This window comes from Salvia miltiorrhiza, chromosome 2 (genome assembly GCF_028751815.1).
Source record: "Salvia miltiorrhiza cultivar Shanhuang (shh) chromosome 2, IMPLAD_Smil_shh, whole genome shotgun sequence".
In the NCBI taxonomy this organism is placed as follows: domain Eukaryota; kingdom Viridiplantae; phylum Streptophyta; class Magnoliopsida; order Lamiales; family Lamiaceae; genus Salvia; species Salvia miltiorrhiza.
The window spans coordinates 16,815,627-16,887,715 of NC_080388.1; the positions used below are offsets into that span (position 1 = coordinate 16,815,627).

The 72,089-nt window shown below is 37.5% G+C and overlaps 3 protein-coding genes and 1 long non-coding RNA gene across 15 annotated transcripts in view; all 4 read right to left on the reverse strand.

Moving 5' to 3' along the window:
* Positions 1–13,599: 13,599 nt before the first annotated feature.
* LOC131011397 (uncharacterized) lies at positions 13,600–38,782 on the reverse strand. 4 transcript variants are annotated; one of them, XM_057939207.1, is made up of 8 exons: positions 38,573–38,782; positions 38,382–38,429; positions 15,751–15,804; positions 15,276–15,365; positions 14,605–14,712; positions 14,137–14,231; positions 13,907–14,018; positions 13,600–13,806 (listed from the first exon to the last, which is right to left on the reverse strand). In XM_057939207.1, the coding sequence occupies exons 1-8, from the start codon at positions 38,765–38,767 to the stop codon at positions 13,741–13,743; spliced, it is 768 nt and encodes a 255-aa protein (XP_057795190.1). In that variant the 5' UTR covers positions 38,768–38,782; the 3' UTR covers positions 13,600–13,740. The 4 variants fall into 4 exon arrangements, with proteins under 4 accessions (XP_057795190.1, XP_057795188.1, XP_057795192.1 ...); XM_057939205.1 differs by lacking the exons at positions 38,382–38,429; positions 38,573–38,782 and adding exons at positions 16,141–16,188; positions 16,341–16,807; XM_057939209.1 differs by lacking the exon at positions 15,276–15,365.
* Positions 38,783–54,677: 15,895 nt separating this feature from the next.
* Positions 54,678–57,614, reverse strand: LOC131011398 (uncharacterized). 9 transcript variants are annotated; one of them, XR_009096896.1, is made up of 6 exons: positions 57,306–57,580; positions 57,126–57,216; positions 55,987–56,706; positions 55,776–55,902; positions 55,071–55,371; positions 54,678–54,885 (listed from the first exon to the last, which is right to left on the reverse strand). XR_009096896.1 is itself a non-coding variant. In XM_057939210.1 (5 exons), exons 1-5 carry the CDS (start codon positions 56,165–56,167, stop codon positions 55,150–55,152), a joined length of 366 nt encoding a protein of 121 aa, XP_057795193.1. In that variant the 5' UTR covers positions 56,168–57,580; the 3' UTR covers positions 54,892–55,149. The 9 variants fall into 9 exon arrangements, 1 of the variants encoding a protein (XP_057795193.1); XR_009096891.1 differs by having other exon boundaries at positions 55,987–56,669; positions 57,126–57,234; XR_009096890.1 differs by having other exon boundaries at positions 57,126–57,234.
* A 3,152-nt stretch (positions 57,615–60,766) lies between these two features.
* On the reverse strand, positions 60,767–61,387 carry LOC131011399 (uncharacterized). Its single transcript, XR_009096897.1, has 2 exons — positions 61,297–61,387; positions 60,767–61,101 (listed from the first exon to the last, which is right to left on the reverse strand). It is a non-coding gene; the product is annotated as an uncharacterized LOC131011399 (long non-coding RNA).
* An 8,464-nt stretch (positions 61,388–69,851) lies between these two features.
* Positions 69,852–72,089, reverse strand: part of LOC131008067 (uncharacterized) — a 3,168-nt gene continuing 930 nt past the window's right edge. Inside the window, exon 1 of the mRNA XM_057934968.1 lies at positions 69,852–72,089. This exon is cut by the window's right edge and continues 930 nt beyond it. Coding sequence (XP_057790951.1) covers positions 69,852–72,089 — 2,238 coding nt within the window.

A 72,089-nucleotide genomic window follows, 5' to 3' on the forward strand; every position in this document is an offset into this window, starting at 1 on the left:
TCAGAGCTCTAATTAATTAATGGATGTCGGATATTTTAAATACGGAGATTTAATAAGTCTAAATACAAGCCCCGACTCATCACCGACAATAAAGGGGTAAGTCAGTATTGATTCTCTAGTGGAATGAATTATGAATTAATTATGATCTGGGCTGATCATAGAAATTAATTCATTAGAGGCCCATCTTTATTCCTTGTATCTGGTCCCTGGACTGGCCCAAAGTCTCCTGTGCCCTAGTAGGAGAATTTTCGCCTATCACAGTTTTGGTGCCCTAGGACTGTATTTTGTATTTAAATACAGTTGTCTGCTCTCAGAAAGACACACACGATATCTAGGGTTTCGAGAGAGCAGCACAGGGGCGCCAACTTTGAGAAGGCCGATTTCTCCTTGGGAACTCTCACAGCTCGTTGTCCATCCAATGGTGAAAGTTGAGCGGGATACAGTTCAGAAGATCAGACTTGGAGTCTTTCAACTTAGTCATCGACAGCCTCTGCATACAATTCTCAAGTAAGTGGTTCTAACTTCTATGTGCAGCACTTAAATTCATAGGAGCATGTTAGGAATTAATCGTTGTATGGTGAATTAAGATATCCGAGAAACGATCCTATTGGGGCTACAATCCTTCAGGAATGACATCAGAACTACAAGAGGAGATGATTAAATGTCTGCGCAGAAATGCTGACGTCTTTCCTTTTAGCACACCAGACCTGAAAGGAATTGATCGAAGTATAGCAGAACACCGTTTGAATGTGGATCCTACAGTCAAGCCAGTAAAGCAAAAAATGAGACATTTCGATGCTGAGAAGGATGCGGCAATCAGAGAATAGATACAAGGACTTTTAGATGTTGGTCATATCACAGAAGTACAATACCCCAACTGGGTGTCCAACGCGGTAATGGTGGAGAAGAAGATCATAGTATGGAGAAGGTGCGTAGATTACAGGGACCTCAATGCAGCTTGTCCCAAAGACTGTTATCCACTCCTATGGATAGATCAAGTCGTAGACACAACTTCAGGGTGTGAATTATTATCAATGATGGACGCGTATCAAGGGTATCACCAAATAAAGATGCACCCAGAGGATGTGATTAAAACAGCTTTCGCAGTCTGCGCGGGAGTGTTTGGATGGTTGAGTATGCCATTCGTGCTTAAGAACGCTGGTGCTACCTACCAGCGTATGATGGATCGGATCTTCAAGGATCAACTCCAGATGAATATCTCAGTTTATGTAGATGATATGTTAGTACGAAGGGTTAAAACCATCACCCACATAATGGATTTAGAAGAGATTTTTTCGATCATACGAAAGAACAAGCTTATGCTCAACCCCGCAAAGTGTACCTTCGGGGTCCAATCAGGAAAATTTCTGGTTATAAGGTCACACCGGAAGGAATCAAAGTCAATACAGACAAAGTTAAAGCCATTCTAAACATGACCGCACCATGTAATATCAAAGAAATTCAGACTTTGAATGGGAGGATAACTGCGCTGGGAAGGTTTACATCCCATTCTGCAGAGAGGAGTCTTCCATTTTTTCGGATTTTGAGAAAGGGAAGTCAGTTTGAATGGAGTGAAGAATGTCAACCAGCTTTTTGATATCTTAAAGATTATCTAACCAGGTTTCCTATACTGACAAAGCCCACCTCAGGCGAGCCTTTATACTTATATATTTCTATGGGAGTTGAGTCGTTAAGCTCTATCTTAGTAAGGGAAGTCGGTCGACACCAGAAGCCAATATACCTTGTCAGCAAAGTCATTCAAGAAGCAGAGTTGAGATACACAGAGGTGGAAAAGGCAGCATACATTGTAATGGTTACTGCGCGGAAGCTCAGGCTTTATTTTTTATCACACAAGGTTGTTGTCAGAACAGCGTTACCGTTCAAGCAAATCTTAGGAAGGCCAGACCTGGCGGGTAAAATGGTCAAATGGGCAATAGAACTAGGAGAGTACGAGGTCGAGTTTGAACCCCGCACAACCATCAAAGCTCAGGCCCTTGCAGATTTTATCCAAGAGATTACACGATGGCCCATGAGGGGACCATGGACAGCACAGGTCGATGGGTCTGTCACGAAGGAAGGATGCAGAATAGGCATATATATCACCTCCCCAGAAGGAGAAATTTATCAGTTGGCCATCAAATTTGAGGATAGACTATCAAATAATGAAGCTGAATATGAAGCCGTGGAAAGAGCAGCTCACATCTTGAGCGAGTTGAGAGCTGAACAAGTGTTAATCAAAACTGACTCTCAGTTGGTGGCGCAACAACTCTTAGGGGAATATGAGGTCAAAGATGAACGGATGAAAGCCTACTTTGATCGAATTCTAGAAATTAAAAGAAAATTTTTGGGATTTGAGATACAACAAGTATCAAGAGAAGAAAACAACAGAGCGAATTTACTAGCAAGAGTTGTCAGTGTGGTCGAACAAACATGGAGCGAAGAAATCACATTGTTATTCGAGCCAAAGATAAGGACGCCAGCATAGGTTTTTTTATCGAAGAAAATAATGATTGAAGAACTCCAATCATACATTACCTGAAAATTGGAGAGCGGGACGTTTCCCAACATACAAAATATGAGAATTATTGCCTCATTAATGAGCAATTGTACAAGAGGTCTTTCACACACCCTTTACTAAAATGCTTAACACCCGAGGAAGCCCGATTTGCACTAAAGGAGACACACCAGGGATGTTGTGGGAGACATGCAGGGTATAAGGACTTGACCTGAAGAATTATCAGAGCAGGATTTTACTGGCCAGGGATCAGCACATACTTCAAGATGTTCGTCAAGAGATGTGGAGCCTGTCAAAAACACGCCCCAAGGATCAATGTGCCAGGAGAAAATATGGGAGTCATGTATGCGTCATGTCCTTTTGATAAATTGGGCATCGATATTGTGGGAAAATTACCGACAGCGCCGGGTGAAAAATGTTATATCATCATAGCAGTTGACTACTGGGTTTATCTGGAAAAACATCTGTTGCCGATATGGAACATCAAGGATCTTAGTGTCTGATAATGGAACACAGTTCACCAGCCAAAAAATTGAAGACTTTTGTTCAAGTATGGACATCACGCAAAGATTTGTATCGGTGGCACATCCACAGGCCAACGGACAAGTCGAATTGACTAATAGGACAATTTGTGAGGGTATTAAGAAACGGCTAAATAAAAGCAAAGGTCGATGGGCTGAGGAGCTTGATACAGTGTTATGGGCTCACCGAACGAGCACAAAAATAGCCATTGGAGAAGCTCCATTCACTCTGGTAGATGGGGCAAATGATGTGATTCCGGCAGAAGTAAGACTGATCTCACACCGCATAGCCGCTTATGACCCTACTCAAAATGAAGAACAACGCCGGTTGGACCTGGACTTGATTGAACTACAGAGAGAGGAGGCCCGAATAAGAGCAGCAAAATACAAGAGCATAATCAAGGCTGGATATAACAAGAAAGTAAAACAGCGCATGTTTGAGAAATGAGATTTGGTCTTAAAAAGAGCGGATGCCTTGAAACCCACAGGAAAGTTCGAAGCCAAATGGGAGGGGTTTTTTATTATTACGAAAATCTTAGGAGGATGAGCTTACCACTTGTCGGATCAGGAAGGGAGGCCGCTTACTGGGCCTTGGAACATCAAGAACCTGAAGAAATTTTATGTCTGAGACCCAATGCAAGTAACATATTGTAGACCAAACACTCTTTTTCCCACTGGGTTTTAATGAGGTTTGGGACCATGACATCTTTAATAAAATGGATTCATGGTTTTAGGAAAAATTGGTCTTCTTGGTCTTCTTGGTATCCTTGGCATTCATGAAAAGCATTTTAAGGGACTGTAAAGCATTGTAAGGGGCCATAACATCGGCACAGGGGCTGTAAAGCATTTTAAGGGGGCACAGGGGATGTAAAGCATTGTAAGGGGCCATAACATCGACACAGGGGCTGAAAAGCATTTTAAAGGGGCCATAACATCGGCATAGGGCTTGGGAACTATAAGAAAACTTTTTATAACAAACCTAGTTGCGCAGAAACTTGACCTTACAATAAAAGGACAGTACAAGCTATATATATAATACTGTTAGTCAAACGTAGCTCAGAAATTCGTCCGCACAGGATTCTCAATGCTTAGTAAGTATCAGTAGTAATTTGGCATCATGCTTGCTAATTTAAATGTGAAGCATTTGTCTGCATGTAAAATTGTTGAGGCCAAATGATGGCCAAATTTTCGATTGCGGTACTTATGAACTTAGAAAATGATTGTGCCCATTAAAACTTTAAAAGTATTCAATTTAAAATTGTGATAGATATGATTAAGGGGAAGATACTTAGATACTTATATCAGCTCTAGTATATATTTTCTATTATACCGACCATTCTCTGTGGAGTTTCAATATTCAAACACAATTGGTTTTGCTCACTATAGATGCCTGGTGGTCCTGACCAACTATAACCAACCCTGATTTTGTTTCGGTAGAATCTGGGTTGCATATTGCCAATATATTTGATAACTCCTACTATTCTAGGCAACATCGGCACAAACCAATCTTGCACAGCCTAACACTTCTGACGTCGATATGACCATTCCGTTTTCAAAATCCTGGAGGCATGTTTGATTGAGTTGAATACTGTGGAATAAACAGACCATTATTATTGCATATACTGATTCGTGTGAGTCTAGAAATTCGCCTGCACAGAAATGAAAAAAATTATAGGGAAGAAGAGGCATCATAGAAATTCCAACAAAAAATATACAGATAAGCATCGTTCATACGGTACGTAGAAAACATCCAAACACACCCATTACAAAAACATCTAAAGAGTTTAAACAACACCCGATCGAATCACAAATCTTTACATTAAGAAGGGAAAGAAGGGGGATTCTCTAAGGATGTCTCCTCATTAGCAGGAGCAGAGACTGGCGTCGCCTGGGTAGAGGCATTGAAAGGTTGCGCAGTCCCGGAAGCATCACCTGGGTTCACGGGAGGCTGAGGCGGAGGATAAAAGACACTCCCACCAGGATAGTTCTCCCGAGGACAACGAATAGTAGTCTGACGAAGATGATCAAGGAGAGGAGTCCGGACAAACGGCCGCACAGGCTTGGGGTCGTCACACACCCCATTAATGAACAAATGAAGGGCTTTATCTAGAACTGGTATCCACCACTCGGGTGTTCTGGGGACCTCGGAGTTGATGCCGAGCAGCTGATCGAGCTCTTTGTCATTGACCCTGTTAACATCATGTGGAGTGTACCGACTGCGCTGCTCGGGGGAGGCGTCGATAAGGTCTAGCAGAATGCGACAGGCATCCTCCACCAAGAATGTCATACCTAGGCCCAACACCCAGAGCACCTCGGGAGTCCGACAAAAAGCCTCCAACGTTTGAACCAAGACAATATGCAGGAATTGGTGACCTTCCCTGGAGAGAAAGTAACGGACCCTATGCTCATGAATTCCCCGGACGAAAGCTCGATTCTCCTTCTCTATAATACCGTCCTTCAACTCGTTCAGGCGCCCCTCAAAATCATCAGATAGGGAGCGGCGGAGCACCTCAAATTCTTCCGCCTTGCTCTTGGTCACCCTTTCCAACTCAGTATTAAGGGAATCCCTCTCTGCCTTCAGCCTCGCATTCTCCACCCTGGACTGGCGCAACTCCTCTTCCAAATCAGTTCACTTACCCAGCGCAGATAGAAGATCCTTATCTTTAGCCTGAATATCAGCTGCCGCCCTTACCGAATGGCGGGAGGCCGCCAGATATCTCACCCTCTCTTGCGCAGTCAAAATTAGTCACCACATAGAAGGATGATGGTTAACATCTTATTATAAAACAAAACAGCGAGACATAAAACAAATGAATAAAACAAACAAGATACCGTTTCAACAGACAAACACAGGTCGTCCGCAAAGTTTACCAACTCCAAAGAGTCGAACTTTAGAAGGTCTACAGAGGCAACTTGAGCCTCCATTTGAGAACAGCATTTTGCGCCAGTCAGGTCTTGCAAAGCACGGGGACCAACAGCCCCGAGACGAAGGACACCACCGCCAGAAGACTTCTCGGGATGAGGGGGGTTGGTCAGGAGCTCTTCAAAGGAGGAGTCACCATCATCAATAACCACCGGCGCAGATGATGCCACTTTTTTTTTTAGTACTCGAAGAGGAAGTCTTCTGGCTCTTCTGGTGCTTCCACTCCAACAGAGAGACATCATCATCAAAAATTTCCTCTTCATGCAGAAGTTGGAGCTGAGGAAGATCCTGCACAGCTAGGGAAGAGCGGGGCTGCCCCGGATCGAAGGACTCTGGGTCGACCTGCTGAACAATGTCGCTCCCCGCCTGCGCCGTCTCGTGCAAAAGATGAAACCGACAACTTTGCCATGCTGGGGTGTTTTCCACATGCCTGCGTTGAATGACGTAATTAAAAACACAAGAAAATAACAAAATCCCAGGAGTATATTGTCTATCAGAGGAAAACTAAGTGATCACAATGTAAACTATACCAACAGCATAGGCGGATATATGGAGAATAGGCCTGTGCCGGCAAGAACGGATGGAGAAGACACAAGTTTTACAACATCAAATTGCTTTGATGTGTGAGCTGAATTTATAGCTTCAAGCAGATAGAATTCAGTATCGGATAAGCGAGTTTTAGGGGAAGGAGTTCGGTGTTGGAAGCGATGCCAATCTACCTCAACTGTGCCGGCGTAAGAGGCCTAATCCCCATTTCTCACTTGAACGAAAAAATACTTATCGTTAAAATTTTTGTCAAGGGAAGTCAGACCTCTCAAGAAACCCATGTTACAGCCTAGCTTCACGGTAAAATTATAGTGACATCTAGTCCTTTTCAGAATATGGGTTTTACAAAATAATTCTGCGTTGTCGGTGTAATCATTGGCTACACATACAATATGAATGATATGAGCTCGACGAAGGGAGGAGGGAGAAATTTGAAAGAAGGGGATACCAAAATGCTCGCAGACCTTGACAAGAAATCTAGAGGGTGGTAGACGAAGTCCGGCCTCCACTTGGTTCACCCACACCAGAATAGTATGGGGCGAACGCCCCCTATCGGCGTCCGGCATGTCGTCATCCGGCGATTGTATCCTGACCTTCAACTCCGGGTCTTCACGAGAAATACGAAGGATTTTACGCATTTTATTCATTGTTGCGGCATCAATGGTTGATCGAGGAAAACCGACACAACTCATATCGTCATCCCGATTTATTTGTTGTTGTCGAGCCCCAACATTTGACATAACTACACTAATGTATGTATATATATACACCGGGAGAAATTGAAAAAGATTTTACAGAAAAATAAGAACGATCAAAGGGAGCAAGGAGAACAAGAAGCCTAATACTTGAAGGAGAATGATCACAGGCGTAAGAAAGGGGGTGAAGTGAACAACGGCGGTAGATCGCAAAGACAAAGAAACTGTCAAGGAACGTCAATGGCGGACGCGGAAGAGGAGAAGAAGAGGAAGAGAGGAAGAAGAGAGAAAAGCAACTGGCGGATATATGTATATATAGGGGGAATCTGAAAAGAGGAGGGAGAAAGTAATAATTAGGGTTGAAGGTTGTGAGATTTGAAAGGAACAATCCAGATCATCTTAGAAAGGTGCGGTTACCAATGGAGGGACGAGATCATCTCAAATACAAACAGGGTGACGTGGGGGAGCTCAAAAGAACATTCAAAAAGGGGAAAAGATGTCAGAGCAATTAAATGCGATGAAACGATATCCCTGATGAGTCTAGTTACCTAAGAATAGTAGGGAAATTCTTGTTCTGCGAAGCTTAAACTTAAGAGCCTACGCTGATATAATCCTTAGCCACAACATGCAAAAATCCATGATAGAGATTATTCCTTTTCGCGGACTAGGGGGGAGTAGCTGATGAGGAGTAAATACTCATCAGCGCAGGTCATTATCATACACTTCTATTTTAATTACCAACTAACATTTTCTTATTACGCAGAATCAAGAAGGACCACGCACTTCGCAAGACACTCTGGGCCTGCACTGACTAAGGGTTCCCCCCAGCGCAGATACCACCGGCCCTGAAGAACTCATTGCTGCGCAGGTTTAGCAGACATTTAAGAGCCTTCTTCTATATGAACTCGGTTGACATTAAATAGCCTCGCCCGCATCCACTTGATCGATGTTTGGAGGTGTCATTCTGCGCGGACTCCCCTTAAGAAGGTCTGAGCAGGGGAATCAAGACGCGATGGTAGTCGAGAAAGCTGCAGATCCGTTAGTAAAAGGACAAACCGCAGAAGATAACGACGGCCACTACCTTTCCTGCATGAGGAGTGCGTGAGACATCAAAATGACTGTTGTACCCTCCTCCTTTGTAAATCCTATAAATATGTGTAGTTGTTCATTGTAAAAGAGGGATGTTCTTCTTGTTCTTTAAGAAACTGAGTAGTATTAAACTTCTGGAGTGTTCTTCAAGTTTTGAGCCATCTGAATCCTCATAGAGCTCTATATTCCGGACTATTCAGGTTCTTGTCGTTTTTTAATTGGTTAATAGAAGATAGGGAAGGTTCTTGTTTCACCACTAACTAAAAAAGAAAAAAAAAATATTTCATGATCATTCTTTTACTCAAATTATCTGTTATTTCCATTCAAATCCACTGCAAGATTAAAGATCCTAAAATGAGAACCTTGATATTTTCAATATTTATTGAGAAATTAGTCTTCTCTATAAGATTTTTTTTCGGCAAAAATAGATGAAACATTGTGAATTTAACTATAAAAAAATTTATATCATAATTAAGTTGAAAGTATATATATATATATAGAGAGAGAGAGAGAGAGAGAGAAATGATATGCTACATACCTTATGTGAGCTCCTTATATGAGCACCACTCATGTTTAGCTCTAGTTAGCGTTATCTTTTTTGTTTTAGGCATTTATTTTTATTCTAATAGGGAAAGGCTAAAATGAAACTATTTTCAGCCCTGAGATCATCAAGATCTACGGTTGATTCATCACCTTGTTGGATAAATTCATTGTCCTGAGTTCAAATCCCAAAAGTAACAAAAAAATATTTTTCGCAATTCATACCTTTATACAGTTAATTCACGCGTGTTATACATAAAATTCATATATTTTTGTTGGTTCGTAATTCTTAAAATAAGGGTAGTTTATTGAATAACCGCCCCATATATATATATGCTTCCTTCTTTAAGTTGTTACTCATCGTAAGTATAAGACGGACAGTATCGCGTAACAGCAACAGCCTTGTCCAAATCTAATTCTTATGGTACGTCTAATCGAGGATTGTTTTCTAAAATTAGCACTCCAATTATGCTTTTGAGAAATATAGATAATTTCATAAGTTTATGTAATGAAACGAGTCTGGTTATTAGAAAGCTAAGTCGTCATGTTCTTGAATGGAGTCAATGGACATAATGTTGGATAAATTATTTTGCTACCTCCACTGTCAATTACGCCTTTGAATATAAGATTGTCATTCAAGTTTCAACGTCGATAATTATGGTATATTAATTCGTGCATTTTAACTCCTAAAAACATTCATAATTTTTTATTTTGGTATGCTTTTAATAAACATTCAATTTTTATTTTTGGATACCACTTCAGTCACAGCAAAGTAGAACTCCTTTTCCACTCACAATACACTCACTTAAAATTTTATAGAGAACGAAGTATTTAAATCTCTTTGTATTTGTAGTTAAATTTCGTATGTATTTAAAATTTTATAAATTTTAATACCGTGCATCGTGCGGGTACAACACTAGTTTTTATATATATATAAAAAGAGAAGTGTGCATGGATATAAATTTAATTTAAAGGGTTAAATTGAAATTGAAAAAAATTACATGATCCACTCCAATAAAACTTACTGGAAAAAAAAAAGTAAAAATAAATAAACTGCTCAAAATTTAATGTTATTAAATCTTGTTATTCCTTTGGGTACATTTCTATTTTGTCATTTAATTTATTTTTATTAGTTAATAATTCGTTATTAGGGTTGATAAATCAAAAGTAAGGGTATATTTCCTTCATCTCAATTTAACTAGCGTTTCACCCGTGCGATGCACGGGATACGTATTTTGTTGAAATTTCATATATTTAATTTATTTGTCAAAATATACACGAATATTATTAAAATTAAATACAAGCTATAAGATAATAAAAAAATTCTTAATTTATTTTAAAATTTATCTATTTACATAAACGTTCATAGTACGTTTATAAGTAGTCGAGTAAGACATCAAATAAAATTTATAAAATTGTTATACAATTTATATTAATACTACAAATATATTTTAAGATTAACATTTTAAATTTCTCAAAAAAATATAAAAATAATACTTCCTTCGTCCATGAAAAAATATGACAATTTTGTCATTTTCGTGTCAACCAAGAGTATGACACTCTACTTTTTAGAATATGATTCCACATATTTTTCTTATCTTTTACATTACAAATACCCCTCTTATTTACAAAAAAAGATCACCTTAATTCAATCTCAACCACTCATTTCATATAATTTTTTGTTTTTTTTTTTTTTTTTTTTTTTTTTTTTTTTTTTTTTGATCGGTCAAAGTCATGTTAGATGTTAGTAGTTAGTTCCCCATCCACTCCAAGAACCACCTTATCTCTCCATTCACCAAACTCCACCTTATATCTCCAATCACCAATTCGTTCCCAAGAGGGATCGAACCCGGGTCACTTCACTTAAGTGAGGACCCGGTGGCCAGTGGGCTAAGCCCCCTGGTTCCACTCATTTCATATAATGATGGGACCTTTTCTCAAGTGTATAAAAATCACATCAATTTTTGTGCCAATCAAAAGTGTCATACTTTTGGCGGACGGGATAGGGGGTAACATATCAAAAGACAACTGCAACATCTTATTATTATAAATTTTGAAAGACTTCTTTACATACAACATTTGTAGTAGACGAATAAACTACCTTGTCTTTATTACATATTAAAATTTTAGACCTCTTCAGCTTGTAACTCTAAAAACAGCTACATAAAATTGATCATGCCTAAAAATAGGCTTCTTAAAAAATAAACCCACATGAGAAAGTGATTGACCTTGACTTTTGTCTATAGTCATTGCATAAGAAACTATAATAACAAACTACCGCCGTTGAAACTTGAACGATAGTCTTGGATCAGGTGGTTTCGGTGTCATCTTTGATATCAGGACTTGATGTTCTGCATTATGACTCGTGAGAATTTTTCATTCCAAAACATGTATATCGAGTTTTGGGTGCAATGTATAAAGCTGTTATTTTTGGCTACTGCTTCGGATCCCATTGTCAGTTCTCATCAAGTTTTAGAATCTATTAAACTCATTCAATTGTACGACTACAAATATACCAAAAAGCAGATTTAGTCAAATTTTAAAAGAAAATTTTGGTTAAGGAACATCCATAAGTAAGTGACTTATCTACATTCTACACAAGCATATCATAAAAATAATTTTATAGAAGTCTATAGAAACATAAAGTCACAAAGTCTTTACAATGTCACAGACATTGCAATCATGAATTGAAGAAAAAAAGCACCAGATAGTAAATGCATGAGTTTCAACCAGAAAAAAAAAAAAAGCACCAGATAGTAAATACATGAGTTACTATTGAAGTCAATCATCCAAAAGAATTAAAAACCAGATGAACATAGATGGAAATAAAAACTTCAAAAATCATAGATCATATAATCAAAGGTGTGACATCGTTTAAACTCTTAGAGCCAAGTCAGATATAAATAAAAAAAAGAGACTCAAACAATTTTAGTGAGCTTGATTGTTTAACGAAATATCTATATATTAACTATTTAGAGTGATTTTAGTACAAATTAAGATGTTAATTTCCACAATAAATTATTTAGTATTAATTATTATGCATAATTAATGGTGGTAGCTTTTGTTAGATATATTGTAACCGCTTTGAAAATTGTAACTGCTCCATATATTAATCAACCTTCTAAATACATATTGAGTAAAAAGGCGGGAAATTTTTTTAGCCAACGGACCAGCTTTTATATATGTATAGATAAGCCATTAAAGTTGGGTCAAAATATTAAAAATATACTTTCTTTTCATCCCCAAAAAAATAGTCAATCTGTTATTTTGGGATGGATGTCCTCTGAGCACACATTAATTCAATTGAATTCGAATCAAAGGATAGGTAATTATCACAAGTGATAAAAATAGTCAATCTGTTAATTTGGGATGTCCACAAAATTTAAAGTATCTAACCCGAACACACACTAATTCAATTGATGAATTCGAAGCAAAGGATAGGTACTTAATTATTTATTACAAGTGACAGAATATAAGCACCAAACTAGTAGAAATATGGAAATAATGAAGCATTGTGGAGTGGATTAGATGACAGCCCGACTAACACTCCCCTTAAAAACATACAAAATGTCGCCAGTGTCGACCCATGCCAACGCAGGCTACAATCATCACGCATTATCCTCTGCTTATGTATAAGTATATACTCATCCAACAGCAGCATTTTCCTCTCCACCAACATCTCCCGAACCTCACTAACCCTACTCGAATCCTTCACCTCCACCGCCACTGCCACCCTCCTCGACATGGCCTCCCCCGCCCCCGCCCCACCGTCTTCGTAAACACCACCACCTCGTCGCCCCCACCCACCCCGTACTCGTGCAAACTCCTGAAATCATCCTCGATCTCCGCCCTATTGAAGAACAACGCCATTTTCCGCATCGGGGTTCCGTCCATGATGTGGATCTTCTCCCTCAGGCTCCACACGGTGTCGTTCTGGTCGGCTTCGATCTCGATCTTCCTCGCCGGGAATTTAACAGTGATCTTCATCTTGGTGTCGTTGAAAGGGAAGTATTGTGGGATGCTTGTGGTCGAGAGGTTGATGTTTTTGCCGTCGAAGATGAGCGGATAGTCGTCTAAGTCGAGACCGTCAATCAACTCCCAGTCCCAGAGGGTCTAAGACTGGGCGGGGATTCTGAGGAGGTAGTGAATTTTGTTTTTTATTTCTATGATGGGCTCTTGGTTGCTAACATCTATAATGAATTTGCAGCATCACGATTATGATCTTCATTATTTGGATGGTGGTGGTTTGAAGAGAGATTGATTGGTGGTATATATATGAAAGATTCATGCAAAAGATATGAAGGTTTTACCACCAATTGTTGGTCATATTCATGAGTAATTGATTTCTAATGCATATGATTTTTCATGCAAATTTTACATGACAAACTAATAGCTTTCGATAATTATTACTCCCTCCGTCTACGAAATAAACTCTCATTTGATGATCGACACAAAAACTAAGAAAGCTAAAGGTACTGTGACTTAAATGAAAGAATAATTGACAAAAATGATAAATATATATATATATATATATATATATATACATATATATTGTGATGGGCCCATGAGTGGTAAAAGGTAGTAAATATAGAATGTAAATGTGATATGATTTCTAATGCATGATTTTTCATGCATATGACAGATCTATATATAAAAAATAAAAAAAATCATAAACATATACTCCCTCCGTCCACCAATTCAAGGCCTAGGGCAAGTGTAATTTACACTTGCCCTAGGCCTTGAATTGGTGGACGGAGGGAGTATAACATATTTCAAGAGAAAATGTCTAATAAGTACATAAAACATCTCTTAAGAACATCAGAATACTAGAGTTAGAAATTATAACGAAAATGAATAACTAATTAGTAAGATTTAGATGGTCTGGGATACCTATTAATATTTCATCATAATCTAACGAAAATTAATAAACCTTAGGACAGACGCTGCAAAGCCTCGTTCCTGAAGAAGTTGCTCCATCTGCAATATTGAAGACCATATAAAAAAAATTGCAATGTGGAATGATCAACAGAATTTAATAATTAAACAAAGTAATCAACTAATGTCATGAGATATTTACATCAACAGGTTGTTTCCAATTCTTTTGAATTCCTTGTAAATGGCCCATTCCAACGACAGCAACCACTGAGTTATGTTTAGATGCGACTTTTAATAAATTGGTCGACATATATCTATACAGAGCAAATATAAAATGAAAACAATCAAGCGTACACCATAGTTACAAGGATATGATGTCTAGAATAACAATGAAGAATGAAAAAGTAAATTCAAACGGATTTAAACACTAACCGATCCCGCTCGTGAACAACGATTTCCACATAACTAGGTACCATCTTCTCCAACCCCAAAATTACTCGATTCACGCTGTCAACATCATTCAATTCCTCCAACAACATAAAGGAAAAATCAGCTTTTTAATTCTCGAGTAACATTATTAATAGGGTGTTTAGATGAAGCTTATAATTAAAATAGTTTACAATTTGTTTAACAGCTTATAAGCTTTTGAGAAGTGTTTGGCAAAATATAGTTTGTTATTTTCAACATATATCCTTCTAGTTTAATCTTTTTAACTAGTATTTTTCTCTCTAACTTAATTACAAGCTCAAGAAACATTACATTTTATAAACTCTTGAAACATCTTACAACTTGTTGGAGCTTATGAGTTTCCTAAAGTAAGCTTAGTTGAACACCCTCCTAATCTGAACTCCCCACATAGAATGCAGATAAATATACGTTAGTCTTATAAGTTATGTATACCTCCTTTTCTATATCAAGAAAAGTTGCATGTGTATCCAATGGTCTTAGAATTAAACAGCTGACCATTTCCCCCAGAGTCGCCATGACCGGTACTCTCCCCAATGTAATCTAAGGAAGAAGAAAACATTAGGAAGTGAAAAGTAGTAAGTTTTAGAATATATCTACAGAATGTTACTCCCTCCGTCTTGCTTATAACATTCCAAAAAGTAAATGAGAAGAGAGATAGAAAGAGTAGATAAAGTAATTTAATTCTTTTTTTGGGGTTGGGACATTATAAATAAGATGTCTCAGAAAAGAAAATGAGATGTTATAAGCGGAACGGAGGGAGTATTTGAGTGTATAGACATGCAAAAGAGACGCGACAAAAAGAACTTCAACATAAATAATAATGAAATGTTAAAATTTAATCTCTAAATAATTTTCTGTATATAAGCACTCAAAAGGATGATGATGTAACAGGCTGCTCCTAATAAAGTGGAAAATATTATGGTAAAGAAAACTCTATATAGCCGAAGACAGAGATAGAGTATTAGAGCATCCACAGTGGGATGCTCGAGAGATCGAGTACCCCACTGCAAGGCACCCTTACTCACAGCATGCTCTTAACACTGCAAGGCATGCTCTTAACACTAATCACAATGTAGAAACTAGTATACAAGTATATAGCTCACCTCAATAGGTCGATCACCAAGTATAACATTGGCACCATATTTCATTGCTTCTTGATATGCCACATGAAATTCTGAGATTCGACCATTATTCTAGTAAAGGACCACATTACAGATTAATTAGCAAAAATTAAAATTAAAATTTGAATTATACTTTAGCAAGATGCAAGACAAGGCTTATTAGTGAATTGAGTTTTTTTTTTTTTTTTTTAAACATTATTAGGAATTGAATATGGTATTAGAAAGTCAGACAAGTCAATTCTCAAAATAACCACACAATCAATATGAACAAAAGAATAAAAGAGACTTGCATAGTCATGATATCATACAGTCCTCACTAACTGGGCCCATTTATTAGAACACGAAAGTGTTATATATATTAATATTGTAGCAAATTGGTGAATAATGATAGATTTATTTTATATTTTTTCATAACATAGTTGCAAGATCAAAATCATTTTCCAAATCAGTTACAAACCTTGACAGGCGTAAGTATACCACTGCGTCTAGCGCATAATTCCAAGAAAACAACCTGCAAGCGTATTATTGTTGTTTTAGAGAGTGAGAAATACAATGAAAAATAGCATAATAGATCACATAAAACTCCATGAAGTACACCAATGTACTGCATCTATCCTAATTAAATTTTGATTTCTAATTTTGATTAACCAATCTTAACCAAGGATTAAATAAATGAGTGAATATACAAAACTATCCATTTATATAAAATAAAAATTAAAAAGTAACAACTAAAAAACAAACTTAAGAATTAAACAGTTCTTATGTAAGATGAAAATTTTGCTCATCTTTTGGCAAAAATGCATCGGATTTTTGCCAAAATACAGGCTAACTTTCAAACGAAAAACACATGTGGTTTCAAGAATTGTATCACATCCCGAACTTGTCGACAAGATTCCTGATGAAAATTAAGAACAATTAATATTATATTAACAATGCGCGTAACAAGAATATCCAAGAATTAATATTATTAGAAAAAATAAGTTGCTTCAAATTTAGTTGAGAATTATACAAATATGGAACAAACAGATCAAAATAACAGTAAATTACCGGATAACCGTGCTTGGTTCCGACCAAATACACATCGCATACGCCGCCGTGTGCGGCTGACTCGCACGTGAGCATCACCACATTCGTGGAGAGTTCCGTAGGCAGCGTTTCCCTCTTATAACTCTCGTCGCTTCGTGCCAGATAGGTGGTGGATGCGGCGGCGGCGAAGAGTTTGAAACGGTATAATATGGACATCTTTGGCTATAGAAAATTAGGGCTTTTTTGATTTGGTGCTGAAATAGGGGGAAGAGACAGAAATATATAGCAGTGGTAGCGTTTTCCAAGCCGGTGGTTGTGAGAAATGGCGAAATTGCCGGAGAAGAAAGGAAAAGAGAAGTCGACGGTGGTTGAGAGATTAGAGGAAACGGCTGCAGATTAGGGCCAACCCGGCCTCACCCGAGGAAACTCTCGTTTGGCCGTGCGGACTTGGTTTTAATTACTCACACTAAATAAACTTATTGTGTTTATAATGCCACTTTGGACATGAGAAATTGATATTTGAAACAGTATACTTCATTCGTCCCATTACAAATATTTTATTTTTTTATAATGAGATGTTCCATTATAAATGTTCGGATTATGGGTTATTCAGATGCGAGCTAATTGGATTGAAATTTTTTTTCGATTTAAAAATTTTCAATCCAAACTCTAAATGCTCGGGTTTCGGGCTAGTCAGGCTAAAAAAAATTATTGAAAAAAATTAACTAATATATTTCTATTGACAATATTTATATTGATAATAAATAAATACATACATAAACATCAACTTACATAATAATATACAAGTCTTAGAGATATAAAAATACAATATTTTTATTAAATCAGTATCATTTTTTAATTTTTACATCTAAATATTTTATGTTAAGTATTGGATTAAAAATACAAAGATGTGAAATGATTAGTATAACTTCTACTAATATTGAATTTCTAATATTAAATTTTTAATATTAAATCAAAATACATTTCACAAACTTTTTGAAAAAATATCTTATTATACTTCATCCGTTTCAATATTTATGGCTCATATTTCCTTTTTAGTCGTCCCACGTTACTTGACTCGTTTTCTTTTCTGGATATAATTGGGGAACAATTAAGGGCTCATTTGGTGCTCAGAAAGGGATTAGTCAGTATAGTTAGTAAACTAGATTATTAGCGTGGATAAATATTTGTTACTAATATTGGTTGGTTGTTTGTTATTGTGGTTAATTAATCATGATTTTCGTTTGGTATCCATATTTCTAAGTTAGATAAGCTTAAAAATGGACACAATTGCAGGGGCGCATTAATTAACCTACGTAATCCGAGGGGGGGAGGCGGTATTAATTATCCAGCGTAATCCGAATTTTTAGCTCAGGGCCTTCACATATTGTAGGGGGTGGGTATTTTAATATATTATATTAAAAATACCCACCTCCTTACTAGGGGTGGGTATTTTTCATAGACATATTATGGAAGTGGGTATTTTAATATATTATATCTATTGTAGGACCGTCCACGATGCATGTATTGAATACCAAACTATGCACCAATCTGAATTAAATTAGCTAATAAGGTGTATTCCCTAGCACCAAACGGACCCTAAATGTATAATTAATCCTAGTATTTAAAGCTAAAAACACCCAACCCACCTAATTTCATCATCTCCGCTTGGTCTCTTTTTTTTTTCCTCTCTCTCTCATGTGCCTCCCTCCGTCCTCTTCCTCTCGCCACCGCCACCACCAACCTCGCACTTCCCCCTCTTTTCGCTGCCTCCCCTTCTCATCCACTATTTCTCTTCTCGCCGACCTCCCCATCTTCTCGCCACCTCCCCATCTTCTCCACTAAAGAACAAATTTTTGACTTGAGATCTCCTCCAACGACGGAGGTGGAGGCTCTGTTGCAGATTTGGTGAAATAGAGCAGAGGTGGCGGCTCTGTTGTAGGTTTGGAAGAAAATGGTGGGGTTGCAGATGGTGGCTTAAACCGCGGCGGCAAATTTGAAGTGGTTTTGTTGTTGTTTGTCTATTTTGAACTCTGCCCGATTTCAAGTGGTTGATGGCAGCAGTAAAGAGCAGATCTATTAATTGTGGTCTCTTAACCCTCGTCGGCGTTAAAGAGCAGCATTCTTTTTTCTAAAAGTTTTGTTGTTTTTCTTGTATGTAATGTTCAGACAAAAAATATGTTCTAAATTTTTGCTTCTGTGGAAGATGGGTTTAGCTGATGGTGGCTTAAAAAGATTGATTCTTTCGAGCGTCGAGAAATCCAAGGGGAGGAAGAGATATGTGAGAGGAGAGCAAAGATCTATGAGTGGAGAGATTAGGGGGTGGGAGAGAGAGACCAAGACGGTGCATCTTAATTAAAAACAACATTAACCCCTAATTTTAGTCCCCCAAAATATCTGCGCAAAAACTTGGGTGATGTTCGGTCAACTTGGTTTAAAAGTTTACATTTCTTTACAATAATGTTTATTTTTATTTATAAGAAATTTTACTTTTAGTTATTTTTACTCATTAATACTTTTATTCTTAACTATTTAATCAAGTAATCATTGTCGTAACAAAAAATAATTATTGTTACAATGAAATGTAATATTTCTAAATGATTACATTTATTACGATAAGTGTTACTTTTATTCATGAGAACTTGTATTACTACATAAGTATATATTTGTGCGAACAAATGTATATCTTATGCTATTAAAAGTAATCAATCGCATACTATGGTGTTGACCTCATGCAAGACCAACTCAAATATATGTGCCCAAAAGAAAAGAGCCATGAATATTGGGACGAATGAAGTACTAATTTTCATAAGCAAAGTAATGAAGTTGAAAATCAAATAACGAGAAAATTTTTATATAATCAAACAAGCACATTATTTTCGGATCAGCCCACGCTATTCGGTTACGAGTTAATCGAGTTGTAATTTTAGGGGTTATTGTTGAAAAATACTCATAATTTACCAATTTTCTGATTTATAAGATCACCTTAAAATTTGCCCTGAAAATACACCAATTTTAAATGGTCAATTTATGATGTACTAATACTTCTAAATATAGTATTTAGTACTTCCTCCATCCACAAGTGTGGTCTTTTTGCTATTTTCGTCCATCCACAATAAGTGTGGCATTTCCATTTTATGACATATACTTTTATACTTTTATCCCATTCACACACAATATTTACAAAAGCCCATCTCACATATCATTTATTAATTAACTAATTATTCAATTTTTGTGGGATCATTTCTCTACTTTATACACGTCTCCTACTATTTTCTTAAAACTCGTGTCCTCCATACACATCACACTTATTGTGGACGGAGGGAGTACAATTTATTATAATTTGTCTTTCGATATTATTCTTTGCATTGATAATTATCTTAGAACATTCACAGTAGAGATGACCTGATAGATAGGTCACACTCGAGTGGGAGGAGACTGCAGTGGGCGACCCGATAGAGTGGGTGACTTGAGACCCCCTATCAGGGCACCCACTACAGGTGCTCTTATAGATTAACATTGTGAAATAAATTTTTTATATTATTTATTTTGTGCATCGCATAAGTACAATACTAGTTGATAAGAATATATCGATTTTCAATCGAACTCATCATGTTATCTAGAAAAATTATTCAATCATCTGAAAATTCGTCAAAAATCGAAGTCCAACGATTGCATGAAGATAAGTAGAGAAGGATTAAAATCGAAGCCCAATTACTTGATGCTATTATCCGGTAAAAAAGAAAACTTGAAAATTCAATTCACAAGATCTCCATACCACAGACATAGAACAACTGATTGTGCCAATTAATGAAATTATGCTGACCATACGGGATTTTATCAACAGCTTTATTTTTACACAAAAATTGGGTACAATTGAGTGTACCGTATAATCGAGTTGCACTTTGCATCCTGATCCAAATCGTGTAAATAATACTAGTCGGTAACCCATCGAAAATCGACGGGAATAAATGAAAATATATAAATATTTGTAATTATTCAATACATTTTTTATTTGATAATTTTATTTTACTAAAATAAAGCATTAAATAAATCTGTTTTAAAGTAAAAGATGTTAACTAAATATATTTTTACTAATATTTAGTCAAACAATTATCTCAACTCAGAAGGTAATTGTAAAAAACTAATTTTAGACATTTTCACCAATCCAATCTGATTATGATGATTTTAGAAATTTCCGATGCTTAAAGGTCAACTTCTGTCTCCCCTTCCAAAAAAAAAAAAAGAAGCAAATTCCGAAGTCCCAAGCCAAAACATGATAGAGTAAAAGATGAAATATATCCATCCTCATATAACATATTATTATAATGCGATTATATATAAAAGAAAAGAAAAACCTACGAAACCCTTGAAAGCACAAAAGAAGCAGACTAAGGGCCGAGTCTCATTAAACTCTTTTACGGAAAACCCGGTAGGAAAAACCGTAGAAGGAAAAAAGAGTACTCGTCTAAAACGAAAACAAAAAGGAAAGGAAAGAGGAACAGGAAGGTCAGTTTTAAGAACTCCGGCCTAACCATCGTCCCCAAACCGACCCGGCTCAACCATCCTCATATAACATATTTTACCTATGAACATGAAAAAATATGATGGGATTTGTTGCACCTTTCTTCCCTCCAAGCACAAGCAGCACACACATATCAAATCAACCTAGCAAAATATAAGAAAAAAAAAATATTTTAAATAATATCGTTAATGACTTAAAACTTTTAAAGTTTGAATAAAATATTAAATTTGCAATTACCTCATAATCTATCGAAAATTTCATCATACACAACATTAGTTGTTGTGTCTTGCGTATGACCACTCTCATCACATACTAAAATCTTTAGACCTCTTTTATTTATTGACATAGGAAAACAAACACTCACAGGAAATTGCCTTCTCTGAAACCGAATTGAAAATTTAGCGAAATCTGATGGACTCATAATCATTCTAGCTATGGGAAACTTCTTGCCCACATTTTTTCCTGAAATGAGTTTGCCTTCAATTACGTGTTCCCCAAGTTGAGTTACTATCAACCTAGTGCCATTGCAAAGCTCATTAGATGGATCAATATTTCTGAGAAGCATTATTATGCATCCTTCTTTCAATTTAATTTCATGATTCGGTAATCCTGAACACTTGATTGTGTTGAGATATTCAACGGAGAATACCTGTTCATCAAGGTCCACTTGTCCATCTTCTTTGCAAATACTGTCTGAACTTAGGTAAACCCTTTCCTTGCTAGACATCAGAGACATGACGTAATCATTGATTGTATCAACCATCTCATTGGCGGGGGCCAAGATAGCTCTATTCTTAAACATTTCTGGATCAAATGCATTATTCATGACGTCATTGTATGTGTTTTCCACTATAGCTGCAATAGGATTTGTTGCATCGCGTATAAGGATACCTTCTGATAATGACACAACAGATTCTCCATCACCAAGACTGTGTCCAACTGTACCGTCTCCTATTTTAAGTATCAACTCTGCAAATTCTTTGGTTTCTTCTGCATCCGAACCAGAAGCATTTGCCTGAAACAAAAATGTATACCAATATGTCTTATTCGAATTATCACTAAATCAAACAAAAATATCTATTGTTTTTATCAGCCTTATTGCCTTCCCTATACGTTGTATTAGTATTTTCATGAAAATATCCTAACTATACATAATTACATTTAAATGTTCTCAAAATCAATCAAGATAAGCCATTTAACCTTACTGTGTCGTCTTGTAAAGTATGTAATATATAGAAAAACGATCTATTACTACATTAGTTTTAATTAGCCTAATATAATTGACAAATGTCGTCGTATTCTATCAAGGTATTTGGATTTAGAATAAATTAATAAATTTTTGTTATTATCGCTGAACTTAATTTACTAAGTCGCCTTTATATAACATCTACTAAAGAATGAGGACTAATTCGAACAATGCAAGATAAAATTATTAAGATAAATACATAGATACAAACATTTAGTAATTTTTATATTTTAATATTTTTTATTTGAATTAAAATAATATTAATAAATTATCATGGTAATATAATTTTTTTTAAATATATATTTAGATTAAGATTAAAACACATAAGAAATTAATTTATCTAAGAATTTGAGATTTATTTAAGAATTTGAGTCTATCTATAATAAAGATGATGGGTTGAAGTAAATAAAATAAGAGCTCAAACGTGGCTGCATGAGGCCGAAATTAGATATATATGATTGGGATATAATTAATGCATAAGAAATTAGATATAGAAATTTGTTGATGATAGCTTCGAAATTAGATATATAGAAATTTGTTTATTAAAAATTTAGAAAAAATAAGAATGAATGAGAATTGAGGAAAATTACAATAGAGTGATTCTATTACGCCACATAGGATAGAGCTTATTTTACTTATTAGATATAGAAATTTGTTGATGATAGCTTCGAAATTAGATATATAGAAATTTGTTGATTAAAAATTTAGAAAAAATAAGAATGAATGAGAATTGAGGAAAATTACAATAGAGTGATTCTATTACGCCACGTAGGATAGAGCTTATTTTACTTTTATATATATATATAGATTATTTTGGGTGTGGGTGCAACCTGATTGTACGGGTACATCAGATTATACCCAAGATCACCTCTTATTTTTATCTTCAAACTGAAGAACTCAATTCTCTTAGAAGTGGAGAGTTAGAGGATTTTTTAGGACAATAACTTAAGTTCATTTGAAAATTAAGTCAAAATTTTTTGAACTTATAAAAATAGAACATTAATTAATAAGTGTTGCACCTATAGGACATTTCTTGGCTATTATCGAATTTTCAGACTTCCTCGCATGCACCAAGCACATGACAATCCGCACGGAGGGGTTGATTATGTGGCAAAAGCACCTTTTTTTAGGGCTCCAAATACGATGTCTTGTGATTGATCCGTGCGGGAAAGTCCGAAAATTTGATAATTGGCCGAGAAATGTCCTGCGAGTGCAACATTTATTAATTAGTGCCCTATTTTTACAAGCCCTAAATTTTTTGTCCTAATTTTCAAATCAACATAAGTTATTATCCTAAAAAATCTTCTAACTCTAGAAGTGGGTATATATATTTATCTTTTTTTCATAAAAAAAAATGATTAATTTTTAAATTTTTTATATTAATAATTTTTTTATTTTTACTATATGAGAATGGATATATCAACACATTAACTCTATAACTAAAATTGACATGATCAGGATTAAACAATATGACAGACAAATATAAAAAACAAAAAAAAGATGTACAAAGGGTTGAATCTTCATTCTCATTAAAATCATCACTGTAGTTATAAATAAAACAATATGTATAACTAAAATTTGACATGATCGTGATAAAACATTATGCCAAAGAATTATAAAAAAACAAAAAATATGTTTGTATTAACAATTTTTATATTAATTTTCTACATTAGGAACTGACTTATCGATATGAGACATTCTAATAAGAAAATGTACACTTATTGAATTAGGACACAGAGACTGTAGGAAGTATATTTTTCAATTTTAATTTTTTGAAATGAAAAATTAAAAATAATTCATAATATTATAGTAAATTTTATTTTTATAAAAATATTATTAAAATAATAAAATTTAATATTAGGATGCGGTGAAAGATAAAAAATTGTGGAAACCAAATTCTATCTTGATATCGACTACTTTCTAATTTACGAAAATGCATTCAAATTCAAATTAACAATCTCGTAAAAAAATATTCTATTATCCGTTCCTAGAATGAATATTCACATTTCTTTTTTAATTAACCTCTCATCAAATGAGTACTCTTTTTTTTTCAAGTATACCTCATTCACAACAAATTTTTTTTAGGTATACCTCATTCACAATAAAATTGAGAGCACTTATTCCACTCATACTCAATCAATTTTTAAAATCTATATCATTCTTAAAAGAGTACTTATTTCACCGATGGAGGAAGTATATATATAACTATGAAACCATATGAGACATTCATTCAAATGAATTCGAAGCAAAGAATAGATATCTTTTATAAGTGATAAATATATATAACCACAAAACAAGTAGAAATCGAAATAAATGAAGTGTTGTGGAGTGGATTAGATAGTAGCCAGACTAACACTCCCCTTAAAAACATACAAAATGTCGCCAGTGTCGACCCCATGCCAATGCAGGATACAATCCTCACGCATTATCCTCTGCTTATGTATAAGTATTAGGAGTGTAAATTCGGGTACCCGCGGGACAAAATCATCCGAAACCCCCACCCTCACCAATCCCGTCTACATGTTGCGGGTACCCAAATACCCGCAGCGGGTATCCGCTGCGGGTATGAGGGTACCCTCATTTCCCTCAAGTTCTTGATTGTTTTTAATTTTGCGGGTTTTTTTGTTCCGTTGGAGGATATTTTGTCCCGCCGGAGGGTATTCTTGTCCCGCAATGTGCAGGTACCCTCTTTACCCGCGGGTATTTTAGAAAAAAATTGAAAATATCCTTTCTTTTTCATCGATTATCCATAAAACCTGTGACGAAGAAATAATAAATTAATTATTAATTAGAAAAAAATTGAAAATATCCTTTCTATTTAATATTTTCTAAAAATTAATTAATAATTATAAAAATTATTTATTTAATTAAAAATTACATGCGGGTATGCGGGTACCCGCGGGTTGTAATTTTTGAGAAAATAATACCCGCACCCGACCCTCTTCCTTGATTTTGCGGGCCGATATCCTCGCGGGTATCGGAGCGGGTGAGGGTATACCCGATACCCGCAACCCAAATTTACACCCTTAATAAGTATATACTCATCCAACGGCAGCATTTTCCTCTCCCCAACATCTCCCGAACCTCACTAACCCTACTCGAATCCTTCACCTCCACCACCACTGCCACCCTCCTCGACGTGGCCTCCCCCGCCCCCCACCCCACCGTCTTCGTAATGTTAGGTCCGGAGGGTCTCGAATAGGTGTATGGGGGGAATACACCTATAGGCTATTTTCGATATTTTCAAGAGATCAAAAACGAAACTTCATACACAAACTCAAACACCTGTTTACTGAAAAGAGTTTTGACCAAAACAGGGTTGACGACTGATACTGAATACTCTTCAGTAATGAGTTATCAGTTAAGTCAAAGGACTTTAACTGATTCACGTAAGGCTTCAGTCAAGTTTGATAAAAAGAGATGTTATGAATCTTACTGACTATCAGAAGATAGATCAGTCGGACTGATAATACACGCAACGGAAAACTTTTGTTTCGCAATAGCCTGTGAGTTAAGCACGTTGTTAGTCTTTAGGTTTCTCTTTGCTATTAATCAGTTTTCAGTTAACGAGGGAAAGAACACAAGAAGGAAAGTAAATACTGAAAGCTGTAAATAACACAGAGATTTTTACGTGGTTCGGAAAACACTTCCTACATCCACGGTCGGTTGATCAGACCAACAACTTCACTGGGCAAGTGCTTACGGGTGCACTGCAAACCTGAACATGTGCTTACGGGTGCACACAACCGAAACAACCGAAGATCCAATCTTCAGTACCAACACACCTTATTGGATTTCTCACTCCTAGCACGCTCTGGGCACTAGGATCTCACAGAGACAGAACACCTTTCTGAACTCCTTAGCAACATAAACACTCGATTCAGTCGGTTGAAGAGAAGTTTGAAAACTTGCCAACTAAACTTCAAAGAACAAGTTCTTTGCGTCTAAGAGAATATATGTAATCAACAGTGACTGATTTTTGGCTTTTGGATTCTCTTCTTCGATTCAAACTTTGGAGAGTCTGGGCTTTAGCTGAGAAACAATTTTGGCAGAGTTTCAGCTTATGTAGTTGAATCGGTGAAGATTGAAGTGATCATCGAGCGCTATTTATAGGAGAAGTCTTGAATAGATCCGTTGGCGGAGAAGGTCTTCAAGATTTTTTCCGTTAGAGAGTAATTCGAACATGGGCTGAGGCTTCAATCTTCGAGGTTCCTTGTTTGGTGAGAACGGCTATGTTGAAGAGCAGGAGATGCGACATCTCTGAAAAAGGTAATCACCAAAGAGGAATGACCTCTGCAGAGAAAGGATGATCCTGATATCTCTGCATTTAATGCGGTTGTACTTCTGGAGTGCGTGGCTTCCTTTGAACGTTGGAGGTTCAGTTCGAGGAAGAATGTTTAACTGATACTTGACTTTAGTATCAGTCCGCTGATTCCACGTGGCACGCATTAAGTAATCAGTCAAAACTGATTCTTCGACTGATGCTTTAGTCGGCAACTTCAGTCTTCAGTCCTTCATTCTTTCAGTCTTCAGTCTTCAGAACAACAACTAAACTAGAAAAGGAACTCTAACACTTGAGTTCAAGCAGTTCTAGTCTATTACAAAAGAAACCTATTGATTTTGGTATCATCAAAACAAGGATTAAGATATTTCATTAAGTTCCCAACAGTAAACACCACCACCTCGCCGCCCCCGCCCACCCCGTACTCGTGCAAACTCCTGAAGTCATCCTTCATCTCCGCCCCATTGAAGAACAACACTATTTTTTGCATCGGGGTTCCGTCCATGATGTGGATCTTCTCCCTCAGGCTCCACACGGTGTCGTTCTGGTCGGCCTCGATCTCAATCTTCCTCGCCGAGAATTTGACCGTGATCTTTATCTAGGCGTCGTTGAAGGGGGAGTATTGTGGGGTGCTTGTCATCGAGAGGTTGATGTTTGTGCCATCGGAGATGAGCGGATAGTCGTCTAAGTCGAGCCCATCAATTAATCTGGGACCCAGACCCTCAGGGTCTGGGACTGGGCGGGGATTCCGATGAGGCGGTGGATTTTGTTTTTTATTTCTAGGATGGGCTCTTGGTTGCTAACATCTATAATGATTTTGCAGCGTTTCATCACGATTATGATCTTCATGATTTGGATAGTGGTGGTTTGAAGAGAGATTGATTAGTGGTATATATATGAAAGATTCATGCAAAAGATATGAAGGTTTTACCACCACCTGTTGGTCACATTCACGAGTAATTATTTCTAATGCATATGATTTTTCATGCAAATTTTACATGACAAACTAATAGCATTTGGTAATTATTACTCCCTCCGTTTACGAAATAAACTCTCATTTGATGCTCGACATAGAAACTAAGAAAGCTGATAAAGCTTTTATAAATGAAATAAAAGAGTAGTTGGCAAAAATGATAAAGATATTGTGGGATGAGCCCATGAATGGTATAACATAAAAGGTAGTAAATATAGAATGTAAAAGTGATATGATTTCTAATGCATTATTTTTCATGCATATGACATATTTATATAAAAGTAAATAAAAAATCAAAAATATATATAACAAAGTTCAAGAAAAAAAATGTCAAAGGACATAAAACATGTCTTAAGAACATCACAATCTCTATAGTAGAGTTAGAAATTCATGAATAACGAAAAATAATAAACTTTAGGACAGACCCTGCAAAGCCTCGTTCTTGAAGAAGTTGTTCCATCTGCAATATTGAAGACCATATAAAAAAATTGCAACGTGGAATGATCAACGAAATTTAATAATTAAGCAAAGTAATCAACAACTGTCATGAGATATTTACATCATCAGGTTGTTTCCAATTCTTTTGAATTCCTTGTAAGTGGGCCATTCCAACGACATCAACCACTGAGTTATGTTTGGATGCGACTTTTAATAAATTGGTCGACATATATCTATACAGAGCAAATATAAAATGAAAACAATCAAGCGTACATCATAGTTACAAGGATATGAAGTCTAGAATAACAATGAAGAATGAAAAAGTAAATTCAAACAGATTTAAACACTAACCGATCCCGCTCATGAACAAAGATTTCCATCAAAGTAAGTAGCATCTTGTCAACCCGCAATAATACTCGATTCACCTTGTCAGCATCATTCAATTCCTCCAACAACATAATGGAAAAATCAACTTTTTAATTCTCGGGTAACATTATTAACAGGGTGTTTAGATGAGGCTTATACTTAAAATAGTTTACAATTTGTTTAATAACTTATAACCTTTTGAGAAGTGTTTGGAAAAAAATAGTTTGATATTTTCAACATATATCCTTTTAGTTTATCTTTTTAACTAGTATTTTTCTCTCTAACTTACAATTTCATCTCTTATTTATAAGTTCAATTATCCAAATACTTTAACAACTTAATTACAATCTCAAGAAACATTACATTTTATAAACTCTTGAAACGTCTTACAACTTATTGGAGCTTATGAGTTTTCTAAAGTAAGCTTTGATGAGGACTGGAATACTCATCAGCGCTGTGCTTAGTAATCCAAGCCTATTTTACCTTGTTATGATTATTGCTATTATTATTATATAAACTAACAGCGCAGGTACGATCGAATATCTTAAATAAAAGAGTAAGAAATCCACCTAAGTAGATGGAGTGAAGAATGATTGCACAAAGAAACCTTCCCGCGCAGCCAAGTAGCTTTCCCGTGCAGCCGCGCAGCCAAGGAACTATCCCACGCAGCCAAGGTGCCTTCCTGCGCAGCCAAGAAGCTTGCCCGCGCAGCCAAGAAACCTTCCCGCGCAGCCACGCAGCCAGGATGCCTTCCTGCGCAGCTACGTATGATAGTTCAACTTCGGGAATAAGACCGTTGTACTGAGTTTTGGGCCCAATTGACTAGATGAGTGGGCTTTTAGAATTAGGGTTTGCTCACAAACTATAAGTAGCACATCTATTGGAAAACTAGAGGATCAATTCATTCGAGCAACACACTTGTAATATGTAAACACTCTCAATATAGTGAAACCAACGAAGAACCTCCCGTGGATGTAGGTCTTGATGGCCGAACCACGTAAATCCGGGTGTCGTTTATTGTTTTCTAGTTTCTAGTTTAGGTGTTGGTGATTCCGTGCTTCACCAACTGGCGCCGTCTGTGGGAAATTGAGCTTAAGGCGTGAGTTTCGAGGAACATTCTTCTCGATTTTTGCAATTTCCAGATTCGGATTTACTGTTCATCGAAAAGAAAAAGAAAAATCAAGCCTTGTTACTGTTCACGGAGAGGAGGAGGAAGGGGTCTATTTTTCTAATTTCGGACAGGGGCGGTGGGCAGCTTTCCACCATATCCGATCATCACCTAGATTTGCAAAACCCAGACGTCCGCCGCCGCGGCTCCAAGATCCGGTGAAAATTCACCATGCCGAGAAGAAAGAAAAAAGGGGGAAACCCAGCTACAAGTTGGAAATCAGGCTGGAAGAAATCAAAAAAGTTCAGAAGGAAAGAGAGGGCTCCCAATCGAGCTGCACCACCGCAGAGCAGAAACCGCACGCCACCACCTCGCAGGGATTACTACCGCGCGAAAACCGCACGCCGCCGCGCACCACCGCTGGGTCTCGTCTCCGCTCCTAAATTACGGCTGGGAGCGGGCTAAATCTCCAGCGAATCTCATCGTCGTCCGTCCCCAGTGCACCAGATTGGCTTCAGCGAATCTCCATCCCCCCAAATTGGCTTCAGCGCAGCCTCAATATCCCGCTTCAGCCGCCGAATAATAGCACAGATCACCGGATCATTGACATAGGGGAAAACCCCCAATTTTCTCACTCAATATAAAATTTTTCAGCGATTTATTGCAAATTTTGGGCAAACCCTGATGATTTCTTGTCTTTTCTATGATTGCCCAGCAAATTTTTGGTTGGATCATAGCTTGAGTGCGGCATTTGAGTGCGAAGGGAAATTTTCTCGAATCACCACGAGAATCTGGGTTCGGCGCGATTTCTGGAGCATGAAGCACGCTAGGGTGCACGGCGCACGGCCGCCGCATTTGCCGCCTGTTTTTTGCTTGGATTACCGCTTGCTCCGGCGGCGTTCGAGGTTTTGTTCAAACGACCCTAGGGGAAGAGAAAATACTTGGTCCGTGCATATCAAACATGGAAATGAAGCAGCGCTGTGCGACAACCTTTGCCAGAATCATATCGTCGAGGGGTTTTTCCGATTTGAGAGCTCAAATGCTTCGGCATATTACTGATTCGATTGAGGCCAAGATCTCCGCGCCTACCACTGGCAGGTGGAATATGGTGCTTCCCCTGCCCGGGCCGTCCACGACTTTTATCTTGCCAGCGGCTAAGCCATGAACTGGGTCATTGCTCGATTTCATCCGACGCTGCGTCGCTAGCACCGAGCTTTCTCTGTTCGGGCATCGTGTCATTTTTATCTCCCCCGATGGAATCCAAACTGCCGTTGCTTTCCCCGATGGAGCAGAGCAGAGTTCATCTGAGTTGGCTATGGGCACCTTCTATTTTTACATTGTTTTTGCCAAATGAGGCGAGAAAAATTGAGATCATAGAAGGGGATTCTTGCATTGACGTAGTTGGCAAAGATCAAGCCAAGGACGAGCACTGCTAAGCTAAGTTCTTTATCTTAATTGGCTTTGTTGATTTTTGTGAATCAATTATATTTCTCCTGCAGTTGTCTTAGTTGCTGCTGATTTAAACACTCAAGTGTCGATTCTGATGTTAATTTACCAAGATATGGGTATGATCATATGATATTCGTGGGAAGATCGAATAGTAGAGGGCTCACTCGTCTGGAGATTTTGTTCTTAATATATTTGCATGATTGATAGTCTGATTTTCAGTTAAATTGCTCCCTGAATTTATCATGATGATAAATATTTTTGTCATTGAAATGTTGGGGCAGACTAGGATTCTGCTCTGATCTTGGGATTATGCAACCAGTTTAATGTGTACTTGGCATACTAATCTCTGAAGGGGTTGTTAATTGCTCATGGAGCTTATTACTCTTAGAACAAGATTTTGGGAAAAACAATAAGACTTTGAATAAGGGAAGAAAATGTCTCTGATAATTGCTATATTTAATTACATTCTTCAATATTTTTAGCCATTATATCTATTATTTAGATTGGTAACTTCTGGAAACTATGTGTCAGCTCTTTGTTGATGTTTGAAGGTGGGGAGCTGTTGATACAACTGCGGTCTAGACTTTACTAGCCAAGTTACTGTATTATTTCAGTTGGTTCGTTCCTTATCTGGGGCGTTTGCATTTTTCGAGGGAAACACAGGGTGGTGATCTTCGAGGAGAAGATTGAAAGAGTGGACCAAATACAAGGATTACAGCCCTATGTGCCGCCTTGGTGGACACCCTATGCTACTCGTGGAGATCCTGCGCAGCCAGCTCGGCCATCATAATCGAATTCCCAGCAAAGACATCGAGGCAGCGCAGCTGCGCCGCCAGCTCTGTCGTCCTGACCAAGCTCCTGGTGAAGATACCGGGGCAGCGCAGCTAACCAATCAGCACTGAAGTATCACTTAAGGATCGAGAATGACACTTTGCTTCCAGAGAGGCTTGCTCGAAAAGTCTATACTAATCACTACTTGCTATCAACTTCGAATTGCGGGAAAAAGAATGAAGGCTAAGTCTTTGATTCATTTGCTCTAACTCGAATATTACAAAATGGGATTAACTTTGATTGAGAGTCCTATAGTATTATCAACTATTGGGGCTGACGACATTATGATTCTGCTTTGATTTGGGATGACAAAGCTAAACAAATTTCTCTAGCGTCTCAACTTTATGGGATTTATTGATCTCGATACAACGAAGTTTCCAGCGCTGTGCCGTTATGCTTTGCTCTTCACCAGCGCTGTTGCGCATTCTTTGCTCTTCACCAGGTCAATGCCATATACCGGTCCATCTCATTGCCTGCGCTGAATTTCCAGCGTTGATAAACACTAATACAAGACGAAGCTAAGTTATCTCCTTTGATTATGTTAATTCTTGATGAATTAGTTACTTTCTTTGGCTGTGCTTGTTGATTGTTGGTTAAGTTGTTGGGGACAGGGTGTATACTCGGGGTTTGTGAAGTTTAATCGGGGCTGACATGCATTCTTTTCACTGTTTTGGTCGAGTCTTCCTACCGAGATCCACAAGAGGGCAGTGCTGCGCCGAGGAACGCCATGGCTCAGCCCAATCTGATGGGAGGGCCGATCATCATCTTGTTACGGATGCAGCGCAGGGAAAGAAAGAGCAGTTCATCGACTGCACTGATACAGCCCAGCGGCGCCACTACAGCGCAGTACGCTGATACAGCGCAGGTAGGGAGAGGTGTAGTTCATCAGCTCGCTGAAGCAGCGCAGGGAAGGAGAGGGCAGCTCATCGACTGCGCTGACGCAACGCAGAGAGGGAGAAGGGTAGTTCATCAGTTCGCTGAGTATTAAGCTCTCAGTGTTCAGTGCTACATTCAATATTTTATCAAATGCATATTTCCTGTGGGTGGTGAAATTCATATCAGTCTACTACTCTTATTTTTGCTGCGAGAATTTATAGTTGTGATTTCATGTCCAAATTTATTGGGGTTATTCATTGAGTATGGCGTTTGAATTTCAATAACTGAATTTGGGATTGCGCGATTATCTCTTACTTTATTTTGGGTACTTAGTAAGTTGATGGAATTGTGATTTTTTAACTTGGGATTCAATTAAATTTGCAACGCATTTTCTTGTGAAAGTGGCTTATGGATGGGGTAAAAAAAATGTAATTAGTATTATTGCTGATATCTTGTTGAGGTGGAATTCAACTCTTAAATCTAGACAGGACCAAATAAACGATGATTTAAAAATTTATTTCTTATTCATATGAGAATATGTTATGAAGTTGAAAAGCTAATTGTGATTGTTCGTTGATGAATGCGAGGATCATGTGAAGGAAGATACAATAGCAAAGGAAAAAGAGGAATTAGTGGAATGACAAGATGAAGAAGAATTATTAAGCTGCGCAGGAATGAAAGCAAGAAGAATTACTAAAGCTGCACTGCAGAATCGCCAAACTGCGTTGCAAAAATCACTAAGCTGCGTTGCGGGATATCTAAGCTGGTCTTCAACACAGGAACTTTACATTATCTCAACGCAGAATATAATAGTCGTGTCCAACACAGAATCTCTAAGCAGTCTCCAGCGCAGAATGTCTAAGCCGTAATGTAACAAAGGTAACCCACTAACTAGTGGTGATCCAGGTACTTCGCAGAACTATAATTTCTCACTACATGATCTTAGATTATTTTATTGAAGCATGAAAGCATGAGTAAGATTTGGGAAATGTTATACTTTACCACTTGAGAAAAATCACGATTTATATTATCTCTTGAACGGATTTGTGAATTTGATATTATGTCTTTAAAGCTGCACAACTTCTGCATATGTGCCTAGGGTTGAAATATGAATTGACTAAGTATACGAAGCTGCACACCTTCTGCATATGTGCTAAGGGCTTGGAACATAATTTGGATAACATACTTTGAGACCATAGTAGGAACACCAACCACAAGCATACACATAACATGTTTTGTTGAATCATGCACATGTTACTAAGAGGGAGGGAGTAGGGTACATGTTGCCATCTGTATTTTTCTTGAAAATTTACAGCACAAAAATAATGGTTGACAACGCTGGAAAATGAGCTTTAGTGGCAATTCAGCCACACTACGGAGGGGAAAGCCTTAAGTGGAATCTGGGTCTTCTCAGCGCAGTCAGGGCAGTTATCTCAGCTACTTCAGGGCAGCCACCTCAGCGCAGCTATCTCAGGGCAGTTATCTCAGCTATCTCAGTTATCTCAGCTACCTCAGCGCAGCTACCTCAGAGCAGCTATCTCAGTAGTTTTCAGCGCAGAATGTCCGAGCTGTTGTTAGTTCAGAATGTCTATGCTCCGCGCATGAATATCGTAAGCCGCGAAAGTTAGACAGGGTTCTTTGATTGTCTATGCTCCGCGCAGGAATATCGTAAGCCGCGAAAGTTAGACAGGGGTGTACCATCTTTGTACCATCTTGAGGGCCGCTCTGCGGGGGTGTACCATCTTTGTACCATCTTGAGGGCCGCTCTGCGGGGGTGTACCATCTTGAGGGCCGCTCTGCGGGGGTGTACCATCTTAGTACCATCTTGAGGGCCGCTCTGCGGGGGTGTACCATCTTTGTACCATCTTAAGGGCCGCTCTGCAGGGGTGTACCATCTTGAGGGCCGCTTTGCGGAGGTGTATCATCTTTGTCAGCGCAGTCAGTGCGGGGTTGTCAGCGCAGTCAGTGCAGCGCAGTCAGCGCGGGGTTGTCAGCGCAGATCACTTGAGACTTCTCAGCACAGGTTATCTAAGCCCTTATCATCTTTAATGATGCTCGACGAATCAAAAGGAAAAATTATCATCTTTTTATCTTAGTTCATTTACAGCGCTGATATACTTTGTCACCATTGTTTTGTAAAGATTGACAATTTTTATCTAATAAGTTGCAGGGAATTATATACGCTTAATTGACACGGGAGAGCAGCACAGCGCTGACTTCACACCACACACCACTAGTTGAACAAAAAGAACGTTGTTCAACTAGACCAGGGGGAGTAGCTGATGAGGACTGGAATACTCATCAGCACTGTGCTTAGTAATCCAAGCCTATTTTACCTTGTTATGATTATTGTTATTATTATTATATAAACTAACCAGCGCAGGTTTAACTAAAAAGACTTGCTAATAAATGAATATGAAGAGTCAATCAGCCTTGACCAAAGTGCAGAGACGCTGCCTTGCTAAAGTGCAACACCACCAGCGCAGACCAGAGCGACGCAGCAGCGCTGCGCAGCCAGACCAGAGCAGCGCGGCAGAGCAGCGCAGACCAGAGCAGCGCAGCAGAGCTGCGGAGCTGCATAGCCAGAGCAGAGCAGCCAGAGCAGCACGGCAGAGCTGCGCAGCCAGAGCAGAACAGCGCAGACCAGAGCAGCGCAGAGCTGCGCAGCACAGCAGCATAGAGCAGCGCGGACCGGAGCTGCGCAGCACAACAGAGCACCCAGAGCAGAGCAGCGTAGACCAGAGCAGCGCAGCAGCGCTGCGCAGCCAGACCAGAGCAGCGCGGCAGAGCTGCGCAGCCAGAGCAGAGCAGCGTAGACCAGAGCATTGTATTAAGTTTTGGGCCTAAATCCAATTATTAGAGTTCATGGGCCTAAGGCCTTTAGGGCTCATTCTCACATCTATAAATAGAAGGTTAGTATTAGCATTAGGGGGATCAATTCATTTTGGAGCAACACACTTGTAATATGTAACTCTCTCAAAGTATAGTGAAACAACGAAGAACCTCCCGTGGATGTAGGTCTTGATGGCCGAACCACGTAAATCCGTGTGCCGTTTATTGCTTTCTAGTTTCTAGTTTAGGTGTTGGTGATTCTGTGCTTCACCAAGCTTAGTTAAACACCCTCCTAATCTGAACTCCCCACATAGAATGCAGATAAATATAGGTTAGTCTTATAAGTTATGTATACCTCATTTTCTATATCATCAAGAGTTGCAAGTATATCCGATGATCTTAGAAAAAAACTGCTGAAAATTTCCCAAAGAGTCGCCATGACCGGTACTCTCCCGCATGTAATCTAAGGAAGAAGAAAACATAGGAAGTGAAAAGTAGTAGCTTTAGAATATATTTCCAAAATGTTACTCTCTTCGTCTTGCTTATAACATTCCAAAAAATAAATTAAAATAAAGTAAATGAGAAGAGAGTTAGAAAGAGTAGATAAAGTAATTTAATTCTTTTTTTTGGGTTGAGATATTAAAAAATAAGATGTCTCAGAAAAGAAATTGAGATGTTATAAGCGAGACGGAGGGAGTATTTGAGTGTATAGACATGCAAAATAGATACGAGAACTTCAACATAAATAATAATTAAATGTTAATTAAAATTTAATCTCTGAATAATTTTCTGTATATATGCACTCAAAAGGATGATCACTAATTTCTTAGCAACAAATACTGCAACTAACACAGGCAATTGTAGCAAGTAAAAAGTAACCGAGTATCGTATCCACAGGGACTGAAAAATCGAAATCACTCTAGCTATCTCCTAAACAAACTAAAATAGTAGACTGGAAAACAAAAATAAAGATTGATTTACTAAAACGCAAATAACAAATAAAAACACTTAGGAAATTCAAATAATAAAAGACTCTAACCCTAGGGATGTACTTTTACTAATTAACTACATGCATTTAACCTATTGATTCAATTACCAATTTAATCCAACCCTGATGAGAAATCACAAAACTATTCACAAGCTTCTCTAACGAACACCTATGAAAGTAGATTAATTTACCCTCCTTCACATTCAAGACTCCAAGGAATAAATTAACTCCCAAGCGTACACAAAGAATAGCTCCCTATAGTTTCACCTATCACATTCAAGTGTCAAGGCTACTACTATAACATGCATTCCTGAATCGGCTGAACAATTATCGCATTCAAGACTCAAACTGAACAGCTAAACATGTAAATTATTGGCCAAATAATTCACAAGAAAACAGGCACCAGGAATCATGAATCACAAGTTGGAAGGCAAATTGATATCAATAAATCATACACACATAATTAATCAGCTATGTACAAACCCTAGGTTCAGATTAAAGAACTAGCCAAACATACTAAAATAAATCATAAACATAATTAAAAAGAATACAATTGAAAGAACTGAATTAAATAAAACTCTGAATAAAACAATTGTAGCGGCTTGAATCTTGTGGAAATCCAATCCAAGCTGTAAAAACTGGAAAGCAATAATAATCTAAAGCTATGAAACTGAGAAAATAAAGTTTAGGACTGCAAAAGGAACCCTAGATAGGTCAAAAGAAGACCTATTTAAAGTATCAGGGTAAAATACAATGTTTGGAACCCAGAAGAACTCTAAAAATCGGAAAATCTCGCAAAACCGCCCAATTGGGCGGTCAAACTCGGCGGTCGCTGAGTTGACCGCCGTTTTTGTGCTAAAAATTGACCAAATTCGGCGCCCGCCGAATTTAACACTCGCAGTGCAAATCTGAAACAGAAATTTCGGCGACCAACTCGGCGGTCGCCGTTTAGGTCGCCTAATTTCTTCTTCAAAATGCCCATTTTCGGCGACCAACTTGACTACTGCGCGCAACGTTTTTGTTTCGGCCATAACTTTCTCGTCCAAACTCCGATTTATGATCCGTTTGCGCTCACGAACTCGTATCGAGACGAGCTACAACTTCTATTTCAAAACATTGTTCCAAATTCGAAGTCATTAAACCTGAAATTTCCTTCAAAGTTCGAGTAAGAATCGTGTTTCACAAGATAAAGCAAATTAAGCACAAAACAACTATCAAACACTCAATTTCCTATAAAATTAATATCAAACGAACATTAAAAACCATGGAAACATGAGTGTTATCAACTCAAAAGGATGATGATTAATAAAGTGAAAAATATTTAGTAAAGAAAACTCAATATATAGCCGAAGACAGAGATAGAGTTTTAACACTATTCACAATGTAGAAACAAGTATACAAGTATATAGCTCACCTCAATAGGTCTATCATCAAATATAACCTTGGCGCCATATTTCATTGCTTCCTGATATGCCACATGAAATTCTGAGCTTTGACCATTATTCTAGAAAAGGACCACATATTACAGATTAATTAGCATAAATGAAAATTTGAATTATACTTTAGAAAGATGCAAAACAAGGCTTATTAGTAAATTGAGTTTTAAAAAAAAAACATTATTAGGAATTGAATATGGTATTAGAAAGTCAGACAAGTCAATTCTTAAAACATTATTGGTGAATAATGATAGATTTATTTTACAGTATGTTTTTTCATAACATAGTTGCAAGATCAAATTCATTTTCCAAATCAGTTACAAACCTTGACAGGCGTAAGATCACTGCGTCTAGCGCATAATTCCAAGAAAACAACCTGCAAATGTATTATTGTAGTTTTAGAGAGTGAGAAATACAACGAAAAATAGCATAATAAATCACATAAAACTCCATGATGTACACCAATGCACTGCATCTATACTAATTAAATTTTGATTTCTAATTTTGATTAACCAATCTTAACCAAGGATTAAATAAATGAGTGAATATACAAAACTATCCATTTATATAAAATAAAAATTAAAAAGTAACAACTAAAAAAAAAACTTAAGAATTAAACAGTTCTTATGTAAGATGAAAATTTTGCTCATCTTTTGGCAAAAATGCATCGGATTTTTGCCAAAATACAGGCTAACTTTCAAACGAAAAACACCTGTGGTTTCAAGAATTGTATCACATCCCGAACTTGTCGACAAGATTCCTGATGAAAATTAAGAACAATTAATATTATATTAACAATGCGCGTAACAAGAATTAATATTATTAGAAAAAAATAAGTTGCTTCAAGTTTACTTGAGGATTATACAAATATGAAACAAAGAGATGAAAATAAGAGTAAATTACCGGACAAAAGTGCGTGGTTCCGACCAAATACACATGGCATACGCCGCCGTTTGCGGCTGAGTCGCACGTTAGCATCGCCACATTCGTGGAGAGCTCCGTAGGCAGCGTTTTCCGCTTATAACTCTCGTCGCTTCGTGCCAGATAAGTGGTGGATGCGGCAGCGGCGAAGAATTTGAGACGGTATAATATGGACATCTCCTGTCCGATTTAAAATGAGTGCTGAAATAGGGGGAAGAGACACAAATATATAGCACTGCTAACGTTTTCCAAGCCGGTGGTTGTGAGAAATGGCGAAATCGCCGGAGAAGAAAGGAAAAGAGAAAGTGAGCGGGTCCGATGGTGAGCTGAGTCTAAGAGGGTGTTTGGCTAAGCTTATTTTAAAGAGCTTATAAGCTCTTGAAGCTTATAAGATGTTTCAAGAGCTTATAAGATGTAGTAATTTTTAAGAACTTATTAATTGTCAAAGTGTTTGGATAATTGAGCTTATAAGCTAGAGAGAGAAAAAAAAATTTAGAGAGAGAAAATCAAAGAAAAATGAATTTGAATGATATATGATGAAAATAATAGTAAATTATAGTTGAAAAATATTTGTAAAAAAATTATTGTATATGAGATTCTAAAAAAATAAGTTGGGGTAGATGAACTTATTTTTTGGGGAGCTTATAAGCTCTTGGAGCTTATTTTTGGAGCTTATAAGCTGTTTAGGAACTTATTTTGCCAAACACTTTAAAGGAGCTTATAAGCTCCTAAACAGCTTATAAGCTGTTTTGAGGAGCTTATAAGCTCAGCCAAACACCCTCTAAATCTAATTAATTTGCGGACTTAGTTTTAATTACTCACACTAAATAAACTTATGGTGTTTATAATGCCACTTTGCACATGAGAAATTGATATTTGTAGTATACTTCAGATGTCTCATTCATTTTTTGGCACTATATTCTCTTTATACTTAATATTTAAATAATTTTCATCAATATACTTTATTTACTTTCTACACATTTCTTAATCTCCGTGTCTAAAAACAATGTGACATTTGTAATGGGATGAAGGGAGTATGATTATTAGCTCAAGATTATATTGAGAAGAAAAATAGAAGAATGAATATTTTGATGTTTATTGTTGTCTTGGTGTGAGAATTATATCCATTTAGTTTGACGAAGGTATGCTATTCTTATGTTGGCTAAACTTCCTAATGCTTTTCTTTTGTGTTGATTAGTTCATATCACAAACAGTTCATATTGTGGTCTTTGGCCTTTTCCTTTCTCTGCTTGAATTGGAGAATCATTAAAGTTGTTATTTCATTTGAATGCTCGTGTTTTCCTCATTAGAATTGGATTGTTGGTTTCCAGTTTAGCTGTTGACTAAAACACCTCTTGTTATATAGCTTTGAGCAGAATCTTTATGATAATTATCTAATTAAAAAATTTATGATAATTATCTAATTTCTTGTGTACAATCAAGCTATCATCTTCTAAGTTCTGACATCTGGATTTTCGTCTTTCCCCTTAGGATGGGCCTCAGGCCTGAAAACTAGCTAGTAGCCTTCCTATCGCAACTACCACCAAATTAAATCCTTTAACTCTATATTTAAGGTTACACTTTTATGTTTCAGAGACATTTCTAAAAAAAGACAACTTGATTTATGAAATAAAGAATCTGTGTACAACTAATACCTCTCATTATTTATTCTCTATTGTATTGATTCAAGGTTGATGCTGCTTTTTGGGAATTGCCATAGCAATTGTTTTGCAAATTTCTTAGTCGAAGAGACCAAAACACATGTCCTGCAAAAGAAATAGATAATTAGTTAAGTTCACAACATTGCAAAGAAGAATACTATATGCATCAAGATAGTTGGAAAAAGTATACGGATGCGTTCTCTTTGGTTGTAAATTTATCATGGAAAAAGAAATGATAAATAAAATTTCACCCTTTAAATCCTTCATTTCTTTTCCCACATTTTCTACTTGACCCTTACTCATTCCTCATTTACACTACAAATGAGGAATAATATTATCACACCATTTTTGGAGTGAAAACATCAACTGCATAATAATTCCAATATATGAGTAAGTAGTTGCATCAAAAGCAAGAAGTATAATAATTTGGCAACACTTGCAAATAATTGGACTTTGATCAAGCTGATTATGTAGTTTTCGAAACAGAGGTTAAAGGAAAAACCATTACAATGGCAGCAAAACATATTTAGCTTTATTTGGAATTAATGAATCCAACATATGCAAGGGAACAAACAGATAAGTTTGCGAAGTTAGAACACTCATATCATAAAAGGTTATTAGCCAATGCACGAATTAGAACAAACACTCTGATTCGGTGATATACCATTTTCCGAGAATGTAATCTATATATCAATATAGAATTTCAACATATCCACATTTAAATATTTCATCAACATCTCATTGAATATCAAATCCGATTAATTATTGATTCATTATTTTTTTACGCACACGGCACACTCATTTACAATCATTACAATCTTAATGTTAATTGACATAATACAATAATTATTTAAATGTTAGTTACATAAAAAAATAAATTGAATATTGTAATGTGTATCAATAATTGATTTATATATATAAAAAAATGTCAGATTGTATTATTGATATAATAATTCTAATTTTTTCTTTATAATTTATTTTTGTAATATGATATTTATTAAATTTAATATTATTTTCATTGGGTTGACAATATTCATTATTTTACACTACTTCAAATAAAGTAATATTTGAATAATAAAATATATGTTTTTCTTATTAATTAATTTAAGTCATAAATAATAATTTTTTGGCACTACATAATTTAAAATTTTAAATAATTACTCTCTCCGTTCATAAAATTTTTGCCACATCCTGAACAACACGAAATCTAATAAAATGTGAGTGGATTTGTGATGGAATAAAATACACCCTATTATTATAAATAAAAGTGATAAATTTTTCATGGATGGATAAAAAAAAATTATCATCGCAATAGTTTCGTATAAAAAATGCTTTGACCCGTGCGATGCACGGGTGGATGTATTAGTAATATATAAAGAAGGAGTTTTCTCCCCTCCTCCAGGATTTACGTTTTCGTATTCAGATTTTTATTGAGTAACTGATGTCGATTATTTTATTTCATTTTTAAAATATACTTGCATTTTTTAATATTTTAGTTATGTTTAATATTTATATTTATTCATTTAATTATGTCGCTTAATTCGATAATCGCCGTGCATCGCACGGGAGGACGTACTAGTAATGATTTGATGAAAGAGTTAAGTCAGTTAACGTTGTTCACTTATTTCTGCAAAAGAAAAAGAAAGTGGACACATAATAATAATAATAATAATAATAATAATAATAATAATAATAATAATAATAATAATAATAATAATAATAATAATAATAATAATATGCAATTCATTCTTTAGTAAATAATTAATCAAACTAAATATAAGTCTAATTAATAAATTAATTAAAAGCATTTATTTAATTAAATAAAATGCAGCCCAACTTATTAAAACAAGGAGACCCGGTTTATTTAATTAAAAACGTCCCAAAAGAATTAATTAAGCAGAGCCCTAATTCAATTAATAAAATAGGCCCACTTTCTTTAAAACAATTGAGCCCAAATAAAAAAGAAATAGACAAGGGAGTTCAAAGATGCAACCTTTAAGATGATCTACAGTGCATGCTGGTTTTCTTTTGTTTTGGGTGAGTTTTCAATTCTGCTTCTTTTGCCTTTGGTGGAACGAATGAGCAGAGGGAAATCTACTGAAATGGAATCATGTTCTTTGAAATAAATGTAGGAGGAATGTGGAGATTTACCTTGAATGTTTGTTATTGTGATAAGCTTGAAAAGGGGCAGGCATAAGCATGGTTTGGATTAGGTGTAGTGCAGAGGAAGATGGAAGGAGAGTTGGTGTTTGTCCTCTTTCTACTTCATACATATGTATATATTTCTTGTTTCCATGTAATAATGCAGAGGAAATGTAGTAGGAAAGATGATGATTTGCAAGTCTAAAGTCGTGACTAGGTGAATAAAATTCTTGTGCTTTGAAATATCGAAACTATAAAAATCTTTCGGAGTTATGCTAAATAAATAGCTCGTCGTGTATACTCAAAAACTCAATTTAAAATAAACATGAAATGCATAAAAAATTTAAATTAATAAATAAAAATTTAAAAACTTTTGTAAATCATTTTGTTGGAGTTAAAATAAGTTCACTTTCATTTTTCAGACGTGAATCATCCTAACATTCTAAGTTCAAATAAATTATAATCTTAATAGAAAAGAAAGGGGTATTATAAAAGCAAAAGTTTGAGATTTGAAAAATAAGAAATAATTCCATGTAGGTTGGTGAATTAGAATTTTATTGAAAAGATGAAAGAAAAATCCTAAGAAAACTCATTGATAGCATAGAGATGCTAACTAAGAGCCGAGCTTCAACAAAACCTTTCCGGCAAAAATCCAATAAAAAAACACCGACAAAGAAAAAAGAGTATCCATCTATTATTTTTTTCTTTTTTTTCTTTTTTATTTATATATTTGTTTATTTTTTTTAGAACCGAAAATTCGGTCATTAATATCAATTTTTTCAATATTTTTTAAAATTAGTCATTAATTCGATTGTTAATATTAATTTTTCAATATGTTTTATAATCGGTCGTTAATATTAAAGTTTTTTATTTTCCTATTTAATTTTTTATTTTTTATATATTATTATTATTTTTAAATCGTTGAGAATTTCTTAAAATCAATTGTTATTTTTTAACAATAATATTTAATTTTTAAAATCGATCATTATTTTTATAGTTACTATTTCACCGGCACCACAAGTCTTAGATATCCTCTCAAAATATTACTCCCTCCGTCCATGAAATGAGTACTCATTTGTGGACGGCACGGGTTTTAAGAAATGTATGGAGTGTAGTGTGAATAGTTTAAGGGTCCCACTTTTTTAGTGTATTAATTAAAGAGATGTATGGGGTACACTTGCCAAAAAGGAAAATGAGTACTCATTTCGTGGACGGACGAAAAATGAACTATGGGTACTCATTTCGTGGACGGATGGAGTATAAGATTATGCATGAATAATATTATATATTGAAATAGAGTTTAAATGAATTAATAGGGAGTGGATTTTTAAAATGGCCACTTTCATATTGTAAAGATAAAAAATGTACACTAAAATAAAAAACTTAAAAAATGTCCACTGTTACCAAAATACCCTTCACATTAAAAATTAAAAAATGTCCACTTTACATCACCCCTTTAAAAAATCCCGCAATTCACAACCAGTGTGAATTCACAACCAAAAATTTTTGGTTGTGAATTCACACTGGTTGTGAATTCACAATTCACAACCAGAATTTTTTGTTTGTGAATTCACAACCAGTCGAATTCACAATCAAAATTTAATTCACAACCAGATATTTTTGGTTGTGAATTCACAACCTAAATTTAATTCACAATAAGAATTTTTTGGTTGTGAATTCAAAACCAGTCGAATTCACAACGAAAATTTAATTAACAGCCGGATTTTTTTTGTTGTGAATTCACAACCAGTCGAATTCACAACCTAAATTTAATTCACAATAAGAATTTTTTGATTGTGAATTCACAACTAATCAAATTCACAACCAAAATTTAATTCACAATCAGAATTTTTTTGTTGTGAATTCGATTGAGTGTGAATTCACAACCAAAATTTAATTCACAATCAGAATTTATTTTGCTTGTGAATTCAAGTAGTTGTGAAATTAAGTTTTTAAAGTTTGAATTCACAATTAAAACTAGAATTTATTTTTTTTTGCGAATTCGAGTTTTAGTTGTGAATTCATAGATTTGGTTGTGAATTTAAGAATATTATGTTGTGAATTTATCAAGTTAGTTGAAAATTCAAGAACATTAAGTTGTGAATTCGTAGATCTAGTTGTGAATTCAAAAATATTAAATTGTGAATTTATAGATGTGATCGTGAATTCAAAAATATTAAGTGGTGAATTCATAAATTTGGTTGTGAATTTAAGAACATTAAAAAAATAATCATACAGTTCGATCAAATTGTTGTACAACACCAAAATACAAAAGTTCTTAACACAAAAGCTATGTTGCTGAGGATCAAGTTCTTAACACAAAAGTTTTTTCATCTCATACAAAAATTCTTCGTACATACTAACAAAAACTAATCAAAAAGTTCTTCATACATACAAAGTTCTTCGTACATAATAATCAAAAACATCAAACCAACAAAATCTCCGAACATCAAACCAAGAATATTAATTTGACTAATCACCCTCCTCACACCAAATCTTCTACAAACAGCCAACAAAATTCACAAACAAAAGTTCAAGCAGATTTGCAATAGTCACAAACAAAATTTCAGATCTACTTTTACAAGGAGAGAGAGAGAGCGAGATAAGGAGAGAGATTATAGATCTACAACACAGTACACAGATTTAAGCATCGTCGAATTCATCGGGGCTGCAAAACTCGGTATCGGAGGAGAATCGGAGACGCCGCCGCGTCTGGCGGTGCAGATCGTGTGGAGGCAGAGAGCAGCGGCGTCGCGTTCGCGCTCCTTCTTTTTTTTTGACCGGCGATTTTGCCTGGCGAGAAGGCTCGCCGAAAGTTGCCGTGGCTGGGGATGTCTGCTGGCGCTGCATTGTTCGGCCGGAAGGTGAGCAGAGGCGGCGCCGCTCTAAGGGAATGAAACCTTAGGCGGCGCGAGGGGCTGAGTTTTGGGGGGTTCCGTGGTGGTGGTTGTCACGGCTAGCCTCGGTGGTGGAAGGCTCTACGGTGGCTGTAGGGATTGGGTGGAGCGCTGTGGCGAGAGAGAGAGAGAGAGAGATGGCGGAGGCGACGAGGCCGGGGACTGCGGCGCTTCGCGGCGGAGGGCGAAGCAGGAGATGGCGAAGGCGACGAGGCCGAGGCGGCGGCGCTCCGCCAGCGATCTAAGCTCGAAGGGAGGGAGGGAGAGAGAGAGAGAGAGAGAGAGAGAAGGGGGAAGGCCGTGAGGGAGAAGAGAGAGAAAGAGAGTGGAGAGAGAGAAAGAAGAAAATGAGAGAGGAGACATACCTGGAGAGAGAGAGAATACATATTTTTAAAGGAGGGTATTTCCGTCTTTTCAATCCAAAAGTGGACAGTTTTTATTATTTTTATCTTGGTGGACAATTTTTATCTTTACAATATGAAAGTGGATAGTTTTATATATTAACTCATTAATAGGTGCTAATTACATGAATAATATGTATGTTCTATACTGGTGATTACTCGAAAGCAACTTTAAAGTTAATCGTTTTTTACTTAGAGCACTACTAAGATGAGTGACCCATTGTAAAGTTCATCAAAGTGTATGCGAATGAGTCCAAAATATATTAGAACGTACTTGTGGGCAAAAAACTAGGTTGTTAATATTTTTTTTTAAAAAAGAAGCTTTTTAATATTAATTTTTTTTTTAAACGATTAAAGATCAATATTTATAATAACTGAATTTACTATCGTTAATTTTTGGAACGATTGTGCAAATAACGACCGATCAAATGGATCGCTAAATTGATCGTTAATTGTTTTTTTTTTACAAACAATTTAAAACTGCTTTTTATGGTAGTGTTACCGCACCAAGAACCCGAAAAAATTCCATTTCGACCACCCCAAATCCAAACCGCCAAAGCGCAACAGCTAAAAACAAAAGACTAAACCAAAACAAATAGGAGTTCAAACAAAACACATCCACATGCAAGCTACAAGTCAGTGCATGTGGCTTGAATTCAACATAGTACTTTTGGTTAAGAAATGTAATTAAAGTCACACTTTTAGGCCACTTGATTGTGCCCTTCCCGTTGTGCTTCGTTATTATTAATGTATCGACCATACAAAACAGAATGTGGAAGCAGATTTTAATGCTGCCATTAAAGTTCTCTGAGAATATTAGAGTGCAAGACAACTCAACTAATAATGAGTCAATTGAATTAATATAGATCAACAAGCCGATCGATGGCAAGTTAACTGATGTCAAAACTAATGTTCTAATAGATAATCAGTTATTAATTCTACTGACTGCTCGAAAGTTGATTAGTTGGACTAATAACTAATATGCGGAAAGTAGTGATTGGTAAACTCGTGTTTAGAAAATCTTATACGTTATCTTTTCAGCTTAGCAATGTTCAGTCTAATGATCAGTGACTCGAGTCAGTCTGACGATGTATGTTGATGTGCAGTTTAATATAGTGCAGCATGAGGTCAATTTGCAGACCAGTTAGCAAGAAATAATCAAATTGAAATGTAGATGCGGAAAATACATAACACAAACAGTTTTGCGTGATTCGAAAAATATTCCTACGTCCACGGTCCTAATTTAGAGTAGAATCCCTTAACTTTGGATTAATTCTTTGCTTTTATAGCTGGAACTTGATTGCGTTAAAATGATCACAGGGATTACGAAGGTCGTGACCGTTAACTGCAAATTTCATGGTTGCAATTTCGTAAACCATTTTCCGGTAGTATCCGTCACTTCGTCAACTTTAACACTCCAAACTCAAAGCTTACTTATCAATTTTTCCTTACTTCTACACATATCTTTTATAATGGTGAGAGGTTAAAAATGAAATTCTTCAACTAAGTGAACACAATGTTACACTACAAGAAAACACGCAATTAACGATCGAAATTAACGACCGAAATTTTCGGTCGTTAATTTTGCGGCCTTAACGACCGATTTACAACCGTTTCACAACCGATTTTATTTTTTATTTTTTTTGTAAGAGTAATGTTAGCAGGAATGTTGATAACAGGATGTTAATAACATTCAAGCTAACATGCAACGGAAATTAAAGAACACACAGGAATACTTTTTCACGGATTATATCACTATAATCCGCGAGTGCCTCAAGGCTAAAAACACTATGATCATCAACAATATAGAGTACAGATTTGAGATCTCTTGGAGATCTATCTTTACAAAATGGCTGCCTAAGATAAATCAACCCATATACTCACTGCACTAGAATGTCGAATTAACACAGAACCAAAACACCATGCTACGCTCCAATGGCCTTGTACTTCAATTCTTGCCCTTGACATCCCGTCAATACAAAGCGAGACTTTACAGATTAGCTGCCTAAGCCCCCTTTGTCAAAGCAATCCTTGAAGAACCGGTATCACGTTTGCAGCAGGAATGTTGAACAACACAACCGAATAACTCGAACAAAACAGTCTGCTACGCTCCGATGTCCTCGATCTTCAACCCTTACCCTTGACCTCCCGTCAATATAGAGTGAGCCTTTACAGATGGGCTGCCTAAGACTCCTCCGTCAAAGCAAGGTTTGAAGAACTGGTGTCATGTTTGCAGCAAGACAAAATGACGAGTTGGTTGTGAGCGAATGTTAGGTCGGTGAAAATGCACTCCCAAAATGTAAGGATGAAAGAGGCTTCTTGCTGCTTTTATAGACCTTCATGTCGTGGTTAGTTTCCTCCATTTTCCACTTCCAAAAGCTTCCTATAACCGCCGCAATCCACCTCCGAAAACTGCCAGTCGACCAGTCTGGAATGTTGGTTGAGAGATCATGGGTCCTGAGAAATAGGAACTAACAGCCCACTACTTTGGACCATGATAAACCACCTTTCCACTTATTAAAAACGTGGTCAACAAGCATAAAACCTTTATTCCACAACCAAACAATAATAAAACGTGAAAGGAAGGTAAAGATTAAATATATACAATTACCAATGGAGAGTCAAAGTATGGAGTCAAGGCAGACTCCGGATTGTTGGTTGAAACCCAGAAATGTTGACGCCATGAATGTTATCAACATTTCACCCAACATTGAAAACACGAATGTTATCAACATTGGTCCCAACATTGTCGTAGTTAACATTGACTCTAACAATCTCCCCCTTAATCTTTTCCTTCCTGCAACAAAAACACAAACAAATAAAAAACTATATACAGAAAAGAATTCTATGTTACAGGATTTCAGATCAAGAAAGAGTTAGAAACCCCCCCTTAATCAAACAAGAGGTGAACCTCAAAAACAGTTCAGAAAAGACGTTGGAACAACACTCCCCCTGAAACAAACAAGAGGTGACAACCTCAACACAGTCCAGAGAGAATGTTGTGAAGGAATATTAAATTGAATTAATACTCGATTGCCCGATGATCGTTTCTTGAATTATTATTAATTCATCATACAACGATTAAATCCTAACATGCTCCTATGAATTTAACAGCTGCACGTTGGAGCTCAGAAATACCTGAAGAATTCAGAAGAATTCGCAGATTCGCATCTGAACAGACCAGTCAGCTTCAAGCTTTCGTTTGAAGCCTCAAACGTCCTCAAATCGTATTTCGCCCAGAAATACGACTTCTTCGTCTTCGAGAGAGCTTTCCGTGGCCGTCTGATTCGTCTGAATCGGAGTTCTGTGGAGGAAGTTATGGCCGTTTAACGGAGACTGCCAGAACTTGGTTTCCTGCGAAAATCTGACTCCAGCTCTGATCTTCTCGACTGTATCCCGCTCAGCTTTCACCGTTGGATGGACAACGATCTATGAAAGTCCCAAGAGAGAAATAAGCCCCACACGTTTTTCTTCCCTGCGCCCCACAGTTCTCAAAACCCTAATATTTTATCAGTGTGTTTTCCTGAGAGCTGACAGCTGTATTTAATTAAAATTAAATACGTGTGGGCACAGAATTAGTGTAGGAGGCGTTTTTCTCTCCTTCTAGGGCTAGGAGACATTGGGCCAGTCCAGGGACCAGATACAAGGAATAAAGATGGGCCTCAAATAAATTAATTTATCTATGGTCAGCCCAGACCATAATTAATTTATAAATATCAGTTCATTCCACTAGAGAACCGATACTGACTTACCCCTTTATTGCCGGTGATGAGTCGGGGGCTTGTATTTAGACTTATTAAATCTCCATATTTAAAATATCCGACATCCATTAATTAATTAGAGCTCTGACAGCTTAAATTAATTAATCTCTTTATAAATCCTTAAGCAGTACCACTCAAACTTTATTATTGTGCCTGAACTTAATCAACCTGCAGGGTTTAGCGCAATAAACCTTATTGAGCTCCTTAAGGGGATGTCATTATCCTATACCGGATACGGGTACTAATACAGATAATCAAATATCATATATTAACCGCTATCACCCAAGATACAGAGTACTCGAGTTAGTATATAACTTTCACCCATAGTAAGTCAAAGTGATATACGAATTAACATATATATCTGAATACTTATTAGTATTAAGATCTTATAAGTCACCGAGATCTTGATTCTTCACTTAAGTCAGGTAGAAGAATACATCTCAACTGTGGTCCTATCAATACGTAATGACGTACCAGTATAGACAAGTAGCCAAGACAAACTACTTCCATCTATACTGCAGCCTAAACCAATAACTTGTCCTAGAGTTATTTCGGCTGTGATCATATTATATCTCTTAAGGTTATTCCAATTATATGGTCTTCTGTGATCTACAACACACCATATAATCTACTTATATAGAGATAAAGAACATACATATGCAATCATGAACACAATCAGATAGGAGATTAGATAGTGAACTTAGGAAACATTGTATACAAGCATAAAACGTTCTTGCTTTCAGTATACAAATCCAACATGTTGGAACAACAATCCCTTTGAAACAAATTGCGAGATAGTTTGGAACTCCCCCTAAATTCAGCAACACTGAAATCTGCAAAACAAATGTCTGTGAAACACAACAAGTATTGAACTTCGAATCTCCCCCTCAACCTTATGAAGGTCAGCCGAAGACTAAGACCTTCATTCGCGATGTTGGGATCTGGGAATTCAGAAGCTCAACACAAAACACAATATACTGTCAACACAAAACACAATATACTAACAGTATATCAAAAACAAGAAAATGTTGGAACGACAACAGATCCAAAAAAAAAAAAAAAGATAACATTTAAAATGTTACCGAAATCAGGTGCTCATACACCACAAACATCCAAAGGTGTGAAAACACCACAAAAACAAATGATAAAACATCAAAAACCACTCCACAACGTCAAACTTCAGCATATCAACACCAACTGCATCAGCTCAGGCATCAACATCAGTTGATCAGTAAAACAGAAACTACTCCCCCTTTTTTGTTGAAGGAAGAAAATTTAGAAGTTGTTGGAAAACTTCCTCCAGGTGTTCAAACCGTGCAATGATGGCTTCGCCCATTTTTTCATGCTTTCTATCAACATTCTTGACTTGGCCTTTGAAAGTAGCAAAATTCCACCATAGCCTTCTTTAGTTCATTAATGTCAATAGCAACATCTACCTCTTTTGCTATGGAATCAGCATGTATGAGCTCTTGGCCTTTCTTGGAATGAGAAGATGAGCCTGCAAACAAGTGTGTCTTTGCAGTGGAGATGTTAGTAACATTGGATTCAACATCTGTACCCTAGACAGTTATAGCGTCAACAACATTTTCCTCAACCTTCATGGCTCCATAAGAATTCTTCATCATTATCATGATCATTCTGACCAATTATAGGTCCACCAAGCTTCGTTGGACTATAGGGAAGATCCTTCACACGATCAACAAGTTGGTGGTAATGTTGAAGTAGAGATGCAAACTAGAGCCTGCTGACTTGGATGTTGCACGACTGATGTTAGCTAACATCAATTCACCAAATATAAAAGCAAGAGGCTTACAAACTTCATAAAGAAATCCAGCCTGTTCACGAGTAAGCACAGTGGTGTTTTTACTCGGCATTCATTTGTAGACATCGATCTTGTGCAGAAAAGCATACTTCCATATTAGCCAAAGGCAACAATTTGATGTCCATTCGGTCAGCTTTTCACCAGTCAACATCAGCATCATTTCGTTTTCATCAATGTTGCTAACAGAGGAATCAACATTCTCCATAACAAATGATTTATCAACGGTAGTAGGAGAAAAAAACAAATACCTCATAAAATCAAACACGCACATTTTCATGTTTTCCAGACTTCAACATTGAAGACTTCACTCACCAAACTAGCATAGAATATCCTAACAATCTCCCAATCATATCAATGAACATTCATAATTGTCCCCACATCCCTGTATCTTGTAAGAGCACATCAAGCTTATAAATTTGAAAGAATTTTTCATCAGCATGACGTTCATTCAGGAACTTCCTAGCAGACATAGTCTTAAGCAATCATTTGGCTTCACTAGAATAGAACTTGGAGGAATAGGACTTGCTTACCTCAACCTCTGAAATAGAGGTGTTGTCTGAAGTATATCTGTGGGAGATGAGGTTTGAGAGACTGTTTGAAAAGAGGTTGTTGCCTTGCCTGATTTAGTGGGATGAGAATGAGAGATCTTCATCTTCGGTAATGATGGCTTGGATGTTGGTGCAACATCAGACTCAACACGTTCTGGAGAATTGATGTTCGGTAAAACATGGAGTGTGGACTTCAATTTGGTGGATTTCCGATATCCTCTTGAGGACACAACCTTCTTCTTCCAACCTCCTCACGAGAACCTTAGGCAAGTACAACATCAACATCAGCAACAGGGGCATCAACATCTGGAGCAACACATTTCTCAATATGTGTGCCAACATCCATCGAAGAGCTTGAAGAGCTCTGTTTTGGCGAAGCTTTAGGCAAGGACGCCAGAGACTTTGTGCATTCTGGAAAGTTGGCTATCGGATGTTAGGACGATAAAGATAGTAGTGCTGGATTGGACGTCAGTAGGGTAGAGAGAAGTTTTGCAGCGATTTCTGATGAGCCGAAGTGTTGGATGAAGTTTCAAAGAGTTTACTCAAATCAGAATTTTCGTCCATGACTCTTGGATTTTAAGGCCTGCACAACTCTTCGAAAAAGCTTCCAACAACCAAGGTTAAATCATGCAAAGTTATGAAAGTGAGGCACATATATAACCTAAGACACCAGCCAACATCAAACTCTCAAGCACAAGAAGAAAACTTTTAAATCCCATAAAAATTTCTTCAAAAAACATATCAATTCAGTACCAAATCAATCGAAATCTGGAGAGATAGGCAGATAAACATGAAGAAACAAACCCAAAGAAAATCAAAATTACAGATAAACTCACACGAGATCAGATAAAGAGAGATAAAGAAAGAAGAAACAACGGTATGCCTAATGAACGCAAACAGGAAGGAAACAATGTTATCTACCAATGTTGGAACGCCACCAGATAACATTAACAACCAACATTCTCAATTCAGAGAACATATCACCTTATGCAGAGAAGATTTCTCATTTTCTTTTGAAAAATATTTGAGATCTTTTGTTCTCAACATCTGTTTTCCCTGAGTGCATCGTCGCAGCGAACGTCGTGCCCCGAGTACTTAGATGAGAGTTCTTTGTGTGATCTCTTTTCTTAGGGATATTTTATGACCATTAAGCCTCACTCTTGTGCTACCGGTCTTATAACATGAAAGGACTTTTGAGAAATCAACATCTGCTTATGGGACAGTCTCACATCAAGTCAGTTAGAAAATCAAAGTATCCGACTTTGTTCTGCAATGTTAATAACATTAGTCTCCACATGCATATGCCTAAAAAAATGAAAAATAAAACACAAGAAACAGAAATTAGATGTTGGGATCCAACGAACATCCTAAGTCCCAGCATCTATGGCATGCAAACATCTTATATGCAACATAAACCGAAAGACTTCCTAAGAATGGAAAATCTCTCAAAATCAACAACCTTAGTGAATAAATCTGCAAATTGTTTTTCAGTAGGGATGTACTCCAATGCAATCAACTTTTTCTCAACAAGATCTCTAATGAAATGATGACGAATGTCAATATTTTTTGTGAAAACATGTTGAACAAGATTTTTTGGAATCTCAATGGCACTAGTGTTATCACACATCACAGTGAGGATGTTACTTTTCATACCATAGTCATCCAACATCTGCTTGAGCCAGAGGAGTTGTGCACAATAGTTTCCAACCTCAATGTATTTTGCCTCAATTGTGGAGAGAGAGGCACAGTGTTGTTTTTTGCTAGACCATGGCACAACTTTGTTACCTTGGAGATAACATTCTCCTTTTGTCATCTTCTTGTCATCAACATCATCTGCCCAATCAGCATCACTAAAACTAACAATGTTAGGATTAGTGTCATTTGAAAACAACATTCCAAATTCTGCAGTCCCAGCAACATAACGAATTATTCTCTTGACATCCTTCAAATGGGACTCTTTGGGCATAGCTTGATACCTGGCACACACTTCTTCACTGTACAGAATGTCAGATCTACTTGCTGTTAAGAATAACAGACTGTCAATCATACCTCTATACAATGTTGGGTCAACATTGGCGCCAACATCGTTCCTGCATAATCTGTTAGTAGAACCCATGGGTGTTCTCATGTGTTTGGTAGTTTCCAGACCAAACTTGTTCACTAAGCACTTGGCATATTTACTTTTAGAGAAGACAATGCCATCAGATGTTAGTTTCACTTGTAAATCTAGGAAGTAGTTCAACTTACCTACCATGCTCATCTGAAAAGTGGTAGGCATTGCCTGAGCAAACACTTTAACAAGCTTATCATTAGTAGCACCCAAAATAATGTCATCAACATCGATCTGTGCAATAATGATGTTACCAATATATTTTTTAATAAACACTACGCCAAAAACGCGCATACATAACGGATTTTATCCGTTATCTATGCGGAAAAACCTGCGTTAAGTATAGTGGTGTTATGTATGTGACGCGCATACATAACGGAGAAAAATCCGTTATCTATAGTATTTTACATAACGGTATGATCCAAATTCATAACGGAGAAAATCCGTTATCTATAGTACTTTACATAACGGTATGATCCAAATACATAATGGAGAAAATCCGTTATCTATAGTACTTTACATAACGTTATAATCCAAATACATAACACAGTTATTTACGTTATCTATCTTTTTTTACATAACGGTTCTAACTGTTATAAAAGTCAATTTTTATATGTTATCTTTACACATATACATAACAATTCTTTACCGTTATGTATGTTTTCTTAGATTACAACATATTTTTTATTTTTCACAATTTTACTTATTTACTATTTCAATAAATAAAAATGATTCTAAAATAAAATAATCAAAATCCATATATTATTATCATAAAAAAGAATTCATACATCATTTGAATATAGTCAAAATTCAACAAATGCTCTATCTAATACTATTATGCCTTACAAAAATACTAAATATATTAAATATGCAACTAGCTAGCCATCTGGTATAACTTTTCTTGTGAATTCACAAGCCTCTACGCACGGGTCATTTAATCCACCACCACAAACCTGCCACAAAAGCATACAAAGAGCCAACAAAGAATATCAGTAAGATAACTATAATAACATCATTTGTGCTTTAGCTCAACATATGGTTTTAATGACCAATTCCCAATTATCTACGCTTAAGCAATTCATAATACAAGCAATTGACCCATAACCGAATTATTTGTGCTTAAGAAATGTTGAAGGACCTGAAACAACGGTATCCACACTTTTCCTTGAAATCTGATCTTGTTCCTCAAGTTGCTGCTGCAGTTTTCAAGGCAATTCCTATCCCTTCATAACTTTAGAAAAATAGAGAAGTTGAAATAAGTAGTAAAGTTAACACCATTAACTTAAGTGTTCAAAACTGAAAACCAAGAAAGTCAGCAATCACATGCCTTTAACCACGACAAATCGGAAGGTCAGAAATAGGGAAACACTATCCAGCAGCAGATGGAGGTGCAGAGACATTTGCAGTTGAGAATCGAAGCTCAAGGGAGATTTTGGTACCTGCAGTAAAAGCAAATGTTGCAAGATTTTGTTGGCCTGCTAATAGTATTCCAAACCAACAAAAAGCTACCGGCTTCTTTCTTGCCATATAATTAAATACATGAAATCTAAGTACAAACAACTGCACCAAAAATATAGAGAAGATATAGAGAGGGTGTGAGATCTGTATACCCTAGATTTTATTGAAGAACAAAGCCATGGGTTGTTGAAACTTAGAACTTTTCATTTTCACTCCTTTCTTATAGGAAGTGGTCAATAAAAACATATTTTGATAGCTTGTTGGAAACAAGAAATCACAAACTTCACAAGGAGAACCATAAAATGATAGCCATGTCAAACTGTCTCAAAGACGTGATGCTTAAATATTAAAAACAATAGATAGACAATATAGTGAGGTAACTTACTGATGGAATGTGCATACAACGACTGCATAAAGAAACATTGATTAGTCGAAGGGCTAGCCTTGAATATGTTGGAAAACTTCCTCGAAAGCCACACTCTTTTGAATTGAGCAAAAGCACTCGATTCACACTACAGATCAAACGAGTAAAGTAACATTTAGCTGCACATATACAAAACAATAGGAGAAAAAGAATTGTGATTGTGGATTAATACCTGAGTGAATTCATGTATGAGCTCATCAATGTCCAACGTGAACAGCTTGAGGTCCAATAGAAAAGATAGATGTAAAACAAAAGCAATTCTCATATCATATCCAACTGTTACATTTCTTAATCTTTTGCAGCATAAAAACTAAAGCAACAAGCATCTGCTCATCCCCGAGTAAGAACTCCATCCCTAATCACCATACAAGCCCTAAGCAGAGACAAAGTGAGCAAAACCCTCTGCACAACCTATGCTACTCCAATGCTGACCTCAATCTCAAACCAACACTATTGTCATTAGCTCTAAGCACTATGAAGACATACTTAACAAGTGGTATCAAAGTTAGTGTCCAGAATACAAAGGATAGAACCCCATATATCTCATCAACTGAAGGTTTCAATGAAAGATCTAAATTTTCAATCCAATCAATCAGCAAGAATAGAAAAAAGATAAACAAAAGAATATGCCATATTCAATTCATGCAATCAATTGATCATGATAGTCTGCCCCTAAAATTAGAGCCATATATAAATACATTTTTGAATTTCAGTTGAGTTGTTACCTGAAGAATGAGAGCTGATGAACTGATTCAAAGGCTGGAGACGCTGATGGCACGAATAGAGCGGTGGCAGACGTTTCTACAATATTTCTGGAATTTTCAATCTTCAGCTTTAAATTTAACTTTCCTTTAGCTTCAGCAAAGCGACAAACATAGATCAATTCTCGTTCCTACATTGAAAATGGCAAAATCAAACCTCTAGCTAATTTAAAGATGGCAGCAATTCTCGTCTCTGATGGCAGCAATCAAACCTTTAGCCTTCGGAACTTTCAAACCCCCATTTACAATGAATTAGCAAAAAAACCCTAGAATTCGAAATTGAGCACCAAAATCTCTCACGTGAAAGAATGAACGCGAGTAAAAATGGGGGGCAGACTACCTTGATAGCAGCTAAAACACTAAACAAAAGCAACATATGAATCTCCTACAACAAACAACCAAATCAATATAAAACAGACAAAAAATAAGAATTTGAAATTTTTAAGCAACCAATGCCAGAGAAAGCGACCACGAATATTCCACAATCCTTAACGAAACAAAGAATCAAAAATTTTGCAGATCTGCTTCAATAGACCGGCCGGATAAAAACCTTTATGAGAGGCAACTATTGTTGTTGGCTTCCTGGTGCAAATCTGCACGCACCACGGCGGAGGCGCGGGCTACGGCAACGATCGTCGGCGCTGCTTAAGCCGCGACAGCTGCTGTGAGCGAGTCAGAGAAAGGGGGAGAGTCAGAGAGACAGAACAGAGGAAGAGATCGAAGCTCGTACCGTAGAGGCGTGATGAAGGCGCGACAACTCAGGCGGTGTCGAAGGAGCGCCGAACGGAATAAAATCGAAAGAGGATAAAAATTAAAACCCTAAAGATTTAGGTGTCTTGAGATTTAGGGGAAGAAGTAGAGAAGGATAGAGGAAAATAACTACCACGCCCATCACCGTGCCGGAGGCGGCGAGAACTGGCGAGAACGGACGAAACTGCCGGAGAAGAAAGAGGGAGAGAGAGGCGGCAGAGAAGGAGGAGATTAAGGTGGAGAAGAGAAAGTGTAATGTGTGTTCACTTGTAAAATTTCTATTAATAATATTAGCAAAAAAATATTTAAAATAATAATATTAATCACTTTATTTAAATTTTAATTATTTTTTAAAAAAGTATTAGGTACAATTTTGCATTATTTTTTCAAATATTATAAATTTATAAATTTAAATTCTAATTTAAGTTTTTAAGGTTTTGAATTATAAAATTATAATTTAAATATTAAACTTAAAGAGTAATAAAAATACAAGTTTTTAAACATGTATTTGTTTAAAAAAATAGATATTATGGTTTTAAAAAAATTATACAAAATTGGAAAAAATGAAAAAAAAAATTAATTCTCATAACCGTTAATTAAATTTCTAATCTGAAAATTAATAATAATTTTTACTTTTAATCCATTAAAATGATAATTTAAAATAATTTTTTCTTATTTTTAATGTTTAGATAAACAAATTTTTTATTAAGAAAATATATATATTATGGTTTTCAAAAAATGAATTGATAAAAAAATGTAAAAAAAAAATGATGCACATACATAACAATCCTCGTAATGGACGGAATAATCGTTGTTAAAAATAGTCATATATAACGGTTTTCCTAATGCTTACATTGTCGTTATAAAAAGACTAGCTCATAGATAACGGATAAAATAACGATTCAGGCTTAGCGTTATGTATCCATGTTCTTACATAACAGTTTTCGTAACGGTAGAAATAACCGTTATAATAGACGCACATATATAACGCTTTTCATAACGGTTCCGAAGTACTGTTATCTTTGTGACTAATAGATAACGCTAATACATAACGCATTACTTAATGCACATACATAACAGTACATAGATAACGGTTTTTTCGAAAACCGTTATCTATTATAAAAAAGACGTGCATAGATAACGGTTTTCGAAAAAACCGTTATCTATGCAGTGTTATGTATGTGCGTTTTTGGCGTAGTGAAACAATGGTTTATCAACTTGACCTCTAGAGAAACCATAGTTAACAAGAAACATTGTTAACCTTTCATACCATGCATGCGGTGTTTGTTTTAAACTGTACAAAGCTTTTTTGAGTTTAAACATATGGTCATGTTTACTAACATCATCAAACCCTTTGGGTTGTTCAACATAGGCTTCTTCAGTCAACACACCATTTAGAAAAGCACTTTTAATATCTATCTGAAACAGAGATATCCCAACCTGACATGTTATAGCAAATAACAGTCTAATCGACTCAATTCTAGCAACAGGAGCAAAAGTCTCATCAAAATCAATGCCTTCAACTTGTGTGTAACTATGAGCAACTAACCTAGCCTTGTTTCTCACAATGTTACCAGCCTCATCAGTTTTATCACTACAAGAAAAAAGCAAATAGACAACGGACAAAACCGTTGTCTATTAGAAAATTAATTGTTGTAAATGAAGGTATTGTCTATTGAAGGGCGGTCATAGACAACGGTTTTCCGACCGTTGTCTATTCTCTGATAGACAACGGTTTTTAAAACCGTTGTCTATGACCACAATTTTTTTAATATAGGCAACGATATCTATTTATTGATAGACCACACTTTTCCTGCTTGTTGTCTTTTCTTGTGTTACAATATTTTTTTGTAATTTATTTATATTTCCTTATTTTTTAAATATATATTTACCAATACTAAAAACTCATAATAGAATCGAGGTCTCTCTCTCTTGGAGGCACCTTTTTGAGTCTATCGGAGGCGGCAGAGGTGTGTGGATTGGCGGGGGTTCCCTCCGACCACCTCCTCCTCCTCTGCCGCCTCAGTTCAGCGTCGCCTTCGATGCACTCCACGCCTGGATGGCCACCTTTTCAGACGAATTTCAAAGGCGTCTTCTCCAACCCATCGATTTCATGGGCATTTCCGACGGCAAAGTGGTGGTGGCGATACGCCTCGCTCACCGCTTTAACCCCATCTTTAACCGCTTCTCTGGCGACTTCCACGCCGTGGTTTCTCTCGGGTTCTCAGGTTTAACAGCTTCCCCGGTCCGAAACTGGGTGGAAGTTGGTTTTCAGATTTTCTCCGGCAATAGGAGTGGCTGTCGGTTCCAAAACATTTGTCCGGTGACGGCACTCCTTCCAACAAAGCGTGCTTTTTGTTCAAAGCGTGCAATGTGTATTCTTCCAACAAAGCGTGTTTTTTTGTTCAAAACATTTGTCCGATTTTCTCCAGTCAATGCTCCAACAAAGCATACAATGTGTATTTTATTCTTCCAACAAAGCGTGCTTTTTTGTTCAAAACATTTGTTCCAGTCAATGCTCCTTTGTTCAAAGCGTGCTTTTCTGTTTTTCTTCTTGGGGGTTGCGCTCTTTTTGACTAACGCACTATCTGCTCAAGAGTGGGCGCCAGAGTTGAAAAAGTGCGGTGGCTCCAGACGGGGCGCCAGAGCTGACCGCATGTGCGGAGGCTCTAGAGCGGAGGTTCCAGAGCTGATCGTCTCTCCAGAGCGGAGGCGCCAGAGCTGACCGCCAGTGCGGAGATGCCAGAGCTGACATTCCAGAGCGGAGGCTCCAGAGCTGACTGCCAGAGCTGAACGACATACCGGAGCAGAGGCTCCAGAGCTGACCGCCAGAGTTGACACGCCACAGCTCACGGTGCTGACCGCCAGTGCTGTCTGCGCAGTGCCGACCGCCAGAGCTATACGCGAAGAACTGATCGACAGAGCTGACCGCCAGAGTAGACCAGCAAAGTTGATCCATAGCGGAGGATCCAGATCTAACCTTGCAGAGCTGACCGACATGGCTGACATTGCAGAGCTGATCGCCAGAGCATACCGACAGAGCTGATCCACAGCGGAGGCTCCAGAGCTGACCGCAGAGCTGAACGTAATATCCGAGCGGAGGCTCCAGAGCTGACCGCCAGAGCTTTCACGCCAGAGCTGTCCGGAGCTGACTGGCTTTAGAGCTGCCCGCCAGACCTTCTCGCCTGAGCTGCAAGGCAGAGCTTCCTGAGCTGTCCGCCTGTGCGGATTCTCCTGCTCTGTTTCTCAAGAGCTGTCCTCTTGTTTTTCTTTTTCTTTTGTTTGTTTTACCACATTTTGTGGTTCTGTTCCATGGCACACATCCTTTGGATTTCCTTTGTGATTGTGTCTTTGGGCCTTGTATTTTCCTTGGGCTTGCCCAAGATTTTTCCTTTCTCTCTTTTTTTTTCAATAAAATTTTTATTTTAAAAACTCATAATAGAAAACTAAAAATACATATATTAATACTAAAAATCCATACATTCATTCAAACATTATTCATTAAATATTACATTCAAACAATATGTTATATCTCATAATGCATATTCTCCATCTAAGCATTTGGGCAGCACCCTCATCTTGTCTCCATCCACAAACTCACCAAGGCATATCGGGCAGTCCGTGGACCCCACCCCTGCCTCGACCCGTACACCTCCACCGGGATATGCCGGAGCGCTGCCTTCCTCAGCCCCTTCCTCCCGAACTGTGGCGGCGCCTCGCCCCGATTAATATTCAATTTTGCAGTGAGATCCAGTTTTTCCGGGACTTCTATACCACTGAAACAAAATATATTTCAAAATCAAGAACTATTTCCTATGTTGGAAATGTGAATCCATTCATTATACATTAATGTGTGTGTGAGAGAGAGAGGGAGAGAGTATACCAAGTAGAAAGGGTAGGCAAACTTTCTGCTTTGCAGTCTTTTTATGAATAAGAAATATTTTCAGGTATTAATAAGCTGAAGCACTTACCAGGTGCCGATGCCATAACAGAAGGATCTAGATGTCCAGAAACAACAGCTGAAATCAATTCCATCTCATTCACAGTAGGCAGAGCATTGAAGGAAGACACCTGAAGTACTCTTCAACAACACCTGAAGGAAGACAATTTTGAGTCCACAAGACCTTAGACAACTAGAAATCCTCATAAAGACATTCACAACACAACAAAGAACTCGGATTACAAGCAATTTCACCTTCAGTTTCTAGGCTCATGCACTGCTTATCCCAACAAATCAGGTGCTAACTCAAACGAATGAGCTCCTACAATTTCCTATACAAATCCACCAAGACTAAAGAAACTAGTTTGGAACATCAACATCAAAACCATTGCATAATCAATTTATTTCCATCAAAACCAACAACAGCCTATGACTTTCACACGAGCTAAATGCAGTGAGGAATTCCTTGATACAGTAGCAAGAGTTTAGAGCTTAGTGCTATTTATTGCATAACAATTATAGGAAAATCGAAACTGCACAGTAGAGCTATAGATTAACTTAGCTTTTGGAGGAGGGAAGGCCGACAACCCTGTTCAGCCGAGCTGAGACAAAGATGACGACGGCAGCTCTTGCTGCCTCGGCGGAGTCCGAGAACAACAGCAACGGCGTGGCTCGAACCCGACGACTCCACCGGAGCGGAAGCCGCAGCGATTAGTCCGTTACAAGAGAGAGAGGAGCAGCCGGCTTTGACTTTAGACTTCGTGTCTAGAGAGATGGAGGACGCCGATTCGCAGGTATTCCACACGCGGCGGCAACGGCCGAACTGAATCGGCAGGAGAAGAGCTAGGGCTCGATCTGGAAGGGGGAGAATTAAGGCTCAATTTTGAGCGGCCTCCCCTAAATCTGAGAGACAGCAGCAGCGACTCTGTGCGCGGCGGTGGCGGCGCTTTCAGGCGGAGCAACGTCGGCTTTGGGGCGACAATGTCGCCTGAGATTTCGGAACCACGGCGGCGACGATTTCAGATTTAAGAGGAAGAGTTAGGGCAGGGGAAGAGGCGGCGCCAGATCGACTGAGGTAAAGGGAGAAGGGGCGGCGCCGGCGAATCGCCTAGCGCCGCAGAGAGAAGAGGCGAAAGGAGGTTTACTGGAACAGCGGCGGAGGCAGCGTATCTCTCCAGGGAATAGCGGCGGAGGAGGTTTACGGCGGCAGGCATTGGAGGTGCAATTTTGTAGAAAAGTTAGGGTTTGAATTAAGTTAGGGTTTGAATTAATTTTGTAGAGTAATTTTGTATTTTGATGGTAAAATCTGATATGTAATTAAAATTTCTTTTTTTATTAAATCTGATATGGTAATAGACAACGATATTTAATAGACAACAACTTTGAACATCGTTGTCTATTCTCTAATAGACAATGGTTTTTGTAGAACCATTGTCTATTTAGGGCGGTCATAGACAACGGGTTTGAACACCGTTGTCTATTTTCTAATAGACAACGGTTTCCAAACCCGTTGTCTATGACCGCCCTAAATAGACAACGGTTTTTCCAAAAACCGTTGTCTATAGTTATAATAGACCGCCATAAATAGACAATGGTGTTCGGAAAACCGTTGTCTATAATCATATTAGACAATAGGTTTTGAAGCATGTTGTCTATATTATGTTGTCTATAAGCTCAATTCTTGTAGTGTATTTTTGAAGATCCATTTTGTGCCAATAACATTCTTGTTATGTGGTCTAGGGACAAGATCCCACACATCATTCCTAACAAACTGATTTAGCACATCAAGCATGACATTCACCTGATAAAAATGCATTTTTACCTCTTGGTGTGTCATTTTTGATGCTTAGTTGTGAGGATTTTGTGTGTTTGATGGTCTATTTGAGCTTATATTCGTTTATGGTCAAGAACTTGTTACTTGCTTGTGTTTGAACGAATTTTCAGAAATAATGAAGCAGAATTTGGAAGAATTGGCTGAAATACAAGTTGTAGTTCGTCTCGATAGGAGTTCGTGACCGCAAACGGATCATAAATCGGAGTTCGGACGAAGGAGAACGAGCCAAAACAAAATCGCTGCGCAAAGCTGTCAGGAGTTCTGTTTCGTCACGCGGGCCAGCCATGCGGCCGCGCGACGTGGCCGCGCGAGTCGCCGTATTTCCGCCCAAAATTCGTTTTTTTAGCGATTTTGGGTATTTTTTAGAGCTACAAGACCTAGGGCATATAAATACTCCCCAAGAACTTATTCTCTGCAACCTTTTATCATCTTTTATCATATTTTACTTTTCCTGAGAGCTGAGAGAGACGGAGAACGGAGCGAGAGCAAGAACTGAAGATTCTCAATTCTACTACGGTTTTTCTTGTGGATGTTTATTTGTTTTATTGAGAATTGTATTCTAGTTCATATGTCTATGTGTGGCTAGAATCCCTTTTCCCAGGGTTTAGGGAGTAGACATGATTTGAATTTCTAACGGTTTGATTCAATTATTTGAGACTGTTTTTCCTTTTTATGTTCTTATTATAATTGCTTGCTTTATTGATTGGCCACCAATTTAGCATAATCATAGGTTTTAATTTGAGATTGGGAGATGATAATTATTACCTGAACTAAGAACATAGAACACATATATTTAATTGTAAAGGGAATTGATATTTGTGAGGGTGTTAATCCTGTGAGCTTTTAGGAGTTGCATGTTAGAAGTGCGATCCGGGGACGGTAGCCTTGCATGTAATCAACGGTTTGTATGCCACGGGAGTGGGTATGAACTAGCTTAGAGATTGCCTTAGGAATCGTCTTATTAATTGAATTGAACATGTTAGTTAGGAGAATCTGTTGAAACCTTTGCCTTGGGAAATCTTCTCTTATCTGTTTCTCTGTTTCGCAGCTTGATTTGTTTTCTTTCTTGCTGTTTATTTATTTAGTTTTACAATAAAAACTCTTAATTTCGTTTGTCCAGATAGAGTAGAATAATTTAGGATAGGAATTGATAATAATTAGTCTCTGTGGAATACGACCTTGCTTGCTACTGTACACAATTGCACCCGTACACTTGCGGCGTGTTAAATAAAATAGCGAACAAGTTTTTGGCGCCGTTGCCGGTGACTGATTTTTATCAGTACTATTCTGTTAATTGTTTGATACTACTCTGGATTTTTTTATTTCTGTTATTTATTTTTCTGTTCTTTATTTTTCCTGCGGTTCTGATTCTTGCGTTGGAGTTTTCTAGGTAGTGCATGAACACGCGATCTCAGAAGCTTCCTCTTGAAGATTTTGATCCTGAGATTGAAGCTACGCTCCGCCGCAAGAACAACCAAGCAAAGCAAGATAATTTGGATTCTATGGCCACTGCGGAAGAAGTCCGTGCGTTGAGAGAGCAGTTGCAGGCGGTGTTGGATGCTCAGAAAAATGCTGCTGAGCAGAAACAGCCGCCTATTGATGAGGTATTTACTCCACTGTACCAGTACCAAGAGCCGCCCAGAGTCAACGCGAATAACTTCGAGCTAAGGACTGGGCTGATTACCATGGTGCAGCAAAACCAATATGGAGGTAAAGCCGTGGAGGACCCAAATGCGCATCTGGCGCAATTCTTGGAGTTGTGCAGCACTGTCAAGATGAACGGAGTCCCAGATGACATCATACGACTCCGCCTTTTCCCATTCTCTCTCCGGGATAAGGCAAAGTCATGGTATCATACTTTGCAGCTGGGAGCTAATCCTGTATGGGGGGATTTGGCTGATCTTTTCCTGCGGAAGTTTCATCCTCCCGGGCTCACATTGAAGTTAAAGATGGAGATTCTCCAATTCCAACAGTTCGATGGAGAGACACTAGCAGAGACATGGGAGAGATACCAGGAGAAGTTGAGGAAGTGCCCGTCCCATGGCTTCGATGAGGGGACTCTGGTGGTCATGTTCTATAACGCTTGTGGAGAGCGCACCAGGATGTTCATGGATACAGCTGCAGGGGGCTCATTGCTCAAGAAGGGGAGTTCTGAAGCCATGGAGATCATTGAAAGCATGGCCACCACGAGCTATCAATGGCCATCCGAGAGAGTTCACTTGAAGAAAGTTGCTGCTACCTCCAGTTCAGATCCCGTGGCATTGATTTTGACTCAGCTGGCAGAGATGAACTCAAAAATCAATGCTATGACTGTTGGCAATTCTAAGCCAGCTGTAGAGATCCCGACAGGCGTAGAAGACGTCAACTACATCAATGGCAAAAGCTATGGGAACTTTCAGCATGGGCAACAGGGTGGATACAATAGTGGACAGCAGTTTCATCATGGAGGGCGTCCACATCCCAATTTGGCTTATGGGAATCCCAACAATGTAATCCAACCTCCACCAGGCTTCTCTGTTACGAATGGAATCATTAATGAAGAGAAGAAGCCAAATATAGAGGAGCTGATGATGAAGTTCATCTCCAAGGCAGATGAGAGGATGGAAAAGCTAGAGTCCAATGCCGTTGCTGTGGGGACTCAAATGAAGATGTTCGAGACCCAATTGGGTCAAGTAGCCACCGCCGTCAACAAACTCCAACAGTCGGGTAACCTCTTAAACAATGCCAAGGTGAACCCAAAGGAGCAATGCATGGCCATTGGATTGAAGAATGAAGCCCCCTCAGAAGGCAACCATGGATCTCATGAGATGGAGAAAGAAGAGCTCTCGTGGAAAGTCTGGGAGGAAGGCCGACGACTTCCACCTCATCTGCGTCCTCCTGGGTGGTTGCCGTTTCCCCAGCGTCACTTTAAGATGGTTGATCTGCTGAGCGGGACTACACAGGAAGGGGCCATGACGGCAAAAGAGGAGAGCGCACGGCTGATTGAGGAAAAAGCTGAGGAGGTCACTGTTGAGGTTTCTGGCAGAAAGAAGGATGAAAAGCAAAAAGCTACTTCGCCAGCAACTGTGGCCATTCCTCTCCCTAAGCGCCATAAGAAAGAGAGGGTGAAGGAGCAGTTCTCCAAGTTCTTAGAGATCTTCAGGAAAGTGCACATTAATATTCCATTGGTGGAAGCACTGCAGGAGATGCCGCAGTATGTTAGATTCCTGAAGGAGATTATCTCGAGGAAGAGGAGGCTGGAAGAGTTTGAGACGGTGAATCTCAATGAAGAATGCAGCGCAATCTTGCAGAGGAAGCTGCCGGCAAAGGTCAAAGATCCGGGCAGCTTCACACTTTCCTGCATTATTGGAGGCCAGCATTTCGGAAGGTCACTCTGCGACCTGGGGGCGAGCATAAATCTTATGCCTCTATCTGTGTTTCAGCAGCTGGAAATTGGAGAGTTGAAGCAGACATCAATGAGGCTGCAGATGGCGGACAGGTCGGTCACCTACCCTCGTGGAATTGTGGAGAACGTACTCGTGAAGGTGGGGGATTTTATTTTCCCTGCAGATTTTGTGGTTCTAGACATTGAGGATGAGAACAAAATTCCGCTGATTTTGGGGCGCCCGTTCCTGGCAACGGGAAGAGCTTTGATTGATGTGGAGAAAGGAGAGCTCACACTGCGAGTTCATGATGAGAGCCGAACTTTCCATGTCTATGAACCATGCCACATCCACAAAGATGAAGCGCCAAAGAAAGCAAAAGATCCGGGCAAGGTAAGTGTTGATGTTTTTAATACATTTGATGCGGATCCTTTTTCTTGGCAGGACCCAGGTGATCGGAAGTTTAAAGGAGGAGTGTTGGTTGAGAAGGATGAAGCAGGGAGAAGCTGTTCGCAGCACTGCTTGTACCAGCCTCCTTGATTAGTTTGCTGTTCGGTCGAGCTAACGACGTTAAAAATAGCGCTTATTTGGAGGCAACCCAATTTCTGGTTAGTTTGTTCCTTTTCGTTTGTTTGTTTGTTTGTTTTCGTGCCCCACAAATCCTTTTCAAACTTATTCTCCTTGGTGGTGAATAAGTTTGGGGGGATGTGTCTTTGTGGGTGCACTTTTCTTTTTGGTTGTCTTTATTTGTGTCGTCGTTGAGTTTTCTTAGTCTTGCTTTGGTGGTTTCTTCGTGATGTTACCTTGATGATGATGTGAGTAGTGTAGAGTTTTGTGGATAACTGGTTCATGATGATTTCTGTTTAAAACTTGTGAAATTGCATGCGTTTGTGTTTATATTGTTGTGATTGAGCATGAATGATGAATGATAAGCATGGTCTCTATGTGGTTGCAATCAATGAAATAAGCTGTGAGTTTTGAGCCTTGACTGTCATTATTTTTACAGTCTTATTTCTTATTCTTGAGTGATTGTTTGAGTATACTTGTGTCTCACTAGAACTTGTCTTGGTTTCTCCCTCGAGGTCACATAGTGTGCTTAATAACTTTGAGATGATAGAAGGCCATCTTTGCTAGCCTATTTATCCCATATTTGTCCTATATCTTTATATGATCCTAGTTCAACCCCTTTGAGCCTTATTTTTCCATATTCTTTGATTTAGCTATGGGTGGGAGCTTGGAAATTGTTAATATGGAATAGTTGATTTGTGGAGATGAATGAACATGAGTTATGTTTTGTGGTTTTAAATTGAAAATCCTAGTACCCTACAAGTTGTTGAAAGAAAAAAAAAAGAATGGTGGAGAAAAGAAAAAAAAAAGAAAAAAAAAGAGAGAAAAGAGAGAAAAGAATTGGAAAAAAATGGGTACATAGGATGTATTAGAGAGACATAATGTTATGAGAAATAATTGTTGAGTTGTGATGGTTTTCGTATTGAAAAATTTGGTTTTGCGGAAGGTGGAGGATAGAATTGAGTAAGAATGTTATAAGGTTGGTGATTATGCTACATTGAGAGTATCTATTAGTCACTTAGCCAAATATATCCTACCCTACCAAAGAGCCTACATTACAACCCTCAATAAAGACCTTTTTGATCTTAGTTATAGGAGCACATATTAAGTGGTGGAGAGGTGAGACGATTGACAAGCTTATGGTTGAGTACTTGTTTTGCTTGAACTGAGCGTATACACGTCCTTTTTGATTGATACACTTGAGAGTTGAGAGTTCTTATTTTCTTTATCCTTTTGGTGAGGATTGCAATTCATTGAGACCATAATTTGAATTTGTCATGATTGTGATATCTTGATAATAGGAGATACAAATGCATGTTGATAATTTTGTTGACAAATCTGAAGCCACAATGTTATCTACTTTTCTCTGCGCTCTTGTTGATTCATTCTTGGTTCATCTATGTTTTGTCCGAGGATGGACAATAGTTCAAGTTTGGGGGATTGATAAACATGCATTTTTACCTCTTGGTGTGTCATTTTTGATGCTTAGTTGTGAGGATTTTGTGTGTTTGATGGTCTATTTGAGCTTATATTCGTTTATGGTCAAGAACTTGTTACTTGCTTGTGTTTGAACGAATTTTCAGAAATAATGAAGCAGAATTTGGAAGAATTGGCTGAAATACAAGTTGTAGTTCGTCTCGATAGGAGTTCGTGAACGCAAACGGATCATAAATCGGAGTTCGAACGAAGGAGAACGAGCCAAAACAAAATTGCTGCGCAAAGCTGTCAGGAGTTCTGTTTCGTCACGCGGGCCAGCCATGCGGCCGCGCGACGTGGCCGCGCGAGTCGCCGTATTTCCGCCCAAAATTCGTTTTTTTAGCGATTTTGGGTATTTTTTAGAGCTACAAGACCTAGGGCATATAAATACTCCCCAAGAACTTATTCTGTGCAACCTTTTATCATCTTTTATCATATTTTACTTTTCCTGAGAGCTGAGAGAGACGGAGAACGGAGCGAGAGCAAGAACTGAAGATTCTCAATTCTACTACGGTTTTTCTTGTAGATGTTTATTTGTTTTATTGAGAATTGTATTCTAGTTCATATGTCTATGTGTGGCTAGAATCCCTTTTCCCAGGGTTTAGGGAGTAGACATGATTTGAATTTCTAACGGTTTGATTCAATTATTTGAGACTGTTTTTCCTTTTTATGTTCTTATTATAATTGCTTGCTTTATTGATTGGCCACCAATTTAGCATAATCATAGGTTTTAATTTGAGATTGGGAGATGATAATTATTACCTGAACTAAGAACATAGAACACATATATTTAATTGTAAAGGGAATTGATATTTGTGAGGGCGTTAATCTTGTGAGCTTTTAGGAGTTGCATGTTAGAAGTGCGATCCGGGGACGGTAGCCTTGCATGTAATCAACGGTTTGTATGCCACGGGAGTGGGTATGAACTAGCTTAGAGATTGTCTTAGGAATCGTCTTATTAATTGAATTGAACATGTTAGTTAGGAGAATCTGTTGAAACCTTTACCTTGGGAAATCTTCTCTTATCTGTTTCTCTGTTTCGCAGCTTGATTTGTTTTCTTTCTTGCTGTTTATTTATTTAGTTTTACAACAAAAACTCTTAATTTCGTTTGTCCAGATAGAGTAGAATAATTTAGGATAGGAATTGATAATAATTAGTCTCTGTGGAATACGACCTTGCTTGCTACTGTACACAATTGCACCCGTACACTTGCGGCGTGTTAAATAAAATAGCGAACATCACCCAATTAACATCGTTTAGTGCTTCGGTAACATTCCTAGGTTCAACAATGGACATGTAACATCTAAACTCAACAGTTTCACATGTAGACCACATGCATGAAATCCTTACCATATCTTTGTAGCTGGTCTCCTTCCTCTTTCGAGTTTGCATTTGTTCTGACACATCACCAATAAGCTGAGTGTTGGTGTGATTCTTTCTAACATGTCCTGGAGGATCGCACCTGCTGGAGTCATGAAGAAGATGTCTTCCCTGTTCATCATCGGGTCTGATGTGTTTTCAACTGACTCAGGTTCGGGTGTTGAGTCATTGGATGTTGCATCCGATGTTGGGTCAACATTCACATTTCTCCGTTGTTCAGATGTTTGCTCAGATTCCTCATGTTCTTCCAGTATCACTGACACATCTTCATCATCTGGTCTCAAGTAACCTCGATAGATAATGTGACATGCAGTGTTGACTGCTTCAGTCCACAAACATTTGGACAAACTCTTTGCATGTAACATTGCTCTCATAATCTCTTGAAGTATCATGTTCTTCCATACTGCAACACTAGTCTGATAAGGGATTTTGAGAGTCGAGTACTCAAGAAAACAATGGTTAGTGCAGAAATCATCAAACAATAAGTTCTCAAACGCTTTTCCATGATAAATTATGATTCTGCCAACATTCATTCCATATTGTGCACAAAACTTTTTATACAGTTTATCAAACTGACAAAAAGTTTCAGATTTTATTTTTATGAATGCAACCCATGTATATTTTGAGTACTCATATGCACAAACAAGAACATACCTCTTACCTCCAAGACTTTCTACCTCAATAGGACTCATCAAATTCATATGTAGTAGCTCAAAGCATCTGGTGGTGTTGCATGTTGACAACATTGGATATGCAGTCCTTAGTTGCTGCCCCTTCTGACAAGGTTGGCATACAACATCTCGTTTGATCACAAACTTAGGGAGTCCACGAATAACATCATTTGCAATGAGCTTCTGGAGATTTTTTAGATCAGCATGGCCGAGTCTTTGATGCCATAGCTTGACATCATTCAGCTTGGTAACATTGCAAATGTTATCATCCTCAAATTTGTAGCTGATGTCAGAGGATCTTCTACACATCATCACACATTGATTGATGTTGTCAAACACTTCACATATGTTCTTGTCAAACTTCACCAACATGCCTGCTCTAAAAGTAATATTTCCTCCATTTGTTGAGACATAGTCAGTGAGCAATGCTTTAGAACCTGTCATGTATCTTGAACAACCACTATCAAAATACCAACTATCAGAGATGTTAGCATGTAAAAATATGTATATAACATTGCAAGGTTCGTCATCTTTTTCAGTGTTGGACATTGCTCCAAAAACAAACCTGCTAATGTTACTAACATTCGTTTGGTAACTATCAAACATCTGTTTGTCAGATAGATCATCAACATCACTGAGGCATTTAACACTGTAGGGTTTAATGTGACCTGAAGTTGAGCAATAATGGCATGCATAGGATTTAAGCTTCCTCTTTGATTTTTCTTTATGTGAAAATCCTATGTTCGTAACATTTTCCATGATTACTCCAATATTTCTCTCCTTAGCATACACAGTGGTATTGTGATGTTCATTCAACATACTGAGCCCTTCAGTTATGTATCCTAATCCACATTGACCAGTTTGAACTTGAGACAACACTTCGTTAAGATCAGAGGTACCTTTGTTTAGATGCTCAAATGTTCTTTCAACACTGACAACCTCATCATTGAGCTTACCCAATTCAACAACACATTGTGTTAGAAGGCCTTCAATTCTGGTAACCTCATCTTTCGACTTTTGATTCTCATCCAGCAACAAACAAAGGTCATTCATCAATTCTCCACATTGATTGTCCACTTCTTCATACAAGGCTTCATTGTTCTCCATTTCTTTCAGTGGATCAATCACCTGTTCTTCAACAACAGCAGTACAAGAAACATCTGGTATGTTAGTATTGATTTTACCAAGAAAGATTATTTCATACCAGTTTGTTGTGTTAGTGGAGATCTCCATATCATCAACATCTTGAATGTTTGAAACAATGTTATCAACATTATCACCAACATTCGTCAAATCTGGTTCAGTAACATCATCAGATATTTCAACATCAGAGATAACATCAAGCTCTTCAAGGACTTCTATCACTCTGGCTTCTGACAATTCATCTTCATTAATAGTTGCAGACCACAAAAATTGTTCTTCCTCAGATTTTGAAAAAGAACAAAGGACGGGTGTAAGTCCAGCTTGTCTTTTTCTTGCAACTGTAGGACACTCATTTGCATAATGACCCATGCCTTGACAACCCCTGCATTG

Coding starts and splice junctions, on each gene's coding strand:
- LOC131011398 (XM_057939210.1), bottom strand. CDS start 56,167: ATGGAGTTCTTACTCGGGGATGAGCAGATGCTTGTTGCTTTAGTTTTT. Junction 56,015..56,082: donor GAAATGTAACAGTTGGATAT/GATATGAGAATT, acceptor CACGTTGGACAT/TGATGAGCTCATACATGAAT. Junction 55,372..55,775: donor GTTGTATGCACATTCCATCA/GTAAGTTACCTC, acceptor CTTTTACTGCAG/GTACCAAAATCTCCCTTGAG.
- LOC131011397 (XM_057939207.1), bottom strand. CDS start 38,767: ATGTCCATATTATACCGTCTCAAATTCTTCGCCGCTGCCGCATCCACC. Junction 14,232..14,604: donor TTCTTGATATAGAAAAGGAG/GTATACATAACT, acceptor ATGTTGTTGGAG/GAATTGAATGATGTTGACAG. Junction 14,019..14,136: donor GTTGTTCACGAGCGGGATCG/GTTAGTGTTTAA, acceptor TGCTCTGTATAG/ATATATGTCGACCAATTTAT.